Below are 72,089 nucleotides of genomic sequence, written 5' to 3' on the forward strand. Positions count from 1 at the left end.
ATATAAAAGTAGTATAACTTTTGTGGGAGATTCTTTAACCGACAACCACCACTATGAGCTCTAGTGATGATACAACGTTTTACCTCACGTTGCCCAAGGACCATCCTATACCTTGTCGTGATATAAGACCTTACTTTACTTAGTGGATCCACTGGCTTAATCTTACGTGATCATCTAAAAAGAATGACCCGTTAAGTCCCATGTTTGGCTACATGGTTCTTATGGAGAGTTGAGTTAAATGAACTCGCTTCCCCAATTCGATGCTCAATACTACTACCAAAAATACTTTGGCTCATAAGTGTTTTAAACACATCTTTCTTTAGTTTGAGATAATTGCTCAAAGCTTAGCTTAAAATCTCTTTTGGAATCGATGTTCCCTTTCTTGCTCAAATGTGAAAACATTTAAAAACTTCTTTGGAAATACTTAGTTCCCTAATGACTTTTGAGAAATGAACTTGACTCTATACTCTTGGCTTAACTTGAAACTCGATACTCTTTACTTGACTTGAAACTCTATACTCTTTACTTGACTTGAAACTCTATATTTTTTACTTGACTCGACTTTGATCCTAACTTTCTTGAATTGAATTATGGATTCAAGGATTCATGATTTGTGTTTGGAAAGACCTCATGCTATTTAGGAATGATTTAGGACAGCTAAACTTAAGAAAAATTACAAAATTTAATTTTTGAAACAGTGAAGTCCGCGTCCTGTCCGTGACACGGAGCAGATTTGTTCACAGAGGGAACAAGTCCGCGACGCAGACTTGTTTCATGCAAGTTGCCCAACTTTTCTCCATCACGCTACCAACTCTAAACCATCTTAACTTCAAAGTTTCCAGCCCCAAATACTTAAAATCATAAATCTCCTTAAGATACAATGGATTCAACTCGAAATTACAACCGGAAACATGTATCAAGACAACAAGGAACTTCAACAACACAACCAACAACTCCAACAAACACAACCAATCTTTTCTCGGAATTAAAACGAGTTTGGCGTGTGGGGGAAGGGACCAACCCAATACTATGATCTCACATACCTTAATAGGGATCACCCCCAGTCGATATCCACGATTAAATCCTTGCTTGCTCTTCTCTTTCTCCTCCTCTTCACTCACAAACCCTTACTCTCATTCTTTAAAAAAAAAAGGAAAAACTGATTTAAAATCAGTCTAACACCTTAATATGACCAAAATAAAAGGCTAGGGAAAAGACCGAAATACCCTTACAAAATGGGGTTAACTGCCCTGCCAACAGCCCAACTTCCAAAGGGCATAACTTACTCATACGAACTTGAAATCGAGCAAACTCGGCGGCGTTGGAAAGATCATTCCAAGAGATTTTCAAACATAACTGGAACTACACCTAACTCACCCTGAGATAGGAGTTATGACTATTCAAAGTTGGCCAAAAACTCACCTTTTTCCCATACTTAACCAAATTTTCCAGATTTTAAAAAGTCTTTCCAAAAATGACTATTTCCAATTTTTAAGCTTCTTCCTAGTTATCAACTTGCAAGATGTCACATGAAGAGTATTTTTTGCTTTTGAAGCTTTTAACATGATCTCTATAATAATATGGGTAAATATGGGTATCCATTGGGTAACTCGTTTTTACCCATTTTAAATATGAGTCGAGTACAATATTTTATCCATTATTATTTAACTCGTTTTTTATCGACTCATATTCGACTCGATCCGCTCATTTGCCACTCCTATGTACATATAATATTTTATATAAGATTACTTGACGTAAATATTTTCTCTCAATATATCGCAAGCGTAATTTTCGTGATATTGTTTTTAGTGAAGTGTTGAATAAAAAGATTATCTCGTTTTAATCTATTATTCACCAATAATAGAACTTCTAACAATGTATGTATATTAGACTATGAGTAATATTAAAAAAAATTAAAATTTTAAACCAAAACTTTATACTTAATAGAGCTCAAACCAACCACTCATACATTAACCAAACCAAAACTTAAATTGATTTCTTATCCCTAAAAACATTACACATAATATTTTCTAGTGCTTGTAATTATCATAGTACAAAACCAAAATAGAATCAACAATTACCACTCATTTGAACAGTGAAAAAATAACACAAAAGAGAACTTTGATTTCTACAATTATTAATTATTATTATTATCTTAATAATGCATATCCATTCATTTCCCTTTGCTATATGTTGGTAATTTCTCCATTGCATTGACTTGTCTTTTTGCATTTTGCTTCTTTTTGTTTACCCCACAAAACACCATAAAGTCCCATCACTAGCAATATTGCTCCACAAACACTGTCAATATTAGCAAACCATTTAATTATAAAATTAGTGCTACTTATAGTATAGGGGATAAAATATTAAATTTTTAGACTAGCTATTTCTTTCCCAAACTGTGAATTCTCTTATAATGACTTAAATAGAGGAATTCATCATTTTTTCTATAACTCAATAATGACATTTGTCTAAAGAAAGCAGGAGGAAAAATTTTGACTTTTTTTCTCACACCCCCTTGAAATGGACCTCTTTTTTTTTTCAATCCTACTTGCGGAAGTTCGATCAACTGAAATATCACTTTAGAGAGCTTTTTCAAGTTATACAAAAAAACAAAAAATTTCTCCAAAGTAACGTTTGGTTGATAAAACACTGCTAACAGAAATAGGAATTCACGATAGACTAATTTTGTAGTTAAACAATAAAAGACGTAGATAAATACCTTCCCAAGTGAGGAGTCTCCTTCCAAAAGATAGATGAAAAGAAGGCAGTAAATATTAGAGATACTGGAGTAAATATAGCAGTAAAAACTGGTCCTTTTATGTCAATTACCCATGCTATTAGCCAATATGACACCCCAGTGACCATCACACCCTGTCAATTTTTAATAAAATTGAGTATAAATCATATAAAAAAAATATTGTTTTTTAAAAAAAATTGGAATTAAATTAAATTAAATTAAATGTTCTTACACAATAAGCCACTGCGAGAAGATTGAAATTGAAACCTAATTTCCATGCAGCAATGTCCCTCTTTACTGAAATAGCCCAAATTGCTGATTGAATGCAGCTAAAGAAACATTGAAGAGTTGTAAGCCTTAATTTTGCTGGATATTCTTTCATAATTGGACCCTGTTACAAAATAAATTAAGCTATATTTTAATTTCATATAGAATGAGACTTTAATTTTTAGCATAATGTGCCACAATATATGGTTCATACTAGCTAGTTTTAAGTTCTATGAATTGATTATAGGCTTATTTTATTATTACATAATCAATCTTGTTAGGATATTTCCATTTCATTTAGATACTCAAATTATGTTTGGTTTCATTAGAACGCTTCAACTGCTAATGAAGATTTCAGTTAGACACTTTTTTTTTTTGTGTGTGTCCTCGCTTGTCTATTAAGTAGTTAAGTTAACTACATAAATATGTCATTTCCTTTAGTTATATTTATAACCACAATTTTCTATAAGGCATAGAACATAAACATACACTTTAACTTTGACTCAGCTCATATATATATATCTATGTCCTTCAATTTTAGATGTGTACAAGAAAAACAAGTAAGCACACACTTCCTATGTGACAATTCTTGTGAGACACCACATAGGGTGCATGTGCGTGTGTGTCGATCTACTTGTTCAATTTTATACAAGTTTAAGTGTTTACTTGTACACATCTAAAGTTGAAAGACATAGATGTTGAGACCAAGTTAAAAAGAACACATTTATGGTCCCAATGTATGTGTTTAATCGTTTCCTTTGTCTCAATTTATATATCAGTATTTGACCAGACATAAAGTTTAACAAAGAAAAAAAAAGACTTTTGAAATTTATGATCGGAACTTTTCTCTTGGGTGGTAGATAAGTGTAGGAATAAACCTGGAGAATAAGCCACAGTGACCACATTGTGTTGGCTAAAAACATGATGAGAGAACCTTTAATCCATTCCCCTTTAGAGGTGCCAATTGAAGTTTGATAATCAACTTTTTTGTGGCTTTCTAGATATAGAGGAGGTCCATTTACAAAAGCATATATTAAAGCCCCAGCAGCACACACAATTGCACCCATAATCTTAGCTATTCCATGCCTTTGCTTGTAACAAATGCTCTCCATCCTTAAATATCATGAAAAAAAGTACACAATTAATATTTCATAACAACAACACAAATTCTCAATTGAAGTCGATCATATGAATTCTCATTGTTCAGGTCGCTCCATAAATTAATAAATTTTCTAAAAATTACGTACGTACCCGAAGCAAAAAGCCAAAATGAAGGTAATAACAGGGATTGTGTTAGTGCTTGCAGATGCAAATGTTGCCGATATGTAACTTAATGAAATATAGCATAGATCCAAGCTCAAGGTAATCCTGAAAATTTATTTCACATATTTATAACACAACTTGGTCAACAAAAAATCTAGTCCCAACAACCATAGTTTAAAGTTTTAATACTATTAGTGTAAGTATTATAACTTCTATATATAGAACACTTAGAGGAGAATATACGTACATCTGATCCTTTTGATCCTGTGAGTTCAACTGAATCCATTACTTTCAACATAAACTATATATATATATATATAAAGAATATGTGAAATATATACATATAATAAGATAACGTTCATTCTGAATCAACTGATGACTCAATTTTACACAACTCTTGTGGATGCTACACATTTTACTAGAGCTGTCAATATGGGCTGGCCTACTCCATCCGGGCCAACCCATACAGGCTTTGAAATTTGACTGGCCAGGCGGGCTAGCCCATTTTTTGTGTGAGCCAGAAAATGGTCGGTCCAGCCCACAAGTACATGGGCTACGGGCTTTTCCGGGCCAACCCTCTTTTGTTAAAATAATTTTTTTAATAATTTTTTAAATTAAATTATAATTTAATAATATTATCATAAATATCGACAAGACAATATTACATAGTGTTAGTGTTACTATTTGTTAATCAAATACACAAATAAAATTATCTTAATAATATTTATTAAGTTTAATTTCAAGTAAAAGCATAAATAGCTAAATAGAAATATTAACCTAATTGTTTTTCAATGAACATAATAAAATACAAAAACTATGACAATATTCCATAGACTATGACTTATGTAGTGATTCCCTAGAAATTTTAGGGAATTTTTATTTTAAATGGCTCCAAAAATCGTAGTCCAGCCCTATCATATCACGAGTTAGGCCAGACCGGCCCAACGAGCCTAGCCCATATTGACGGCTCTACATTTTTATACCTCATCATGCATGCATATATATAGACAATAAGAAAAGAGATCGATTCATACCCAAATAAGGATATAAAGAATATCTTCACTAGTAAGGTGAATGAAAGAGAAGTTGTCTTGCTACTGCAAATCAAAGAACATAACAAACATATTAGCCTAAGATTCAAATGTGTATATATATCTATTAGCTATATATATACATATAGAATATGAAAATTTGAAGACCTTTCGAGGAAAATCGCGAAGGGAGCCAAGGATAGGGTTGCAAATGCTTGTCGATAAACAACAAATACGTAAGGGTTCATGCCATTGGAGATAGAAGCTTTAGAGAACAAAGCCATGCCTGCATATAATATTTGTATAAAAAGCATTGCCAAGTAGGGTTGATATTTCTTCAAAACCATAGTGTTTTTTCTTTTTTCCTAATATAGTTTATCTCTTGTTGATGATACAATTCTTGTCAATATTTTTTATGCTTTTAATCTCCTTTTATTTTAAAAAAATGTACAAGGAAGTGTGTGGTTCACATACATATTCTCTTTCAAGATTGGACATTTCTCAATAAACATGATGACTAAAGTTTTCTTTAACTTTGTTTGTGGATATAGTACGGTGGAGAACCTTTAATATTATCTATCTTTATAGAAGAATGCTAGACATAAAATTGTTCAACCTCTTACAAAAGTTGATTTTTTTTGGGTAAAAAATGTAATCATAATGCAAGATACACTAATTTATCACTAACTTCTATCATTTTGGCATTACATGAAAAAACCCTATTGAATTAAGTTCAAAAATATGTGTTTAGGATAATAAGGTGTGCATTTGAACTCTTTATATGTTCTTAGACAATTTTCATTTTATGAACTAGTTTTTAATATTAAGTTATGTCTAAGTATCATATTTTACAATATGTAAAGCTCAATATAATATCACTTATTCTAAACAAGTGTCCTTATAGTATTGTTCTTTTAATTTATATGTTATTTGCAATATTTTATTTTTTTTCACTACTATATTTATTTTTCAAATTTGCTTTAAATGCTCTATTAGAACCGAGGAATTATAGAAATTAGAAAACATCCTTTTTACTTTAAAAATGTAAAGATAATAAGATCTGCTTATAATTACATGCTTTGCATATTAAGTAAAAATAATAAGATATGCTTATAATTATATATGCTTCGTATATTTCACTTTAAAAATTACATTAAATATGTTATTGCTATTTCAATTGTTCATAGTGAAAACTCGCTCAAAATCACTAATTATATTTCTCACATAAATGCTTCTTTTGTGATTCGAGGAACCAAATGAAAGGGAGTAGTTATATATATATATATATAGGTCTACTATTTAAAAGGGGAAGAAAATAGTCGCCTATGTTTGATTCCACCCCCATGACACCTATTTTTCAACAAAAATATCTTCCTCATTAGTACTTGAATTCTCATAAATTTGCAAACCAACAAAATCTTTATCAGTAATTTGCACGCTGGCCGTCTCCTGAAGATGTGGTTTGCACGGCGGATCAGGCAGGATTGACTAATTTTCAAAGATTTGGTTCACATCATACCCGGGGCAAATTCTACACGAGAAAAGTGAGAAATTTTATATAACATATAACTCAAGTTCACATGGTTCATGTGCTTTAATTTGAGACTCAATATAGCGTAGTCCAAAAGATAAATTTGTATGAACTTAAGACCAAATCATACATTATAATGTTATACCGACATGAACTTCAGTCGTCTACTTGATCAAGTAAATTGCATTATATGTCAAGATATCTTGCCCTTTTATAATTTGAAACAAAAAATATAATTTTTTCACATCACTTATGTATATATATAAAAATTAAAGATCTCTTGTAATAAAGCCATAAAACCTTTTAATAAAATATAAAAAAGCTAGAAAATCATTTCTCCCGAACCATAATACTTTGGTTGAAATATACTTAATACATTTGAGCGACGTCATCATACAAGCTAGCAACGTGTACTGATTCAACATGTTGAGAGTGCAGCGCACTAATGCTACAACTTCGAATATTAATTGCCGTTAAATATGTTTTTAAGAGGCAATTACTAATGATAATTATATTTTAAAATTTCTTGTAAATATCGTTAAAGTCTATAGCGATATTGAATCTAATCACAATTATAAACTAATATCGGTAATACTTTAACATTCTTTGTTAATATGCATATTTATTGTCGCTAAAAATTTATCCAAGATGTTTATAACATATCAATGAATATATATTAAATGTGTGAATATACAATAACATTTTACTAAATAAAAATGTATATATTCACTCCATTAAACTAATTATTTAACTTATCATTATACCTTTGTCATCATTATAGGATTGATTAAACTGTAATGGCACATATAGTATGAATGAGGGAAATATATTTCGCTACACACGTCAACTTAAAAGAAACACGTTTCTAGGAGGTGTGTGTGGGGGGGGGGGGGTGGGGGGGGGGATTTTAAATAAAGTTAATAAAATAATGGTATGAATGAATATTTTTTTAAACGAAAATGATATAGATAAACTTTTTCTTAAAGTTTGATGACATATTTGAGTCTTTTTCCTAAAATATATATTTTCCATCTATCTTGTACATATTTTGTAAACTAAATGAACATGCTTAATTGCAATTTTTTATCTCAAAATAAAAGGTTCTATGGAACTTTATAAGGCTTTATAAGTACAATCTCTTAAACAATGGAGTATTAGTTTACTAAGTAACTAGTTGCTAGTCTAGTATGCCACATTGGATAACAACTATACTAACCTTCTTCCAATAGATTTACTAAAATATATTCCAAACACTTTAAAGGACTTAAATAAAAGAAAGGTATGGACGTCCTATTCACTTTATTATCATATCGAAATCATGGAAAATCAGTAAGCATAAAAACATACGTCACTACTAAGAAAATCACTAGTTTTCAATTAAAATTTTTCTCTGAAGAATGTTAAAATATGCCTATATCCACTGATATTTTGATTAAAATGGTGAACAAATACTAATACTTTCATACGAAAAAAATTAGAAGGTTTTTCACTATTTCATAAGAATTAATTGTGTTCAGCATTTTCTCTATGAGCTTATTTGATGGGAAATAAGTGAAAAAATTATGTTCTACAACATAATTTTTCTATTAATACGCGGTGGAAAAAATAATTATTTCTCTCTAACCTTCAATATATGGTATCTGTATTTAAGGTCTAAGATAGGGTGAACTATTGAGTTCACATATAAAAAGGTAACCACATGGGTGCAATTTTAGACTTGAACAAAAGTGGGTATTTTTAAGATTTGACAAAAATGTAGTTGATTTTTTTTTTCTTGATACATTGGAAAATGTTAAGATTTCACAAATTAACCAATTTCTTTTTATATGTTTTCATTCGCTAGAAAATCAACATCAGCATAATGGTTTGCCTCCTTCCAAATATGTTTAAAATCGTCTTTGTCCACTTCTAACAAATATTTGCAATCTTTAATAACAACTCGAAGAGGATGAGAGTGAAGAGAACATGCCTTAACATTTGAAGCAAAATTTAGATTCTTGAATCTTAGCAATTTTTGTCTCAATGTTCTAAATCATTCTTGGTGATTTAGTTATTAATATAGTAATAGAAGTTAAATACATAAATTTGATTCTTTGCCACATGGAAATTAGTGGCATGGATTTAGTGACTACATATCTTAGTTGTAAAGTTGATTTCATATATGTCTAGTTTGGAGACAAACTTTTTGGTATGGATATGATTCTTTTAGGTACTCAAAGGCCCTAATATCTTGTCGACACATTGGATATGCTTTTATATTTTTTTCTTAATTTCAGAAAAGTACTGCTTTTATTAAAGTGGAAAAAGATAAACATATATACATACAAGTGGTCTTGATTAATATGAATGACATTAGACATCCACAGCATATAGAAATTTTACTCAACTTATAGGGGTCGTTTGATTGCTGATTTGGAAGTGAATTATTCATGTATTAAAACTAATATAACCAGTATGTATTATGTTTGGTAGCATTATAGTTGCTATGTATAAAATTTAGTACACCAAATATGTTGTTTGGTTACCAATTTAAAATCTTGCAGAACTATACAAGTTAGGAGGCAATCTAGGCATTATTTTATGCAGGGTAGAAGATGAAATAACTAAATTCAGCACAACTAATCCATACATAACTCTAACGAGCTGCAACCAAACAACCCCTTACTTCCTAACCTAGTTATGTACTCGAAAAGTTGGGGGAATTTACACAAATGGGACGCCATGTAGCTATTATACGCAAACAAACAATAGACTAGCATGACATTTCAGTAGCTACTATTTTCAACCTTGAAGCTGCTTGCAATTATAAGTGTTTGCTGTATTGATACTGAATAAGGGTGCTGCGCTAGCATAAGGACTGAAGGAACGAGCAATGCACCTATTGAAATGTTGAAGAGAGCAAAATGAACCTCATCTTCTCACCTGGTAAAACACCACCAAGAGCACTGATGCCATCTTAGTGACCGATTATACAGCCAACACTCATTGTTGCACCTGTAGGATATGTTTTACGTTCATGACAATTCAGAATACGGTGAAGCTATCAAAACATAGTTTAAATAGATCTGAAGACTCATCTACCATGATAATTTCTTGCTCAGACTGTAGGTATTAGTTCTTGAGAATTCTCGATGCCACTGAGACAAGGTGGCTTGGCAGCTCCATAGTAGAAGAACGCCATCATTTTGGACAGCTCATCTGCTGTTCGGCTCACTGCTCGAGGATAACAGTGAATAAAGTTAGATATAGAATGAGGATTTGAGACGAGCCACAAAAGTCAAAAGCAGTGTTTCATTAGATAGACTATAACCTTTCTCACGGTACAAGATTTTCCCTGCTTTAGTGAAGATGAGCTCGGGAAAAACAGAGACTTTCAAAGCAGACACCAAGTCAACTTCAACAACAGCATCAATTGCTACACACTAAAGGGAAATAGACTATCAATAGTGTGTTTGGAATATATAATTGGTTAAAGTTGAATGGTTTAACTAACCCTTGGCGATGGTAGCCTGCAATTCCAGATGATGTGGATAGCCTTCTCCAATTCATCCCGTACCATTTCATTTTCCTTAGGCCTGCATGTAATACACAGCTTTCATAAGATAACTGCAACCCTTCATAAATGTCTTTCTCAAAAACTTACTTTAGGCTTCTGTTTTTAAGGCTCAGCCAGTAACCAATTTTTATGATAGGAAAATCCCTTCAAAGAAAGGAAAAGAGTTGTTTTTTGTCAAATGAACATGATCTCAATTCTCAAGGAAGAGAAGGAAGTATACAGGAAAGATTTTGTCATCATAAAAAATGTATGGTCATTTGTGAACCAAGTTATGCTGCTCTCTTCAAGAAATGTTGTTTCTAGAATCCCAAGTCTTTCAATAATTTAAGGAAAAACTCTCAAAAAATAAGTTTTACCAGGTCACTTCCACAAAATAATTGATATTTATGAAGCTAATATTAGAGCGAAAACAGAAAAAACAGAGAACTTAGTGTCATTCTTCGCTAAGCTTTTAAGGACTGTTTGAGCACTGTAAATTTAACAGAACTAACCAATTAAATTTAGTTTATTGCACACATGACCTTTTTCCTGGTTTAACTGTGAATCGGTGGAGAGATTTCCAAAAGGTATATATTAGTACTGAGAAGACTAAAGAAACCTAGTGAATGATGGGAATATGCAAAGTACCATTTAGTATAAGAATTTGATTGTTTAATAAAAGGCTAGAAGCAAGACACATGAATGCAGCCAGCAGATAACCTAGACTCTCAGAGAAGCAAGTAGATTCTAACTTTCATGCACATGGACAAGAAATACAACAGAAACATGACAAAAATAGCAGCGAAAGCAAGTGCCCCTAACTAACAACTGATAGAACTGCATTTCATATCTAAGTCAAAGGCTACATCATTAATGAGAGATGTAAAGGGGTGGCGAGATCACCTTTTGTAGCGATTATGAACAAGAACAATAAGAGGACTGATGTCCTTATAGACAGTCTCCTCCCACTCTGCAGTGGTCAAGTCCTTAACTGGACGAATATAATCATCATCTTGCCATACTAATTCATTGTCGTCATCATTTTCATCGTCATCTTTCTTAACATTCTTGATACTGACTTTATTGAAGAATTGATCCAAGTTAAAACCTCGCCCATCAGCATCTTCTGGCCAATCAGGGTCTTCCTCATCAACAACAAGAGGGTAATCAGCCAAAAGCTTTTGCATCTTTTGTCTTCTCTCAACAGGATCTACCTCTTCCTCAACATCAGGAGACATTTTAATGACATCTCTTATCTTCCTCCTCCATTCCCGCCTTTCATCCTCATCCATATGAAAGTAATCGTCCCTCTTATGACCTCCATCAGAATCAGATTCAGAATCATCTCCATCATCTTCCTCTCCATTGCCAAATTTGAGCAACTCTTCTAGCTTCGAAACTTTTGATCCCTTTTGTCTGAGACCATGAACCTGTTTCAATAGTCCATTGTCATAAACAGGGATCTTGAAGAATATGAACATGTAATACAGATTAACGGCAATGGTGATGTTCAGACAATAAGAATAGAAGTGGAGAAATGTGCATACCATTAATTGGGACCTCCAAAATTTTGGCACTGATGGACCAAAATTATTCAATTTCAAGGAAGAGAGAGTAGAACTTCTCAGTTTGTTTCTCCTTTGTGGGACAATTCCAAACACTGAAGGGAAGCTTCTCAAGCATTTCTCTTGTAAAGGTGGGGCCAAAAGCTGCAGCCTTAGGCTGTGTTGTAATTCCATTGTTCTAAAAGATCAAAAGCATCGACACTTAACATAAGAGAAACTCCATGCAATAGCTAGACAAGATAATGGAGAGAAAAAATAGTTATGGCATGAAATTATCCCATTTTCCAAATTTAATACAGGGACATCAGCTCTTCTATTTTTTCCCCACATTTTTCCGACTTCTTTATCAGTGTTTACTCATCATGTACCCTATGCAGGACAAATAACACTTGGTTTAAAGGTCAAATATAAGAAAACATATTTCTAGAATGAGGCTTGGAGTGATTATGCATTTTCTTTGAATTCCTTGTCATTCCTCAGGTATTAGTATCTGAGAAACAGTTGACTTCATTTCCTCAACAAGCACAACTGAAAATGCAAATTGCATCTCTAAGATCACAAATAATACCAAAAGGGAAAGAAGTGCAGTGTCAAATAGTTGGTACAACTGAAGAATAGGCAGAATAGCTGCCAGCCTGCCACCCAATAGCAAAATGCACCAGTGTTTCAAATTGAGATGTGTCTCAACTGTATCAGAAATGGGAACTTCATTTTTATCAACAATTGAGTTTTTTCTCAACATCACAAAAGAACATATTCCCTACGTAGTCTTTCACTCGTCTGTCCATCGTCATTCGTACATGGTATGTCCACATGACATGTCTCTGGCAAAGCCCTCCATTCCTGGTTCTCCTATAGTTGGATCTTCTAGAACCACAAGAATCCTTAGTTAGAATGGGATACCAACTTAGCACCTTTTGAGTGAGATTTTGGAAGAGTTGCTTCTCCTCCTACTAGGATAAAAGATCCCATTGAAGCGGCTAATCCCATGCATATTGGATGGACATCTAGCCGCACAAATTGCATAGTATCATAGGTATTACCCAGCACCAGATTGATACATGTTATAGATGATGAATCAATTTTTTTATTAGTCCGCCACTTTATCTTCTTTTGGGGTCTTTCTTGAACGAATACATTTCTATGGAAAAATAGAACGTCTTGTAGAAGTCTTACCAACCTTTAAGAACCTATCTTACAACTCCTAGATATTAAAACATGTATCTTAAGAATCATTTTAATCAATTTGCAAAATGACTGGATTCCACATCGTAGACAAGGAAATAGCATTGGATCTGTTTGTTAGTATCTGAATCTGATTAAGCCAACTCGTTTCATGTTGCACTAGAGATGGCCCAAGGACATATCCTGATGCAGCACTTATACCTAGCATTTGCTAACTGGAACTAATCCTAGTATTACTCGCAAATCCTGCCCACATGAGCCTACTGACGTAACTTAACTACACCTATTATATAACATTAAGAAACTTTTTGACTGCATCAGCAACCATAGAAAACGATAATCAACCATTCTCAATAAGCCCAAAGAGTTGCAAAATCCCTATTTGAAGTGCTAATATTCAATCTTAATAAGGGTAAAACAATAAATCGGACAGCAGTTAGAATCCCTGCTCCTAAGCCCCAACATATGAGGAAATCCACTAATTTACTATTACTAACTAAATAAACAAATCCAAGGTTATTGCTCTCATCTATTTCCAGTTACACTCACCAATTACTCGCCTATAGTTTCGATGAAAACAATACACTAACTTGTCACCCTTGGACTATCTTAACTCTAACTTTGTTCCCGCAGTTACCATTCGGAGAAAAGACCCCTACTTCATCATTCTTATCTCTATACTTGGAGATTTAGAAATCCAATGTAGTAGTTTTCCACTTAAAGACTAATCCATTTATAAACCACAACAGCCATGTATTCCTTGTTCAAATTGCTTTATTTAAGCCAGGAGTCTACCTGAAACAACCTCTCTACCTCTACGAGGCAGGGTAAGGTTTGCATACACTATGTTGTTATTGTTGTTCCATATCAAGAAGCAAATGCACAACAAATAGTTTTATGCATAGCTGAAAAAAAGAAGAAAAAGATTGAGCACATAAATTCAGTAGCTAAAGAGTTCTTACTTGTTCAGGTCAGTGTTTCTTGAGCTTCTCACTTCTCCACAGGTCAGTGTGAAGTGAAAGCTTTTCCCCAATTTTTCTATAAGTTTTTTTTTTGTTGTTGTTGAGATAATGGCATGGAAGTACCAATCAGATAAAATATTGATAGAAAATGGCTTAGTTTACAATGATTAGCAAGTTCCATCCCAATTTGATACTATGTTTATAAATATATTTGGTAAATTGTAGCCAATTAATTGAACCCTAATTTATATTAGGAAAAAGGGTTAAATTGTAGTCATATGTGGTTGAATTTCATTAATTTTTGCAGAGTTGGTAAAATACTCCCTAACAAAAGTGATTTTGTAATTAGGAAATTCGAATCAGACTACTTACCACTCCACCACTCACTTCAATCACGTTTGCTTGATCTTTGGTTATTTATTACATAATTTCGATTATTCTTGCTTAAATTTCAATCATACATGCTTGAAGTTCAGTTATATATAGTTAAAATTCAGTCATTGTACCTCACTTTAGCCATTTTTTTTTATCGAACTTTTGTCGTACATAGATATATTCAGTCATAAATAATTAAAGTTCAATTTCTTGAACTTCACTTCACTGATATGTATAAATTTTAAAAAGAAATCCGATAAAAATAACTAAATTTCAATAGTACATAACTTCATAGTTGATTTTCTCAAGCCTAAAGTAGGTATATATGCTAAAATTTTAAAAAATTGGATACAAATTAAATAGTTTTGTTAAAACCGGCTGCTCGTGAAATTTTTACCCTTTTATAGTCACATGAGTTCGGACTAGGATTTAGGCCCATTATTGGATAAGGATTGGGCCAAATATGGACTCTTTATTCTTTAGAGCTCTTTTTCATGATTATCCCAAATGGAAATTGGAATTTATCCATCTTTGTAAAAAAAAAAAAAGATTCGTCTCTTTAAAAAATGACACTGCAATATTCTTCGTTGATATTAATCTAATCTAATTAGAATATTTGATATTTTGTAGTTGTGCATAAACCAAGTATTAAAAAAAGAATAAATGATCGAATTCAGATAGATATCAATCAAACTAAAGAATTAATTAAGCATAAGAATTTATTTTATTCTTGAAGATAAATTACATTTTGATTGAGTTATTGATATATAGAAAAGTAAGGTAAATAAGGTCAAAGAGATTGAAAAAAAAAGTAATTCACAAGTATCACTGATGAAGAATTTCTCGAAATGTTAAAGATTAGTAATCCATTTTAAAAATTGAATGGTGGGTCTATTCACAATTACGTTTGCACAACAATAAAAATATTTAAATCACATTGTTAATTATTATTATATATACTATACAGCACGTAAAGTCGTAAACTATATCTCTAAGGTATAGAACATACATACATGCTAAGTATTTTGTAAATATTTTAAAAAAAAATAATATAAAGTTTAATATTTTTAATGCATAGAGGATAAGGAAGGGGGCAAGAAATCAAGCTTATTGTGTAGGATATATACTTTGGCCAATAACATCGAATTAAAAATCTTGATGTTAAAGTTGATAAAGAACTTTATAAATTAATATTATTAATCTATAGGATAAATGAAATTAGATTACCACTTTAAAAGAGATGAAAGATAGGAATAAGGTACCAAATAGGAAAAAGAAGAAAGAATCGGAATAGAATTTGACAAACAACGTTGAATGGGCAACTTAGCAATCATTAATCTCAAAGTTCGATGCTCCCAACTTCATTCATATTAGAGTTTATGACTCCGACCCGGGCCATCCAACCTCTCGTGGACCTTGACATAAGCAGGATGTTGACATTACTCAACATAATTGAGCGACTATTTAAGAAATCAACCTTATTTATTTTTCTAACTTGAGCATGAAGGTTACTCTTAGAATATATTTCTAGTGTACGTGGAACCAAACTATAGGTTTTATCGGAATTTGGATTTCCACTTTTACCAGCCACTTTGCATAATTCTTTTATTGTGATAGATTCATAGTTAGCGTTTCCTTGAAGATGAATACTATATTTTGACCTCTGCATATATATGCTATTTAGTATTCTATTATTTTAGAGCCTACTTGGTAACATGTCCCTACCTACCATAAAATTATTTGATTGATGTTTTGGGTAATATTTGAGATCTTATGCCAAAAATTGATGACACAATAATGCTGATGATGGAAGTTATGTGGCATTTTATATTTTCTTTTAATGTGGCATTTTATATGACACTCGTGATTTATCAATTTGTTAGATTATTTCTTGATACAATATTTTTTTTTTAAATTCATGTACTACATCTTGAATGTCCATTATAATATTCATGTTGGACTTTCTCGAATTTTACACGTATGATATATGTTCCTTCTACTTCTCCAAATAGAGCTTTTCACATTGCAATACTTATAGCGTCAACTTGATCTTTTACAAGTGGATATTTTTGGTGTTTATTGTTGGGGTGATATAGTAGTGAGTGGTTCAGATAGGAGTAGTCACCGAACATAACTTGTTTGATAGATTTGATTAAGTAATGAAATCATGCCTTTATTATATAAAGCTAGCTACAACTTTTGATATGTGATGTTAATTAAGTGCTTGATCTGAACAAACAACATAAAAGTCAATATTAATGTAAATTTTTTATTGATAAATTCATATTAAATTTTGGATTAATTCATAAATTCATGATATATTGACCAAGTCAAATTATTGATTAATAAAGTCGGATTAATATTAAGTTGAAATATATGACTTAAATAAAGTCCAAATTACATTTGAGTCAGTCCATTAAGTTGACAAGACGAGCCCAACTCATGGTCTTCAAGCCCAAGGTTCTCTAAAATTACTTGAAGACCGAAATACTCCCAAAACCCTAGCTCACAACATATAGATGGGTCTTCATAAGACCAAGAAGAACGGGAAGAAGACACATAGAAATACATAGAGAATTCTTGCTCTTCAGTGGTGATCTGCAAGTCTTCTGCATACAAAGAATTCTTCGCTCCAACTATTGAGCCGCAAGTATTCCATCAAATGAAGAACAATCATGAAGAGAAGAATCAGAGGATTACATATCCTTTCTTATAGATTTCATAAAGATTGTACTCTTCGCGTAAATTCAAATACAAATATTATTGTTTGCTTGCTATTTTTCTTTCCTGTTTGCTGTATTTCAGGGAATAAACTTTAGACGATTACAGTTATAATTTCAACTTCCATGACATATTGCATTTGGTAGATGTTTAGATAGGAGGGAAGTTGTTGGATAATGCTAACATCCTCCATATGTTAAGGCTCGTAAGTTTTAACATGATGGTTAGAAATAAGATTTGTAGGGCTAGACATGCACAAGCTATTCAACAAAATGAATTAATAAGCTAATTAAAGAATAACAAATGTCAACTCATAAATAGTTTGCAAGTAATATTCCAGTTTGTATGTATAGAGACATCAAACATATATACATTTCCTCAGTTAACTACCCACGAATTATCCACTTGTATTTGATTGACTTGTTGTCTCTCTTATACTCACAATTTTATGGATCGAATCAAATTATTTACAAAACATGCAAATATCTGACAAGTCATACACCGTCTTTTTTCTTTATCTTTAACCATATCCGAATATTTGCATAATCTTATAGGAATCACAAGTTCCTTTTTACTTTTTAATTCCGCCGAGTGTCTAATATTTGTATTGAAGATTGACTAAATTATCTGCATCGCACATTGATGATCCATTTTTTGGAGCACCACTTGTAACATACTTCATCTGTTTCTATTTATATGTCGTCCTTACTAAAAATAGATGGTTCTTAATATTTGTCATTTCACAAAATCAATACATAAATGATATTATTCTTCCTATTTTACCCTTGAGAGTTATTAGTCTTGAAAGTATGAATTTGACCAACATTGAAAAACTATGATTAATTCATGTTCTTTGATTAGTTTAATTAATCAAAATAAACTAATATATGTTCATTTATTGAAAACTTGACTTCAGAAGAATACCAAGTAAAAGTTACATAGTTTATTAAGGGGCGTGAAATGTAAAATGGTGACATATAAATAGAAACGAAGAGAGTAATTTTTTTCATTTTTCCAAGAACATGATCTGAAACTTTTGATTAACGACAAAAGAATCTTAATCATCCTACCACAATACATAAATATCGCAAATTGGACCATATATAGAAAAGGGTAAATAATGGCATAGGAAGATTCTAGATATTTTATTCCTTTAAATATATGACTATATAAAGAGGACCTTACAATTAATCCATGAATCCATGTACAATATATAGAGAGCAATTTAAGTATATCTCATCATTCATCAATGGAAGAGCTTGGAAAGATAGGGAAAATTCTTGGATTTTCCATTTTAGAAGGAAGAAATAATAAGGTTAGAAAGTCTACAAATGAGGGACAAAAACAAGTTTGTGTTTACAGATATTATCCACATTCTGATCTTGTTCAGCTTATTCCACCTTCTGCTACTACTGAAACTAGAGTTGTTTTTACTCAATTACCAGACAGAAAAGCACCAACTGTGGCTTTCTAATATTAATAAGTAGCTCGGACTTTCCAAAAATGTTGCCGTTCTCATGTCGGATCCTTCAAAAGTGAAAGATCTGACACACACATGATGGTTGGTGACATTTTTGAAGAGTCTGAACAACATAGACTAGGACTAGTTTATGTTATCCTAATATTAGATATGTATGTAGTATGTTACACTAGGAAATTAAAGTACTTGTTTACTGTACCTACTTGTACACACTTTCACTTTTAAGTTTTTAGTGTGGAAGTTTGTCACTGTTAATTTTTATCCTCAGTGTCCATATTAGTAATTAGTTTGGTCTTCAAATACTCCTTCCGTTGCGGGTGTGAACTAGATAAATCTGTTTTTATGCAATACATAGATTATAAACCGCACACAGAAAATGTGCTAGAATAACTATTTATATCAAATACTCCTAATTTAAGGGAGAACAATATCTGTAGCGCCATTACTTGTGGAATTACATTAAGTTGTATGTTGTAGCATTTTTGATCCGTCAGTTATTAGTAATTAACTTCTGATTTTACGTAAAAAATATGTTATATTGATTTACTTTTAATGACCATTACCCTCAAATATGGAAGAACAATATAATTTTACTTAACTCATGAATAATTGAACGATGAAACCATTAGCAAATGAAAATTTATAATTAGTACTTTAATAAATGGATCAAAAGTGCATATTTCAAATAATTAAAGGTTAAATGTGCTTAAGTCCGATATCACATTGATTAATCTTAGAATTTATCGGTAACTAAGAGATCAAAAATGCTATTAACCCATAATTTAATTGTAAACCTCCCCTTACATCTTCTATATTTATAAATAAAAATCTCACCACATATTTAAAAAAATTATAATACCACGAGTTTTTTTTTCTTCTTAAACACGGTACTCAATGTGCCATAAGTAAAGTGAACTTTCACTAACATTTTGAGATAAATATTAATATTAACTTCGTCCATTTATAATTGTTATAGTTTCCTTTTTTAGAGTTAAATGATAAGTACTATGACTAACGTTTTATGATGTATTTTTTCATCATATTGATTTACAAAAAATCGCAATTTATAGTACTTTTCATGTATAGTTTTTGGATATTTAATTTTTTTGTTCAAAATATCGAATTAATATAATTTAATTTCACTTTAAAAATTAGTCAAAATAACTTTCGAAAAGTACAACATGACAATTAAAAGTGGACGAATGGAGTAATAACTAATCAGATTATGTTCCAAAAATAAATAAAAATCATCAACTTTGACCATCAAAAGACGGAAACTGTCAAACATAATATATCAAGAGAAAACATTTTATTTTTCTGAGGTTCTGGAAAAGCAATTTGTTTTCCCCCTTGAATATTTTGAGGATTTTGTATAAAATACAGCAGATTTTCTAAATTTTGTACTTTGGTGTTCAATAAATGAAAATTCTATCTTTTTGGCACCCCGTGACACTATTAGGGGTCGTTTGGCAGGGAGTATTAGAAGAAATAGTTCATGTATTATGTGTGGTATTATTTAATACTATGTTTCGTAGGAATTTAGGTCTATGTATAACTAATCCATGGATTAGTTATACATCCTACATGATATTATATGATGTATTACTAATACCTTCCATTTGGAGGTATTAGTTGTTGGGTATGTAGCAAGAGTTAATGGGAAATGTAGGAAAGATGAAAAGAGAGGAACTTGGAAAGTTGAGAACTTGAAGAGTTGGGAACTTGAAAAGTCCTCTTATGCTTTAGTGAAAAGGCATTTCTCCCTCATCGGTGGTGGAAAGAAAAATAGAAAAGTTTAAATATAGAAACACTCTTATTAATTGTTAAAAGGGTTGGAAAGAGGGACCCCCTCGCATCGTCGTCGCTCACTCGGCTTTGGCTTTGGAAAATGATGGAGAGATTATTTTTTGGACAAAGTTTATTTTAATTATTTAGTTAATTATTTATTTAATTAAATAAATTAAATTAAATGGCCAAAATGTTTCAATTAATTAGTTAATTAACTGAAATATTTTGATTATTCAGTTAATTGGCCGACCCGACTCGGATCCGCGCGCGACCCGTTTTATTTAAATTATTTCCCATTTTATTTGAATTTCCCGCCGTTGGAAGTGACTGTTCTGAAAGGTTGCAACCTTCAGAAACAACCATGACCGTTTGAAAGGTTGCAAACTTTCATGAATGGTCATGTGGGTTCTGAAAGGGTTGCAACCTTTCGAAACCAGTTCCTCTTGCCTATAAATACATTGATTCTTCAGATTTTTTCCTTACAATTTTTTTTTATTTCTTCTTCTTTCTTTTGCACAAAGTTTCTTCGTGTACTTTATTGCTGTTGAGTGGTTCGCTGACACCAGAGTTTTGGGTATCAATACACTAGCGATTGAGATCATTCTATCCTGGGAGGACATATTCCAAATCAAACCTCGGATACTAGAGGGGAATGATTTCCTTAAGGGAGCACTGTGCATTCAGTGGGCTTGATCTTTTCCGTTTTGTCTTTTTCCAGATTCTGATATGTTTTACAGATTTTAGTTGTTCTAAATTAATTTATATTCTTTTGTTTTTACTGGTTCATTAAAACTTTGGTTACTTCGTGTTTCTGCAAAGTTTATTGGAATCAGTAATTCTATTTTAAACACAGATTGACAACAATCTTAAGGAAATTATTATTTTATTTTTAATCTTTGTTTCTGGTGGAGACAAAAACCTTCGTGGTTTTATACACCTTTGATTCTGCAATTTTAAGTTATTGCTTACTAAGTTTGTATCAATTTGTGTTCATCATAAATGGAAAACAACAATGTTACAGTGGTTGTTGTTGCACCAGCCCGAACTGTTGTACCACCAGCAGAGAAACCGGGAAAATTCTCTGGTGTGAATTTCAAAGGATGACAGCAACGGATATTTTTCTGGCTTACCACTCTTGGTTTGCAAAAAATTACCAATGAAGAAACTCCAGTGCCTGCTGTTGAAATGCCAGACAGAGAAAAATTCATGATTATTGAAGCATGAAAACAGGTAGACTTCCTATATAAGGGCTACATTCTGAGTGTTTTAGAGGATGACTTATATAATGTTTATAGTGCAATGACAACTTCGAAATAATTATGGGATGCACTTGAGAAGAAGTATAAGACAGAAGATGCATGCTTGAAAAAGTTTGTGGTCGCAAAGTTTTTAGACTATAAAAATGGTAAGTAGTAAAACTGTTGGATCACAAGTGCACGAATTTCAACTTATTTTTCATGATCTGATTGTTGAAGATATGGTAGTAAATGAAGCTTTTCAAGTGACTGGAATGATCGAGAAGTTGCCTCCTTCGTGGAACGATTTCAAGAATTATCTAAAGCACAAACGTAAAAAAATGAAGCTTTAAGATCTTATGGGCTCAAGATTGAGGAAGATAACAAGACCGCTGAAAAGAAATCTCGTAAGAGTCCGACAATGATTGGAGTTAATATTGTTGAAGAAGTTCCTGCCAAAGGCAAGAAGAGAAAGAAGTCCAACGGACAGAAGTCAGAACAGGCCAAGAAGAAATTCAAGGGCAACTGTTACAACTGTGGTAAGGCTAGTCACAAGTCTTCTGACTGTCGTGCTCCAAGAAAGGACAAAGACAAAGGCAAAAATCAAGCAAACATCATGGAAAAGTTGGAAAATGCAGATGACCTCTGTGTAATGATCTCAGAGTGCAACTTAGTTGGAAATCCCAAGGAGTGGTTTCTCGACTCAGGTGCTACTCGACATATTTGATCTGCGAAAGAAGCCTTTGCAACGTACACTCCTACTGAGTTCGAGGAAGATTTGTTCATGGGGAACACAACAACATCGAGGATTGCAGGAACTGGGAAAGTAATGTTGAAGATGACATTCGGCAAGGTGTTGACTTTAAACATCGTTCTGAAGGTTCCTACTATTAGGAAGAATTTAGTTTCTGTTGCACTTCTCGTTAATAAGAATCTTGCTTCTGTTTACTTATTGGAGTCAAATGATTTATGGCATGCCCGTTTGGGACATGTAAATAACAAAGCCTTGCGAAAATTGGTTACTTTAGAAGTATTGCCTGATTTCAAATACGATAAATCGAAATGCGAAATTTGTGTGGAAAGTAAGTTTGTTAAACATCCTTATAAGTCTGTTGAAAGAAATTCAAAACCTTTAGACTCAATTCACACAGGTATATGTGATATGAAGTCGACACCATCTCGTGGTGGAAAAAAGTATTTTATACATTTTATTGATGATTGCACTCGATTTTGTTATGTATATTTGCTCAACAGTAAGGATGAAACAATTGATGCATTTAAGCAATACAAAAATGAAGTAGAAAATCAATTGAATCTAATGATAAAAATGATTCAGAGTGATAGGGGTGGAGAATACGAATCTCCTTTTGCATAGATATGTTTGGAATATGGTATTATTCATCAAACTATTGTACCATATACACCACAGTCAAATGGTTTGGCGGAACGGAAGAACAAAAAATTAAAGGAAATGATGAATGCCTTGATAATCAGCTCTGGTTCACCGCGAAACCTTTGGGGGGAAGCCCTCCTTATGGCTAATAAGATACTCAATAGGGTACCCCGTAGCAAAACACAATCAATTCCATATGAGTTGTGGAAATGAAGGAAACCCAACTTGAAATATTTCAAAGTGTGGGGGTGTCTAGCCAAGGTAGAGGTTCCTTTACCGAAGAGGGTGAAAATTGGACCAAAAACAGTGAATTATGTATTTATTGAATATGTTGTGAACAGTAAGCCCTGCCGGTCTTTGGTTCACAAATCTGATAATCCTGAGATTCATGTTAATACAATAATTGAGTCAGATAACGTTGAATTCTTTGAACACATTTATCCGTATAAAACTGAATGTGAGTCAACAAGTGAAAGACCTAAACGACCACGGGAAGAATCAACGGAAAATACACTATCTAGTGAGGATCCAAGACGTAGTAATCGCCAACGGAAACCCACTTCTTTCGGATCAGATTTTGTGGCACTCTTGCTTGAAAATGAGCCTCCAATATTTAAAGCAGCTATGTCTTCATCTGAGTCAATATATTGGAAAGAAGCAGTCAATAGTGAGATCGAATCAATTTTAAGTAATCATACTTGAGAGTTGGTTGATCTTCCTCTAGAAAATAAACCTTTAGGATCAAAGTGGATCTTTAAAAGGAAAATGAATGCCGATGGGACTATTGACAAATATAAGGCTAGACTTGTAGCCAAAGGATACATACAAAAGGAAGGTCTGGACTACTTTGATACATACTCTCCAGTAACAAGGATAACATCAATTAGGATGTTAATAACACTAGCGACAGTGCATGATCTTAAAATCCACCAAATGGATGTAAATACAGCCTTCTTAAATGGAGAGTTCGAGAAAGAAATTTACATGGAACAACCTAAAGGATTTGTGGTTCCTGGTAAAGAAGAGAAAGTGTGCAGACTTGTGAGGTCGTTGTATGGGCTCAAGCAAGCACCCAAACAATGGCATGTTAGATTTGACCAAACAATGTTGGCAAATGGATTCAAGATTAACGAACGTGATTAGTGTGTTTACATTAAAAACGTTCTGAATCATGAAGTCATTGCTTGTCTGTATGTTGATGACATGTTAATAATGAGTAAAAATATTGACGATATAAATGCTACTAAGCGCATACTGTCCAGTAAGTTCGATATGAAGGACTTATGAGTTGCTGATTTGATCTTAGGGATCAGGATTCTAAAAACTCATCAGGGACTAGCATTATCTCAATCTCATTATATTGAAAGTGTATTGGATAAGTTTAAGTACTTGAATGCAATGTTGTCAAAACTCCAATTGATTTAAGCTTTACATTTCAAAAGAATATAGGTGAAAGTACTCTCAATTGGAATATGCCAGAGTGTTGGAAAGTTTGATGTATATTATGAATTGTACGCGACCAGATATAGCATGTGCTATTAGCAAACTGAGTCGGTTCACTAGTAATCCGAATCAAACTCATTGGATGGCAATGAAACGTGTGTTGGGGTATCTGAAACATACACAACACTATGCTCTGCATTATAATAAATATCCTGCAGTGATTGAAGGATATAGTGATGCAAATTGGATCACTGGGTCAAATGAAGTAAAATCCACAAGTGATTATGTGTTTACACTTGTTGGATGAGCAGTCTCTTGGAAATCGTCCAAACAGATATGTATCGCTCGCTCCACAATGGAATCTGAATTCATTGCCTTAGATAAGGCAGGTGAAGAAGTTGAATGGCTCCAGAATTTCTTAGAGGATATTCCATTCTGGCCCAAACTTGTCGGACCTATTTGCATACATTGTGATAGTCAAACAACAATAGGTAGGGCAATGAGCGTTATGTACAACGGGAAGTCTCGTCATATACGACGAAGACATAATACCGTAAGACAACTCCTCTCTAGTGGAATTATCACAATTGACTATGTGAAGTTAAGCGATAATGTGTCAGATCCACTAACGAAAGGCCTAGTGAGAGAGGCAGTTGAAAGATCATCTAAGGGAATGAGTTTACGGCTTAGGACAAGTCAGCTTGGCGGTAACTCTATCTAGCAGACTGGAGATCTCAAGAATTAGATTCAAGGAGAAAAACAAAGTTGTGACTGACGATTCGACATTGTCAATCAACTTAATCCATTCTCATGATGAAGACAAAGTTCAGGAACAAGGTTAAGACTTTAAGGCTTGTTAATGAGTTAATAAAGCTTAAGGTTTTTAATGATTTTCTAAGTTTGGCATATTTGACCAAATAGTGTATCTACGAGATGACACGGTTAGAAATCACCTATGTGAGTGTGAAGTGTAAGCCCCTTCAAAGAGAATTTTATGTCAAAGCCTATTCTTTATACACTTATGAAACCAGGAGGTGTTCATGGCTGAAACGAACATAATCGTAAGAACCATAAATGGTAAAAGGTTAATTGTGTGACATATGATTGTCTAGGTATACACCAAAGCCCGACGGTTCGAAGATATTGCATCTACCGATTGACCGAGTATATCCGACATATGTTCACTACGGAAAGTCCAAGGGGAAACCTACTTATCCAGATGCAACTGATCTTTGCTTGTAAAGTACACACTCGTCCGTGCATTCCTTATGTTATAACCATTCCCCATTCATGTGGGGGATTGTTGGGTATGTAGCAAGAGTTAATGGGAAATTGAGGGAAGATGAAAAAAGAGGAACTTGGAAAGTCCTCTTATGCTTTAGTGAAAAGGCATTTCTCCCTCATCGGTGGTGGAAAGAAAAATAGAAGAGTATAAATATAAAAACACTTCTATTAATTGTTAAAAGGGTTGGAAAGAGGGACCCCCTCGTGCCGTCGTCGCTCACTCGGCTTCGTCTCTTTGGCTTTGGCTTTGGCTTTGGAAAATGACCGAGAGATTATTTTTTGGATAAAGATTGTTTTAATTATTTAGTTATTTATTTATTTAATTAATTAAATGGCCAAAACGTTTCAATTAATTAGTTAATTAACCAAAACGTTTCAATTATTCAGTTAATTGACCGACCTGAATCGGATCCGCGCACAACCCGTTTTATTTAAATTCTTTCCCGTTTTATGTGAATTTCCCGCCGTTGAAAGTGACTGTTTTGAAAGGTTGCAACTTTCAGAAATAGTCATGACCGTTTGAAAGGTTGCAATCTTTCATGAATGGTAGTGTGGATTCTGAAAGGGTTGCAACCTTTCGGAACAAGTTCATCTTGCATATAAATACATTGATTATTCAGATTTTTCCTTACGAATTTTTCTGATTTCTTCTTCTTCTTCTGCACAAAGTTTCTTCGTGTACTTTACTGTTGTTGAGTGGTTCGCTGACACCAGAGTTTTGGATATCAATACACTGATGATTGAGATCAATCTATCCTGGGAGGACATATTCCAAATCAAACCTCGGATATTAGAGGGGAATAATTTCCTTAAGGGGACACTGTGCATTCAGTGGACTTGTTCTTTTTCGTTCTGTGTTTTTCCAGATTCTGGTACGTTTTACAGATTTTAGTTGTTCTGAATTAATTTATGTTCTTCTGTTTTTACTGGTTCATTAAAACTTTGGTTACTTCGTGTTTCTGCAAAGTTTATTGGAATCAATAATTCTGTTTTAAACACAGATTGACAACATTAGTAATACATTGAATTTAATACCATGAGATAAGTCTATTTAAAGACAAAAATATTCCTCAAATCATTTTAATTATTTTGTTTATTTTCTTGATTTTTATGTTTTATATTTGTACAAATAAATTTATTTAAATAAATTAGCTTATAAATTATTTAAAGAATGTTGTTTGTTACTAAAAAAAATCCAATACAATATTTGAAATGTGAGTTGTTTAACATTACTACTTAAAAGTCAAATATATTACCACATGACATTTGTGATCTTAATTGAATGTATTATTTGTTGACATATATATTTGGTTTTCTAATTATTTGTATACATATTAAATCTACAATTTGCAATTTTTATGTGTAAATGTAGTTGGTTTTATTCATTTTTTTATTGTTTACCGTCTTTTCGATTTTAAAAATAGATGGTTCATCTTTTTTTATTGAAATTGATATTTTGTGAGTGATCAATTTATTAAGATGACAATTATTTATCCTCAAATAATTCAAGTGAAAAAATAGCAAACATGACAACAAACTTGTTCTTCTCCTAACTAGTTAGAAGGCCATTAAAAAATAATATTGTCCGATAATTATTTACCTTGACCCAATTACATAATAATTAAAGGATATAATTGGAAAGAAACTTTTCATAGAGTTTTAATCCAAACACAAGATGAGGTAAAAAACAATGAACCAAACACTTGAGAAAAATAAACCATGCATTACTAATCCCTGCACTATTAATCCCTGCATTACTAATCCCTACGTTATTTAACTTTGTACCAAACGACCTCTTAATGTACTCGAGTGGTCAATAACTCAACTGTTTAACAAGATAGTATGATTATGTTTTTTTATTTAATTAAGGAAGAATTGATTTATTTTGTGTTTCACTGAATGCTAGAAGCATCATGTCAATTTCAAAGTCTGAAGCAAAGTGAAGTATCTTAAAATTAAATCTATATTATATTTGATTGAGAATAATTTATATCATCAATTAAACACATATTTTATCCCCAATTATAAATCCCTGATATTCCATCTCATTCCTCATAACTTTATATTATATTCTATCATCTTTAAATAGAATAAATCAATCTAAAAAGTAAAATTTTAAAATAATTTTATCTACGAACCAAACGACGTACCTTGTATTATCCACTTCGATTACATTTCCAACGCTACCCAATAAGATAGTGAACTAGGAATTTCAAATTAAATTATTGCTTGACTTGGTCAAATAGACCTTTTGATGATTTGTCTATTTTTTGCTGGATTCCTATACATGCGGTCATATTGCTAAGAATCTTTTATTCTATTAGCCCACATATGAAGCTTATTTATTTTTATTTTAATGAGGCAAAAGCATATCTAGTAATATCCATAATCTGAAAAATCAATCATGCAAAAAGTGAAGTATACTGATGAATTGGATTTCCAATTTGTTCCTAAAAAACAAACTTTTTGAAGAATTGATTCTTTATGTTATGTTCCTTTTATCTAGCAGCTCACAAACATTTAATTCACCAACCTCCTACCTAGCTCAAAACATCTTTAATCTTTAACATATTGGCAAGTTGGGAATAAGTTCACTTGTGGAATTCAAAAATCTATGATAGTAGAATTTTTTTAAATTTGTATCCGATTTTTAATAATTACTATTTAATTTATGTGACACTTTAATTTTTATTTTTTAAAAAAGGAATGCTTCACCACTATTATAGCTGGCTGAAATAGCTTAGTGATAGAGCATAGCCTTGCCAAAGCTTGTGTTGAGGGTTAATGAAATTTTTTATATTTAGTAAAAGTTTAACATTGTTGAATACAAAGTGTTGAACATCGGCTATATCTTTCTTTTGAAGATCATGAATAAGAAGAAGAACTTTGATGAAATATATTATGTTCAGTATTCTTTGTTGTGTCATCCTCTTAATTGAGCTATACATGCTTCATTGTCTTCATATAATGTTGTTGGAATATCTCTTTTCAATGGAAGGTCACATATTTCCTGGATATATTTATTGATCTCAATCAAATATATTTTTGACAATCACTCGGTTCGTGATCTTGTCGCCATAGACAAATTCCTCGTTTGACTTGTTAGTAGCAACAACCAATTATTGACAAACACTTTCAATAAAATTGACTTTCTTGTGGAATGATTTGATATGACAGTATTTCCACATGAAAATAAATAAATTTCTTGAGATCAAACTTGATATAAATCAAATAATTACCTGCAATTTCATAATCAATAAATTTTGACACGATTTATTAGAATAAATAATTTGTATCAATATTTGATTCACTCTAATATCTCCACTAATACGAGTGATGTTATATTTTGCATGCACATTGATAAAATTATTATACCATGAATAATAATAATAATAGCAGGATACATAAGTGCACCAACTGCACTATGACATGGTACTTTCTAACCATTTTATTGAATAAAAAATGATCTTTCTGTTAAGAAATCTCACAATCATTGGGGTACTATCCAATGGAATCGCTTCAAAACATTGTAATTCCTTCAGGGATTTTCATATAATATTTACTGTCTAGCTAGACATGATAATCATTCATCATGCGTATTCAAGTTTTTCATATATTGTCAAGATGAAAGAAATCTCACTGCATCCACCTTAGGAGAATATATCTCCATAAAATAATGTCAGCACTTTTGTGAATTTTTTTTATTTTCCAATGCACAAGCCGTACTTTATATTTTTCTATTTCACTTATCGCAAAATTATTCATTTGTACCGCCACTGACATTATATCTTAGTATATGGACAAAATAAGTCCAAAACATCATTTTGCAAGTGAAATAAAATATACTTGAATTGTATTTCTTTGGTCAATCATTTTTCTATTAACTCTACTTGACAGATTTAATATCAAGATCTTTATCACCATTTATAATTTTGAGTGTTATATCATATTAAAAATATCGTCGACGATTTATTTGATATCGATTCTAATATGACATAACATGTCAAGCTCTTTTTATTTTTCATCATTTTCAGGTACCTGAACCTTTGCCAAGGTTTTATAAAGTGTTATGTCATGATGCTCTTTCTAAAGCATTTGCCTCATTATTATGACCATCTTGATCATTTGCTCACTTTGTTCTTCAAGAAGTTTTTCTTTCGAATCAATCAATCTATCACGCTTTAGGCGTATCATAAATTATGTCCTTCAAGGATCTTTCGATCATTGCAACATGTATAACTGGATTATAATATAGGGTCAACAAATGCATCTGACAATTGACTTAAATCTTCAACGAGGATCATATTAATGATAATTCATTATGTATAATTTCTGCTTAAACCACTTGGATATAAATCAATATCATAAATATAATTTCAAATGTGCTCTTGATTTACCAATTCGAGCAAACAAACTTTGTAAAAATCAAATTGCAAGTTGATAATAAAGCACATGTGACCATAACATAGATGCATATATTAAAATCATATAATAGTAGATGGTCCACATGGCGAGTGAACGGACCTAGATTCACATATTTTTTAATACATTTCAAAATTTCAGCAGATACAATCTCAACCTTAGCTGGTAAAACGATATTTTTATCATAAGAACAAACAACACAAGAGAATTCTTGAAAAATTTATTATTTCTTATATATATATATATATACACACACACACCCACATGAATTCTCAGTTATTTTCGTATCATATTTGAACCGGGATAGTCGTCAACCTACCATGCAATTTGATATTTATTTCAATAAACTTCTAGTTTATTTTGCATGTGATTCCATTATTTAGCCAATGAATCTGGCTCCCAGAGCACCCAAAATTATTTTTATATGAGGACCTCCGTAATGAGTTGGGGAACCACCATGTATACTCACACCATTTTTAATGTCTATTTCTGCACTTACAAGTCCTTTTAGAAATTACCCAAATTCCTCGATTTTCGTGTGTATTAGCCCATGGATTTGACGATCCAAACCACATGAAATTTTTTTCTCAAAAAACTTTATGAGGACCTCAGTAATGAGTTAGGGAACCACCACGTATACTCACACCATTTTTTAACCTCCATTTTCGCATTTACAGACCCTTTTTTAGGAATTACCCAAATTTCTCAAATTTTCGTGTGTATTAGCCCATGGATCTCGGGCCCTGGGCCACCCAATTTATATTTTCTCAAAAGCATTTATGAGGACCTCAATAATGAGTTGGAGAACCACCGCATATACTCACACCATTTTTAACGCCTATTTCCGCATTCACACTCCCTTATTTTAGGAACTACCCAAATTCCTCGATATTTCTTGTGTATTAGCCCATTGATCTAGCACCCCGAAGCCCCTACATTTTTTTCTCAAAAAACTTTATAAGGACCTCCATATTGAGTTGGGGAACCTGTAACGACCCGAGCCTACACCCTGGATGTGGCCGGCACTCCAGAACAATTGTTGGTCCCCAAGCGAACCCTTATCCTGGTTGACTTCAAGCGGAAGACTAACTCAAGCATACAAAGCTTAAAAACTGAATAAACATTCATGAAACTTAAATAGAAAGCTTTAACTCTAAAGAAAACTCAGTATAAAATAAATTATTCAACTCGCCATAAAATAGGCAACTTAAGTCTTTAAAACATTTAATAAAATAAATGATACAGACTTCTCAACTATATTGACTATCTATGAAGCCTCTAACTGTTAAAGATGGAAGTCGGGACAAGACCCACGACATCCTGACTAAACTGAAAAGTAAATGAAATCCTCTAGAAACAAGGAGGCTCACCATAGTTAATAATAAGGTTCTCAACTCAGTGAAACTCAACAATAAAGTACTCGACACAATGAAGCACAGATCAACTCAAGATACTCAACTTAAGATAATCAACTCGAAATACTCAAGGATAAAGCAACAATAAAAGATGTAATATATGGAAAGCTGTAAAACTATAGATAGCAACTCAATGTATTGGAAATACAATAATACTCAGTGTGTATATAAAAATACAATATAACTCTGTGAGAGTTTCTCTAACCGACAACCATCACTATGAGCCTAAGTGACGATACAATGACTTGCCCACACTGCCAGAACTATCCTATACTTTGCCGTCCTATAGAATGCCTTAGCTAAGTGGATCCACTAGTCTATGCTAAAAAGCACTAAGGATTAATCTAAAAAGTATGATCATTTCTACCCATGATGGCTACATGGTTTATGGAGACTTGAGTCATTTGAACTCGCGTCCTCATATCGGTGCTCAATACTACTCCCAAAATATACTCAACTCATATGTTTGTAAAAACAAAACTCTTTCTTTGGTTTGAGATAATTACTCAAAACTTAGCTTGAAAGCTCTCTTGGAAATCAAAGTTTCCTCTTTACTGAAAAACTAGCTCAAAGGCTCTTTTGGAAATCAAATTTTCCTCTTTACTTAAAAAATAGCTCAAAGGCTCTTTTGGAAATCAAAGTTTCCTTTATCGTTTAAATGTGAAAACATTTACTCTTTGGGAATACATAGTCCCGATATACTCTTTTGAAGAAAATGACTTCAATCTTTACTCTTTACTCTTTACTCAACCCAATGCTTAAGTCTTTAAACAAAGTTAAAACATTTGTAAAAGAGTTCTTAAAATATGGTTCATGCCGAATTATGGACATGAACGAATCAATGCAAGATTTTCAATAACCATTGATAGAACTAAATACTTGGAACTCCAGAACTTCAATTATACTACTCACTTCAAGAATTCTCAACTCAGAGGGTTCATGCAGAATTATGAGCATGAACTAGTCAACTCAAGAACTCAAAGATACTTCTCATCTCAAGACTGCTCGACTGATAGGGTTCATGTGGAATTATTGACATGAATAACCTAACTCAAGGACTTCATGGGTAACATGTAATAGTCCCATGATTAGGAATATAATCTCAAATGGCTTAGAAACTCAATACTTAAGACTTAGGACTTATAGATACTACACCTCTTAATGATACTCAACTTATGAAGTTCATGCGGAATTTATGGGCATGAACTACTCGACTCGAGGGTCTACTTAACAACTTGGAACTCGTGTATACAACTCTTCTCATTCTCATACTGACTTTCTCAAAACTTAACTCAAATCGATGATGGATCTCAAAGGATTCACAATTGAACTCAAAAACTTTCTTGCACTCTACTCTTAACTCTCTCTTAAATGTGAATTATGAATTCAAGAGTTATGGTTCATGATATGAAAGATACTTAAATGATAAAGTAGGCTCATGAATACATTCCTCTTACTCTCATTCTCACTTGTTTGAGTCTTGAAACAAGTTACTAGAAATTATAGAAGACTCCTTAAAATGACTCAAATTGACCCTTTCAAAATGTTCGGAAGAACTCTCAAGACGTAACTCTTAACTTTACCTTGAATTTGAACTATTAATTCAAGGTTATGATTCATGTTTATGAATGATTTCTAGGTGTTTAGAAGTAGTTTAAAGTGTTTAGAATCAAAAGGGGTGAAGATACACTTCAAAGGAGCTCAAACGGGACAACCGACGGAAAAAGAGTGAGGGCAGGCGACCCCGACGCGTTCCGGGGGCGGGGCGCTAGCCCCTAACTTCAGAGACTTCATATGGGCGCACTGCAGGGGCGTTGCCCCAGCCCCTTGAGCGCATCTGGGGGGCGCTGCCCCAGCCTCTCCCCAGGCCAAGTTCGACGAATTGCCTCTCGTTTTCTGATCCTAAATCGCTTTTAATCGATTCATTTTCTAAAGTTTTCCTTAGATTCAATTACCCAACCTAAGTACACACTAATACACTCAAAACAATCATTTTCATCTCATGAAATCATCAAAACCCCAACAAAACAAAATTTAGAATGAACTTCAAGAACACCTATCAAGAATTTAAATCGTTCAACTTTTGAGAATGAAATTACGCTGAAAATAACATGTTTGGCGTGTGGGTGAACAAACCCAACACTATAGAAGCTTACATACATCTTAGGGATTAAACCCATGGCAAAATTCTGCAACAAGACGCAATAATCTCGACGAATGCTTGATCCTCTCTTATTTTCTCCTATTTTCTATTCTTCTCTCTTCTTTTCTCTTCTTGACCTCTCAACTAAAACCCTAGGCATATATTAGGATTATAAAACTGAAACTAATAGGATTAGACCCTTAAAACCTTACTAAAAATGAATTAAATCTGATTTGGTAAGGAAAAGACCAAAATACCCCTTATTATTTTTGGCTAACTTTCCTTAATTGGATTGCCTAACCTCAAAAAGGTCATATCTCACCCATCCGACCTCAAAACATAGAAACCTCGGTGGCGTTGGAAAGAAAATTCAAATATATTTCCTAAGGTATCTTGTAACACACCTAACTCATGTTGTGCTAGGATTTATGATCGTTTGAAGTTGACCCAAAACTCATACTTAGCTTAACTTGCAAAATTTCAAACTTCGCTATTTCAAATTTAGTTCTTTTTGGAACTCAAGGTTCTACATATTGTGACCTTACCACTCAAGAAATTTTAAATTCCTCGGAAAAACTCACTCACTACGAAGGATTGTTTGAGTCTTAGCTTAGAAATTTTTCGGGGTGTTACAGAACCACCACGTATAGTTACACCATTTTTAACACATATTTATGCATTTACAAGCCCCTTTTAGGAATTACCCTAATTCCTCAATTTTTTGTGTGCATTAGCCCATGGATCTGGCTCCCCGGAGCACCCAAAAAAATTTCTCAAAATAATTTATAAGGACCACTGTAATGAGTTGGGAAACCACCACTAATACTCGCAAAATTTTTTAATGCTTATTTTCGTATTTACAAGCCTTTTTAAAAAGAAATTATCCAAATTTCTCAATTTTTCCTGTATATTAGACCATGGATTCGGTGTCCCGGAGCACCCTTAAATTTTTTTATCAAAAAACTTTATGTGGACCTCCGTAATTAGTTGAGGAACCACCACGTATAGTCACATTATTTTAACAACACCCATTTCTGCATTTACAAACCCTTTTTTAAGAATTACCCAAATTCCTTAATTTTTTGTGTCTATTAGCCCATGGATCTGATGTCCCATAGAACTTGAAAGTTTTTTTAAAACAGACTTTATGAGGACCTCCGTAATAAGTTGGGAACTACTACGTATACTCACGCCATTTTTTTAACACCTTTTTCCACATTTACAAACCTTTTTTAGGAATTATCCAAATTCCTAATTTTTTTCGTGTGTAGTAGCCCATGGATCTGGTGCCCTGGAGCACCCAAGATGTTTTACTCAAAAAAAATTATGAGGACCTCATAATGAGTTGAGAAACCACCACGTATACGCACACCATTTTTCACGCCCGTTTTCGCATTTACAAACCTTTTTTTTAATTATCCAAATTTCTCAATTTTTCGTGTGTATTAGCCCATGGATCTGGCGCCTCGGAAAACTCAAAATCTATTTCTCAAAATTTTATGAGAACCTTCGTAATGTGCTGGGGAACCACCATGTATATTCACATAATTTTTTTAACGTCTGTTTCGTATTTACAATTTTTTTTTTAGGAAATACCTAAATTTCTCAATTTTTCATATGTATTAGCCCATGGATTTGGTGTCTCAGAGCACCCAAATTTTTTCTCAAAAAACATTAAGAGGACATCCGTAATGAGGTGGGGAACCACAACGTATACTCACACCATTTTTTTAACACCCATTTGCGCATTTAAAGATTCTTTTTTAGGAATTACACATATTCCTCAATTTTTCGTGTGTATTAGCCCATGGATATGGAGCCCCGGAGAACCCAAATTTTTTTCTTAAAAAACTTTATGAGGGCCTCCGTAATGAGTTGGGGAACCACCACATATACTCACACAATTTTTTAACGCCCGTTTCCGCATTTACATACCCTTTATTAGTAATTACCCAAATTTCTCAAGCACCAAAAATATAGCACAAACTTAGTGGCGTTGGAAAGAGGACTCGAAGGTCTTTAATTTTCTATCTTGTAGCTCACCTAACTCATCTTGTACTAAAAGTTATGGTCGCTAGAAGTTGACCCAAAACTTAAGAAAAACTTAATAATGACTTGAATGCTTTTCTCTTCGATTCTTCTTGGAACTCAAGGTGCTACATATAGTGACCTTAACACTTAAGAAATTTTTAATTCCTTGGTAAAATATCACTCACTACGAAGAACGGTTCAAGTCTTAGCTCAAAATTTTTTTGGGCTGTTACAATATCTCCCCCTTGGGATCTTTCGTCCTCGAATGATGACTGGACTGAGTAGAGAACGGGGTTACTCTTACTAAGGTCTAGTCTAATGGTATGTTGTTACTATATTCAAGCTTAACCCAAATCCTTAAGTTCGGATTATATACCTCTCTATAAGAAATCTCATCCCAAACTATTACTCTTTACAACCATATTCAAACTTAGTACTCTAACAGCTCCATGGACTCCTACTAATCAGCTCCTTAAGAAATTTCTCCTTTTATCATCTCCCCCTTAGGTCTAAAGCTAACACTTGAAATCTATGGACCTATTCCACATTAACAACTCAATTATGCTATCTAAGCACACATGGAAAATTATAATTTAATTGGATCCTCATCCGGTAACGTACTGTCTCGGCACACCTTTTAATTCTCTTGTTACTCTTGTAACTTAGCCACACTTCACTGCCCTTATCTAAATGTTAGGGTCTCTCACTTGTACCACTCATATCTATTGGATAACATCACCTCGATTCCTCACCTACTCTATGTCAAGTCTTCTAGATTAAATCTCAAGACTAACATTATCACCATAATGTTACCATTCTTTTGATCATGACACTCATCTCGAATTCAAGCTTAATATTTATGACTAAACCCGAATATAAATATGATTGCTCGCTTACTATACTAACTTACAACTACTAGATACAAATTCAAAAACACTCGCCCACTAGGACCTTATGACAAATAGTCAATCCTCACCTCTTAGTATTCATACTTACAATTACTATCACCTTCGACTTCATAACATACGTACTATTCACTCATCACTATATATCAAGGCCTAATTAGTTCTATCACACTTTGAATATTATGGCCTCTCCCTCAAAATCATAAGCCTAGTTTAGATCTATAACCTCATGAATACTCTTTCTCTTCTATTCACCACTTACACTTAGTCATTTCCTACACAATGACACTTCATCACCAACTCCTATCTAGCTACAACACAATCTACCTTCTATGATGGAATCTTCACAACTCATCACTTCTTAGTCTACCCATAAGGGAAAACTCCTCATTACTAACTTACTAGGTAAATGACTATAGTAAACATAGTTTGTCACAACACCATCTCCCTTACTTAGATTACTAAACCTCTACATACTTTCCTCTAACTCCAGGCTCTTTCACTACTACTACTCATGATCTCATAGCTCATGTTACCCTTCAGGGTGAAAATACTACCTAAGCTCTAAGCATACTTCCTCATAAGGATCTCAACTGAAACAAGGCTTAAGGAAAGAGTACAACTCACTTTTAGCTCAAACGCACGATTCAAATGAATATGGGTGCATTCCTCTGAAGCTGAACACTTAACTTACTCTTGGACTTCTCTTAAGCCCCTCTGAAGTCTCATGACTTCCTCAAAACTCTTGCTAAGAAAAACTCATCGACAAAGAACTGACTCTTCTTTTCAATCCCCTCTAGTATGATGGGTAGTCGAAGGAATAAGAGAACACATGAGTTAGAATAAGTCTCTACGACATAGCTCTATTGCACGATCAAGAGTATGTCTGTAGTCCCTCATTTATAGAAGTGGGGCCCTCACAACCATAAATAAAATCCTACTAGACACGGCTTCATAAACACTCTAGGACACTTGAACTCTGTGCTCTGAGACCAACTTTGTCAAGATCCGAGTCTACACCCTGGACGTGGCCAGCACTTAAGAACCATTGCTGGTCCCCAAGCGAACCTTCACACTGGCTGACTATAAGTGAAAGACTAACTTAAGTATGCAAAAGCTTAAAACTGAATAAAATCCAATAAACTCAACTTTTCAAAACTTTAACTCAAATGAACAAACTTAGAATAAAAATAATGTATTCAACTCGCCATAAAATAGGCACTTAGTCTTTAAAATATTTAATAAAATAAATGAATAATACAAACTTCTCAACTATACTGACTATCTATGAAGCCTCTAACTGATAAAGATGAAAGTCGGGACAAGACCCATGACTTCTTGACTAAACTGAAAAGTAAATGAAATCCTCCAGAAAATAAGGAGGCTCACCATAGCTAACTCGAACTCTCGGATGTATCAACGAATCTCCTGTTGATGATCCTGAATACCTGTGTCTGCATCATGAAAAGATACAGGCCAAATAGCTCAGTACGTGGAATGCACGAGCATGTAGGAGGAATTCTAAAGCATAACATAAGCTTGAAACTTAATACAAAGGAAACATACTAATCTTTTCTCAAACTCACTCAACTCAAGGAATACTCAAGGATACTCAAAGCTACTCAACTTACTCAACTCGGAAGTATTCAAGGATAAGATACTCAACTCAGAGATTAGATACTCAACTCAAAGATATGATACTCGACTTTGGGTACTCAACTCTGGATACTCAACTCAATATAAAGCAACAACACACATGCAACATATGGAAAGCTTTATAAAACAGTAAAACAACTTAGTTCGTTAAAGAAAATACAATAAAAAACTCAACTTTACTTATATAATAAAGTAATATAGTTTCTATGAGAGTTCTCTAACCGACAACCATCACTTAAGAGCTATAGTGATGATATAACACTTTACCTCACGCTGCCAAGGACCATCCTATACCTTGCCATCAGTATAGGACCTAACTGAACTTAGTAGACCCACTAATCTATGTGAAAATGGTTCATCTAAAAAGTATGACCCTTTCTACCCATGACGGCTACATGGTTTTCATGGAGACTTGAGTTAATATGAACTCTTATCCCCACATCGGTGCTCAATAATACTCCCAAAACTCTTTATCTGATTTGAGATAATTACTCAAAACTTAGTTTAAAAGCTCTTTTGGAAATCTCAGTTTTCCCTCTTGCTTCATTTAGAAAGCGATTACTCTTTTCTGAAAACTAGCCTGAAGGCTCTTTGGGAATCTCACTTTCAGTTCTTATTTAAATGTGAAAATATTTAAAACTCTTTTGAGAATACATAGTCCCCATATACTTTTGAAGAAATGAACTTCAACTTTACTCTTTACTGAACTTCAAAACTTAAGTCTCAAAACAAAGTTAAAACATTTGTAAAAGACTTCTCAAAATATGGTTCATGTCGAATTATGGATATGAACGACTAAATGCAAGGTTTTCAATAACCATAGATAGATCTCAATACCTAGGACTCTAGAACTTCAATAATACTACTCATCTTTAGAATACTCAACTCAGAGTTCATGCGAAATTATAAGCATGAACTACTCAACTCAATGACTCAAAGATACTTCTCATCTCAAGACTGTTCGACTTATAATATTCATGCGGAATTATGAGCGTGAAATATTCAACTTAAGGACTCAAAGATACTTCTCAAAGGGGATTAGGAACTCAACACTTAAAGGCTTAGAACTTGAAGATACCACTTTTCTAAAAGATGTTCGACTTACGAAGTTCATGCGAAATAATAGGCATGAAACAACTCGGCTCGATGCTCTACATAACTATATGGAACTCATGTATACGACATTTCTTATTCTCTGACTTACTTCCTCAAAACTTAGTTCAAATCGATAGTTGATCTCAAAGGATTCATAATTGAACTCAAAGGCTTTCATAAACTCTACTCTTAACTCTCTCTTGAATGTGAATTATGAATTCAAAAGTTATAGTTCATGATAAGAAAGATCTCATGATGACAAGGTAGACTCATGAATACATTATTCTCACTCTCATACTCACTTGCTCGAGTCTTGAAACAAGTTATTAAAATTTGTAGAAGACTCCTCAAAAAGACAAAAAGGGATTTTCTGAAAAATGTTCGAAAGAACTCTCAAGGCCTGACTCTCAACTCTACCTTGAATGTGATTTATGAACTCAAGGTTGTGATTTGTGATAGGAAAGGTCTCATGATATTTAGGAATGATTTTAGATAGCTAAACATGAGAAAAGACTGAAAACCAATATTTGAGAGTGGGTCTGCGACGAGGAGAGGCTTTTAAAATTTGGTTTTGAATATGTCTTTTGAGGCAGAACACCTCGTGTCAGCTCCGCGACGCAAAGATGAAATTTCGAATCTGGGCACTAGAAGCGCGACGCGCGACCACCTTCAAATTTCATTCGACGAAATTTCTTCTTCGTTTTCTAACCCTAATTCCCCTAGAATTCGATTCTTTTTTTCAATCTCTTTTTAGATTTAGATACCCAGCACATGTACACTGGAATCTAACTCTAACCCCTCTATAAATCGACACATTAACCTCAAGAACTCCTCAATCTCACGAAAGCAAATTCATGAATACATAACAAGAACATCAAAGCGTCATCTTTTTGAACGAATTTAAAGTTGAAATAACATGATTGGCGTGTGGGTGAACAAACCGAACACTATGGAAGCTTACATACCTGAAAGAACCATCTTCTTGAAGAACTTGAAGGAAAATCTTGAAAGATGAACCCTAACCTTAGCGTTTCTTGAATTCCTTGAGCGTAGAATCTTTGGAGTGAATGAGAGGGTTTAGATTTAAGAAAACTGATTTTCTACTCGTTTAGGGTAATTTAGATGACCTCCTAAGGGTTTTTAGGACTAAAATACCTCTAAATAAATAATTAAAACGAGCTGGGAGTCAGAAAGATATTTCACCAGGCAGTGAGGTTCGTGTTGGCTCCGTATCGCGGAGCTGCTGCCAGGTTTGCACGATGTTACTAAATCAGTCATAACTTTTTAATCAAAACTCAGAATTTAGCACAAACTTAGTGGCGTTGGAAAGAGGACTCGAAGGTCTTTAATTTTCTGTCTTGTAGCTCACCTAACTCATCTTGTACTAGAAGTTATGGTCGTTTGATGTTGACCCAAAACTTAAGAATGACTTGAATATTTTTCTCTTCGGTTCTTCTTGAAACTCAAGGTGATACATATAGTGACCTTAACACTTAAGAAATTTTTAATTCCTTGGTAAAATATCACTCACTACGAAGAACGGTTCAAGTCTTAGTCAAAAAATTTATGGGGTGTTACACGCCCGTTTCCGCATTTATATACCATTTTTTAGGAATTATCCAAATTTCTCAATTTCTCGTGTGTTTTAGCCCATGGATCTGGTGCCTCGGAGCACCCAAATTTTTATTTCTCAAAACACTTTATGAGGACCTCCGTAATGAATATGGGAATCACTACGTATACTTATACCATTTTTTAATGCTTGTTTTCGCATTTACAGACCTTTTTTTATGAATTACCTAAATTCCTCAATTTTTTCGTGTGTATTAGCCTATAGATATGGAGCCCCGGAGCACCCAAATTTTATTCTCAAAAAACTTTATGAGGACCTCTGTAATGAGTAGGGGAACCACCATGTATACTCACGCCATTTTTAACGCGCGTTTCCGCATTTACACACCCTTTTTTAGGAATTATCCAAATTCCTCAATTTTTCGTGTGTATTAGCCCATGGATCTAGCTCCCCGGAGCACCCTAAATTTCTCTGAAAAAACTTTATGAGGACCTTCGTGATGAGTTGGGGAACCACCACGTATACTCACACCATTTTTTTAATGTTCGTTTACGCATTTACAAATCCTTTTTTAGGCATTACCTAAATTCCTCAATTTTTCATGTGTATTAGCTCATGGATTTGGCGCCCCGGAGCACCCAAATTTATTTTCTCAAGAAACTTTATGAGGACCTCCGTAATGAGTTGGGGAACCACCAGATATACTCACACTAATTTTTAACACCCGTTTTCGCATTTAAAGACTCTCTTTTTGGAATTATCCAAATTTCTCAATTTTTCATGTATATTAGCCCATGGATCTGGCACCCCGGAGCACCCAAATTTTCTTTTCTCAAAAACCTTTATGAGGACCTCCGTAATGAGTTGGGGAACCATCACGTATACTCACACTATTTTTCTAACGTCCGTTTCCGCATTTACAGACCCTTTCTTAGGAATTACCCAAATTTATCAATTTTTTTTGTGTATTAGCCCATGGATCTGGCGCCCCGGAGCACCCAAAAAAAATTTCTCAAAATACTTTGTGAGGACCTCTGTAATGAGTTGGGGAACCACCACGTATACTTACACTATTTTTATAATGCTCGATTCTGCATTGACACATTTTTTTAGGAATTACCCAAATTCCTCAATTTTTCGTATGTATTAGCTTATTGATCTGGCGCATCGGAGCACCCAAATTTTTTTTCCTCAAAAACTTTATGAGGACCTCCATAATGAGTTGGGGAACCACCATACTCACATCATTTTTTAATGCTCATTTTCGCATTTACTGACCCCATTTTAGAAATTGTCCAAATTTCTCAATTTTTCGTGTGTATTGGCCCATGGATCTAGCATCCCGATTCACCCAAAATTCTTTTCTCAAAAAACTTTACGAGGACCTCCGTAATGAGTTGGGGAACCACCAGTTATACTCACACCATTTTTTTAACGCTTGTTTTCGCATTACAAACCCTCTTTTAGGAATTACCCAAATTCCCCAATTTTTTGTGTGTATTAGCCCATGGATCTGGCACCCCGGAACACCTAAAAAAATTCTCAAAAAACTTTATGAGGACCTCTGTAATGAGTTGGGAACCTCCACGTCACACCATTTTTTAACGCTCGTTTTCGCATTTACAGACCCTTTTTTTTTAAATTATCATGTGTTTTGATATTGTTTGTATGCATTTATTATGGGCGTCGTGATGAAACATATGATGATTTATTATGTCAAGGTCTTTGTAGGAAAGGGTTATGATGTTGAGATTTTTGCCGGCAAGTGTTTATTATGTCCAGGTCTTTGCCAGTGAGTGATATGATGCCGAGGTCTTTGCCGGTGAGTGTTATTATGTTGTTGTTTTTGCCAGCGAGTGTTATTATATCGAGGTCTTCACCGGCGAATATTTTTATGTCGAGGTCTTTGTCGGCGAGTATTGTTATGCCGAGGTCTTTGTTGGCGATTGTTATAAAGCCGATGGAAAATGGTTTCAACTAGTGATCTGATATAGCCAATGGGAAATGATTTTGGCTAATGATATTATGCCGATAAAAAATGATCCCGACAAGAAATTAATCATTGAGACTTGATGCATTTGATGCTTATGCGTGATTTACATGTGGATTGTGATTGATGTACTTGTTATGTGTGACTGAACTACTTGTTGTTGAAATTGACTTATTCGAGTTGTTGATCGTTGATTATGAAGATTGAAGTGTGAATATTGGGCCTGTGAGCCGTGTTTTGTAGAATTTCAAAGTTGAGCTGATTTTTGTGCATGTTGTAGTTGAGGAGTTTCAGTTGGAGTGTGAGGGGTATTTGTTTTCTAGCTAGTTGTTTTGTTTAGTAGGTTGCTTGCTAGATACCGTGTTGTTGGTATTCACCCCTTATTTCTACACTTGTGTAGGTTCCGACCCCAAAGCCGTGTGATCTTCTTCTTCTCCTAACAATCTAGGCTCGTGAAGGATTTAAGAGGTAGCTGCTTGTCATCTGGGCGAACCCTCTTTTCCTTTTTCTTTTAAACTTTGTTCTACTTGAGAAAGAAAGACTGACACTTGTATTTATCTTTGAATTTTATATTTTTATTAGTGACTTGTACACGTGACAATCAGGTTTTGGGTAATGTGTAGAATGAATAAGTTTTCCGCCTTTGTCTTGTTCTTGCTTTACTGTTTTCGTCATTTTCTTTCTTTTCGTTGGGTTGAGGCTGACTTGTCTTGGTGGGATTAGAAAAGTGTCATCACGTTCGTTTTTGGGTCGTGATACATCATCACTTGACACATTCACTTTTAAGAATGGTCGACTTTTCATGATACTTATCATAAGTCACATTCTCTTTGAGGAACTGACTATAATCATATATACATGCTTCATAATTATTATTAGTTTTTTCATTAGAAGTTAATTGTCATGCTTTAAAATTTATCATATTCATATGACATACCTCGACATCACTTTTGAAAGATCAAGTGCATCTTCACTTTACATTTCTTTATTTTTATAAAGGATTTATAAAATCAAATTAGTTTACACGGTAATTTTGTGCCCAATACCTTTCATATGAAATTTGATGACAAAAATTGCCTTCACTCTTTAATAGGTCATTTTGAGAACTCATAATATTCTTTCTTTTATAATTATCACAATGGTGACTATTATAATTTTGTCCCTTCACGTCCATATTTTTATGTTTAATCATAAATTATCTTGTCATCTTTCGAAATTTTAAAGTATTTCTATCATATTCACTTCAAAGAATGGAGCATATTCAATGAGATGGACTTCACAATTTTTATCAAGAGCAAATCAATTTTCTCAATTTTCATTATATCATCAACATATTGCATTGGGTCTTTAACACAATGCCTTGTCCATTTAAAGATGTGGTAGACCAAAATATGATGCGACTTCAACCCAAAATCTTATCATCATGGTGCATCAGGACTCAAACTCAATGTCTTGTTTTATTAGTGCGATAAAACTTGAATATATCGTCTCGCCCTTAACTAATGACATAATAGGTCATGAAAGTGTCATAAAACTCACTCTTGAACCTTTAAACATACTCCCACTTTATAATTTTATATATAAGTAAGTTAAGTTTCAAAAATATATATATAATTGCATAACTTATCATTCACACACTTTTGAGTTTAACAATTTTAGTGGGTGGGATCACTTAAATATGATAGTGTGAAAGCAAATTAAAATAAAATGCACCGGGTGTTTAATTAGTTAACTCATTTTCTTGGATACATATCCATTTAAAGAAAGTACTATTGAAACTCCTAATATATTATTAATATTTGTTAAAGAGTGAAACTATAAATCGCTAATTAAAATTAACATATTAATAAAAGTTTTATACAACAAATTTTCTTGTAACTATGACGTCAGTGAGAAGAATTCTAGTATATTCAGGGAAGTGCTCAACAAATTTATGTCTTTTACTCCAAGAAAACAATAAACATGTAAAAGAGATCATAATTGCAAACTACTAAAGTGATTGTAAAATAGAATTGGAATGAGTTACCCAATTTATACTTTTGTGAACGATCTAACAATTTATCCACAAGTTCGTCATGGTCAACACCAAATCTCACGGATAGAAGAAGCTGAGTTAATCCCTAAAATGGTTAAAACATTATGTTGATAACGTGTTATAAAATAAAAATCATATAATAAAATAAAATCATTGTGCTAATATTGTGTAATGTCAGACTTCAGCTTTATGTTTTTTTTCTTTTAAGTTAATCATACTGAGAGTGGAACTTTGTATCGGGCCCAAATACTGGATCATGTCCAATGTGAAATATTGGACTAGAAATTCCTTTGGATATACAAATATTTCCAAATATATTACTTTCTTCGTTTCAATTTATATGACATAATTAAGATTTTAATTAAGAGTCAAATTTCTTTATTTTGACTATTCATATGGATATACAATCTTTAAAGTTTCTGATAAATAAAAGTACTATAAGCCATATGAATTAATAATTTAAAATGTTTGAAAGATATATACAAACATATAACAGTAGAGAATTTCTTATTTAATTTTTGAAATTCAAACTATATCATTTAAACTGTGACAGGGAGTATACAATATTGTCCTATTAAATTACTGTAATTCCATCCTTGATTTCCACTATTGATTTATTTCCCTCTCTGCTTCTCTATTCTTTCCCCATAGGACCAAGTAAAGCCCACCAACTAGCAATATTCCTCCACATACACTGCCAAAAACAAAAAAAAAACAAATTTTTTTTTGAGTATTTGAAGTTTAATTATAAAAGAATTGAACCATTTAAGTTGAATATTAGCAAAAACGTTACGTATATCTAGTATAGATTATATTCATTCTAATAGCAAAAACGTCATGTATATGGACTAATTTGATGATTCACTATGTGATGATTTTATTGAACAAGATAGAAATCGCGGTATTACCTTCCCACATAAAGTGTTTCCTTCCACAAAAATGCTGACACTATGGCAGTTATGATGAGTGATAATGGAGTGAACATAGATATAAATACTGGCCCTTTTTTCTCTACAGTCCAAAGTTGTATCCAATATGTCAAGCCTGTAACAATAAAACCCTGCAATGTTTTTGGTGAATAATTATTTTACATAGTAAAAACCAGTAATTTATGCCATAAACAACAAAAAGGGTGAATTTCATTGATGTTCATCTAATTTTCAATTTATTACACCAAGTTACAAAATTTGTTACGAGAAAAATAATACAAGTAGGTCGCCACATCATCAACTCACTTTACATGATATCCACGTAGAATTACTTAAGAAAAACAAAAGTTAATTTTCAACCCAATTAGAGAAAAAAAATGAGATCCACGTGGCGAAAAACATCGTGCTTTGTGTTGAGTCGGAAAATAAGAACCTTTAACTTTTATTTTAAGTGGTACTTGTTGAGAATATAATTAAATAATAAAAGTGTGTTTTTTCTAACAACTTAAGTTTTACATGAGATAGTCACACACTTCAACATAATATCAGAACAAACAGAGTTCCTGAGATCAAATCTCATTGCCATCCAAAATTTTAAAAAAAATTCCACATGCTTGGCGTATGAATTAAAAAATTAGGCTCGCACTTGGTAATTTTATCAACTATAAGTGTCAAAAAGACATAACGGGGCTCCATGAGGTGTTGAAGATTATGTTGAGAAAACATACACAGTAAGCTACTGAAAAAAGATTAATGTCCCATTTTAGCTTCCATGCTGATATATTCCTTTCCATCACCATGGCACAAATTGAAGATTGTATCCAGCTAAACAAGCAATATAGAGTAGCAAGACGAAGCTTTGCTGGATATAGTTTCACAATAGGAACCTAAAAAAAGAAACAATCAGAGTTTGTTTAAATCTCATGATCTTAAACTTGTTAGATACTCTTTACTAAATATAGAAAGAGACAATCTTTATGAAAAGTAAGACACTTAAATTGACTCAGATGTAATTAAATATACCTGTAAAATGAGCCATAGAGACCATGTAATGTTAGCCAAAACCATGACTAGTGAACCTTTTAACCACTCTTCCTTCAAACTATAATTCAAATTTGAGCTATGAGTTCCCCTTGTGTTCCCTTTGAACCAATTCATGAAGTTCAATTGTGGACCTTTAACTAAGGCAAATACCAAAGCTCCTGTAACACCAATTGAAGAACCCAACAATTTTGCCATTCCATGTGACTTCTTTATTGCAAGAGCCTCCACTCTGTATATTTGATTATTTTTTTAAAAAAACAGAACATTAAGTACATATGGTTCCTTAATACTCCCTCTCTGTTCATGTTTACTTGTCACATTTCGTTTCTAGAGAGTCAAACTACATAGACTATGACCAATTTTTTAAGATGTGATTTTTCATATAGTATAGTTTTCGAATATCTAAATTTAAAATAGTGAATAAGTTAGCTTCGAAAATTAATTAAATTGACTCTCATGAAATGAAATATAACAAGTAAAAGTGAACAGAGAGACTGTCAGCTTAGGTAGCTTTGAAGTGTACCTTAAAATTACTGCCATAAAAAAAGTGATGGCTGGAATTAAGTTAGTGGAGGCTGCAGCAAATGTTGCTGTGGTGTAATGTATGGAAAAATAATATAGATCCAAACTTAGAGTGCTGAAAAAAAAAAATGTAACAAAATTAATCAAGTGAGGCTAATGATTAACATACAATAAATTAAATAATTAATAGTGAACTTACTTAAGTAATGACATCAGGAAGATCTTCAATATGATGTTGTAGGATAAAGGAACATCAGATTTTCTGTTTTAGTTAAAACAAAAAAGTTGAAAATTGCATATATACAATATAGTTGTTAAGCTTGTACATACACTACTAAAAAATCGCGAATTGTTAATTAATAACCTTTCAAAGAAGGCAGCGAGGGGGGCTAACGCGATGATAGCAAATGCTTGACGATAAGTCACAAAAACATAAGGGTTCATCCCTTGAGATATTGCAGATTTAGAAAACAAAGCCATGCCTGCAAAAATAGCTTGTGTGAGGAGCATGGCAATGTAGTGTTTTTGCTTTTCCATTGACATGGCACAACTAATTACTAAGTGCTTCATTTTCTCCTCAATTTGGTTTTCTTGTCATGTTAGTGCATCAAAGGACTCTTCAATTTATAGACAAACCATAGACTTGGTACAATACTGATTTTTCTAGCATGTTTGATCAAACTTTCGAACTTTGTTTTTTCTGAATAATTAATGTTTTTTTTGTCAAAAGTTTTTTTTCGAAAAAATACTTTTGAAAAGTAACAAGTTGTGCACTTTTGCTAATATTAGAGTAGCAATTTTCACGTGCTCGAGTTTTAAAAAAAGTATTTATGAGGAGACTATTTTTTAAAGCTTTTGAATAACAATTTGTGTTATTACTCAAACCACACTTATTATTTGTTTTTTAAAAGCTTAGTCAAATACCTTTGCTTCACTTATTATTATTTCAGCGTGAAATATTTTCAACCACTTAAACACGTCTCACTCCTAAAATATCTTCTCTAAAATAAATATATTTTTTAGAATATATACTTTTAGCTTCCCAAAACCTAGATCACTTAAGTGGGGTCAAGGTTCATTTTACCCTTCTTTTTAACTAACAAGTCCTATTCAAAAAGCCAATGTCTCATAGTCAATTGTACATATTCTTTCTATTGTTAGACACCTAGTTAAGTTTGTATATATGCAGACAGAAAACCAGCTCTTGGGGTCATATTAATAATATGTACGTTTATTATAGAAAAAAAAAGTTAATATGATATGTTAGGTGTGTTTTATATTTTCGGAGTTAAAAGACGATAGTTATTGACTTTGTTGTTCTAAAAAATTTTAACTTCAATAAGATATTTATAAAAGTTGAATGACTTTCGTGTCCTGAAAAAATAAAAATAACATCGATGAGATATTCTCGTAAGTTGAGTAACCATTCAAGAAATTAAATGTGATGGAGATCTAGTAAGCCGACTAGATGTGCACTAGCAGAAACTTCTCCTTTGATAAAACAGAGCATTAGTGAGATATTTAGGCAAATTACAAGCTTGACTTAAAATTTGAGGGTGCTCCTTGGTATTATTATCTTAAAGATTATAATCTTCTCCACTTTGTTAATACTAATTAAGTGGAATAGAATTCAGAAATCATGTTTGGACATATAATTATTATAATTTTTTCGAAATTTGAAAAACATCAAATACTTGTTAAGGTTGGTTAATTATTATAATTTGTTAGGATCAGTCATAAAATTTCATGTGAACTTTAAAAAAAGATTAGACAAAATTTAGTGTTGATCCTGAGTTAAAAGGGCATAAGTGAGCCAAAAATGTACCAGAGGGGTATTTTTAGTAAAATAGACGGATGAAAGATATATTTATACATTTTGCGACGGTTTAGGGGCGTTCTTTATCCTTTTTCATTGTATGTAATATATTTTACTTTTTAGTCTGTCCCATAAGCAACAATACATTTTCATATTTTGTTTAAATAATTCGATTATAGAATTTTACATGTTAATTACTCTTAGCAATAACAAGAATTATAACATATCCAGTATGATTTCATAACTATAATATGAAAAAAATAGAATGTACACATATTTTACTCACACCTTTGTGCATTAGAGAGACTATTGTTTGATAGTCTCACGACTTAAAGAAAGTTTTCAAAATAAAGTTGCACAACTACCCAATTATAAACTTCTTTATTTTTATTATTTTTAATGAGATGATTTATAATCATATAAATAATTTTAAAAAATTCTAAAGTATAAATTTCAAGAAATAAAAACTTTTTTTTTAAAAAAAAAACTATCCAATCAAACAGGGGCGAAGCCAGCATATTGTTAGAGGGTTCATCCGAATCTCCTTCAGCGAAAATATTTACTATTTATACATGGTTAAAATTATTTTTTATGTATATACAGTAGATTTGAACCCCCTTCAATTAGTTCGTGTGTTTCCTTCTTCAAATTTTGAACTCTTTACTAAAAACTTTAACTCTGCCACTGTAATCAAATAATGTCGCATAAAACGGGAGTGAGAAAGTAGTAGTAGTTCCTTTTTCTTGCAACAACGTGCTCAAAAGTTTTACTAGTACAACCATCTTATATAATTGGGAACATGATTTCCAATATAATGTTACATCACTAGTGTTTGAATTTTTTAGGGTCTTTTTTTTTTGAACTATTTTGGTTGATGTATGTGTCTGGTTTTTGCACTCACTTTTCCGTGAATAAATGTGCAATGTTTGAAGTGCTCCATTTTCATGCGTTTAATCGACTTGAAAGCATAAGCTTAACCATCGTGCATAATACGAGAAAATGGGCATTTGGGGGTAATGGGACCCCGTATAGAATAAGTGTAGTTGAGAATTGGCTAATAGGTTGAGGGGGCTTTTGGCTATTTTCTCTGCATAATACTGTTATAAGTCAAATTGAGCTAAGGTCAAATTTGAAGTTTTGATATACTACAAGAATTATCAAGAAAAGAAGAAGAAGGAGAAACATTATGCAAGAATAAATTTTTAAGCATGTCTTAAATAAGCAGTAGTGTATCCAGGATTTTGAGATAATGGGTGTACTATTATAAAAAGGTAGATCTAGGATATAAATTTGATCGATTTGACATTTAGGTTCTTATCACTAAAAATTATTAAAATTATAAATCCAAAATTAATAATATATATATACTTAGCACATGACAAGTGTTGGATGATATGTGCTTAGATAATGTTGTACATTCTTCTTTTATGGTTGTACCTTTAAAATTTATTTAAAAGTAAGATGCACCCAATCATCATTACACTATATGATACTGGAGGATTTCAGTCATTTTGGAGCAAGAATAGAGGATTTTAGTCAATATATGTCCTATATAAAGAACTATAATATTAATGCTATTTCCTCTGTCCCTAATTACTTGTCCACTTTTCCTTTTCTATTTGTCCCTCATTACTTGTTCATTTTGACAAATCCAGAAATGACAAAAAAAAATTACCTATTATACCCTCAATTAATTACTTTGAAAAAGATAGAACTTCTTGAAAATTTTAAATTTTTAATTCATCCACTTCATAATTAATAAGGGTAAAATGGTAAACTCACTATGTCAATATTGTTTTCATAGGTGTGTCAAATAAAAAATGGATAAGTAATTAGGGACATGAGAGTATTAAAGAAGAGGCCATTCACACATATCAAGAAAAATCCTTTCGGCCGAAATTTGGCCAAAATGGTAAAATAACATATTTTACACTATGTTATTTTACTTTTTTGAACATTTTTACCCCCTTTAACTTTAATACCTTTTAATTAAAAAATAAAAAAAATATCAATTTCAAAATAAAGAGAATATTATAGACTTTTCAAATTTCTGGCCAAATTCTCTAGCCATGTAGCATTACCCATAGTTATAAATGTGGAATTATTTATGTGAAAGTCAACAAAGAGAACAGGTGTTTCTAAGAAGCTATTGTTTTAGTTCTCGAGTTGTTCAATTAAATTGCAACCTATTTACAATTATAGAAGATTTGTAACAAGTATTTATTTTTTGAATTGTAAAAGGCTTTCGAGAATGGGGTAGAATCTCGAAAGGAGCAGTTGGAAAATTAGTCCCTTTGATTATAGGGTTATAATCTAAAACTACTCTAATTTAGTAGATATTTGAGGCAAATTCTACGTAATATGTTGTGTGAATTTTTACTCCTTTAAACAAAGACTTCTCCATAATAAAATTATTTGTATGGATTACATTGTACACTTTACTTTTTATAACTTATCTCAATGAAACTAATCATGACTATAACATATTTCAAAAATCTATCATAAATTGACTCATTTTACACTGAGAGTCGATCTACTGTAACCCAACCGGCAATCAAAATTGATAAAAGAGATTTGGTCCCTAAAATCTTATCCACGTATAATATAAGTAGTACATCTATTAAGCACATGACATAAAAGCCAATGTGACAAGGACAACCATGAAATAAATTAAACCAAACTATATAATTATATTGAAAGGACAATTTTTAGGAAACATTGGCCAGCACTGCTATCTAATATATTCGATGATGAAACAACAGTGGAACATAGCTAGCATTATTTATTGACACTTTCAAAGCTGAAATCATTTCACTTTTCTGAATTAACAACATATGTTTATATAACTTTAGGATCATACGCAAATTTAAGATTTTTCGAACATGGGTGCGCAAAAAAAAATGTACTAAGTGGGAATTGATCCGAACATGGGTGCATCAAAAAAATATATTAAGTGGAAACTGATCCTTATTCCTCAAGGTCAAAAGCTCAACATTTAATCATGTGGACCAGTTAGAGTTCTTATAGTACGGATGTCAAAATATAATATTATACAATTTTAAAAAATATATACATAAAATATCTAGTTTTACGAAAAGACCATGAATTCCGATACCCTATTTTTTGCCTCTAAATTCGCCACTGTTTAGGATAAGAAAGAAACTTTTGAAACTGCATTTTAATTTCAAGTCACAGAACATTAAATTCATTTATAAATCTCATCCAACTTACACAAATGAAGGTCACATATATATGTTCGATCAATAATCAAAGGTGTTTAATAAATTAAAAATTCTAGATTCGTCATTATTTACTTCCACTAATTTATGACCATCACAAGTCACAACACAGCCTTCTTTGTCCACTCTTGAGGGATGGTGTAGAGTGGAAATGTGTAGCTATCACATCAGTTTAAAGCTAGTTTCAGGTATTTTCAAGGGCTGGCAGGCACCCATTTTGAGAATATTTTAGCATGTGTATGTTGTGCATAAAGGTTAGGGGTCGTTTAGTTCGAAGTTAAGTTATATTGAGATAAATTATTTTAATATTATTTTATATTAAATATTTGACTTATTATATTAAAAATAACATGCATCAATATATTACATAATTTCTAAGAAGAAGTTCGTTTACAAAAATACCATTCATTTTATTCAGCAAAAAAAAAGTTTGAAGGACCTTAAGGGTATTCTTGTCATTTTGATTATTTTCTGTAATAACTAATCTTGATAATATTATTTCACTCTTTGACAGAGATAAGATACTAATTACTAATCTTGGTGAATTAAATACCAAATAAAAAATATACTAATTTTTTTTCTTAAAACTATTTATATTTGTCCAGTATAGCGAGCAAACGATCGTCAGAGTGATGTTAGGTAAAATGCTAAGCACTGTTTTATGAGGCATTGAGCAACGTAATGCATTACGTTGTGCCCCATTAATGAAAGTTGAAAACTATTGTACAAACTATGAGTGTAATAGGTTTGCAACTTCATTCTTTTTCTATTTTTGATCTTCAATTTTAACAACTCTTTCATTTCAATTTGTTGTCACCTTTTAATAATTTAATTGTTTCGAAAAATTTAGCTTTTGTTCGAATATATTGTGCCTTTAACTTACACAAATGCAAAATAGGTAAGTTTTGATTTATTTCTTGTGCCTGAAATAAAAAGTTCCTACTAGGGAATAATGAACAATGATAGATCAGATTTTCAAGACACACATCCACTAACTTGAGCTACTTGTATTATTGCTCCCCACCACCGCTACTTGGTGCGGAGAAAAGCGGAGTTTTGTTGTATATTTTTTTCGTTTTAAAATAAGTGATGTTTTATTTTTTGTTTTTTTTGTTTTAAAATAAATGGTGGTGTAGATTTCAAGAAGAATTTGATATGATTGTAAATTGAAGCTTGGATCATAATTGTATCCAAGTTATTTCATTGTGTAGATCGACCTAGATACAATATTTATATATGACTATACCAACTACCAAGTATATAAATTACTTACTTATACTTTATTTATACAATATACATGTTTGTATTAGGGTGTATATATATATATATATATATATATATATATATAATATTATATAAAAGAATATACAGAACTTTTATTTATCATATTATATGGATTTTTAAAATGGAAATGAAAAAATGAAGAGGGTTTTATGGGATCTGGAGGAAGAAGATTAAAAAAAAAACATTGAAAGAGATTTAGTATTATGAAATTCAATACTAGCATACGTTGGCTAATTTAAATATAAAAATATCACTTATTTTAAAATGAAGAGAATATGAAACATGTTGAAATATAATAAAACAAAATATATTCAAATGAGTAAGATTCAAATTTAAAAAATAAGAATTATTAAGATGTTTGTTCAAAAAATTTTGCAAAAATAAGGAGGTAGTTCACCAATTCCATCCATTAATCGTTATCGTTATTATAACACCCCAAAAATTTATTGGCAAAGACCCCAATCATTCTTCATTTGCGTATAAAATCGTATTGGGTTATTCTTAAATTGTTCTTAGGTGCTAAGGTCAATCATTTAGTGTAGGAATGGATTTGGATATGAATTGAGGTCACTCCCTAACACAAAGTTGAGTTGGAAGCTTCCTTACCGATTAAGTTTTGATATCAACTTCGAACGATCATATCTCTCAGAATATAATGAATTAGGTGGCATATGACCAATCAAATTAAAGATCTACAAGGCTTCTTTCCAACACCACCAAGTTTGTCTTATTTCTAGTTTCGAGTAAAAGATTATGATCATTTTCATGAAACATACCTGCGCGAGCTGGAAAAATAGACAAGGTCACCTACTTGTTGAATCGCCGAATTAGCTCGCTGAAATGTTCCTTCAAAAATATTAAGTTGGTCATTCCTCCTTATTTTTCATTTAACTTGCCTTCTTTATTTATGATAGTTACATTACTTATTGTGTAGTATGTTAGTTATGTTGATTTCTTGGAAAATATATTTATCTTTTTCTTTCCATGAACTTATACATTCATCCTTGCATTTCATTGGACTGAGGTCCAAGTTCTCATATCTTTGAATCAATCTCGTCATTTATTCGGATGGAATATACAGCTGATATACATACTGATATACAAGTAGGAAATGGGCCAAAGCCCAAAATGAGCAGTAATAGCTCAAAACAGATTCATTTTGGACTCAACTGTCCAATAATGATCCAGTTAAGTTAAAGCCCAATGCAACAGACTTATATTTTAAGACAAGTGGGAGAATGTGCTTATCAGTCCACATATGACCCGTATAATTTGACCAAGTTTTAATTAGTTTTGACTAGAGTGATTCGAATAATGAATTGATTTGGGCTAATTCCATCCGGCTAATGAAGATACTACTCCCATCTTTTCGATGGATCCTTCCCTAAGAATGGAACGAACCAAAGTTAACCCAAGTTCAAATTGATCCATTATAAATCAACAGCCCAAATTTGACTCATTAAAATGCCCAATCTTGACTTTTGAAAACTTAGTTTTAGATTCTTAGGTTCAACTCTATATTAATTTTTTTGCAGATGAATAAGTAATAATTAATTTTTCATTATCATAGATTGTATAAATATTAGTTAGTGTAGTTATTGTTATTGGTAATGTAGAGGTGGAATCTTTTTGTTTAAATTTAGAACTCCCAAAAAAGATTTAAAGAATTCTCTAATTCAGACGGTATCTTTTAAGTTGGAAGATAAAATATATGCAGTCAAGGTTCGATCAATTAATATGTTTTCACATATAACTGAAATTCAATTTCTTGATTTGTATATTCAATTTTTTAAAACTTATAAAATTCTTCCCTCTATATTTGTTTGTATATGGAATGCAATTACACAAAATTAAAACAAAAATAAGTTTGAAAGGAAAACACCATATTGAATTGGGTAAAATTGTGGAGTCAAATCTAAGAATTTAATTAATTTTTTTTATTAATTATCTAAAATTGGGAGATACACATATTTTTTGGAAAAGAGTGTGTGGGTTAGGTGGGGGAGGGGGATGGTTGAGGTTGCCACATAGCAAGTTAAATAATATTAGTTATATATAAGTTTGAAAATGACAAAAATGATGAATCAAGTTAGGCGAGCTGGGTTATGACTCATTGTTTAACCTATCTTAATTCAATTCATCTTAGCTCATCTCAACTTTGGACATAATTAGAGAATTTTTCAATTATTGTTTGAACCGCTCAAATTCAATCCAAACAACCAATTTTTCACCTTTACTAAGGATTTAACAAATTGATTTGTTACTATAACTCGATAAAGTGGTAACTAGGACGAAGGGAGTACAATTTTTTAATGAAAGAGAAAAAATACCATATGAAAAATTTATGGGTTAGCCTTAAACAATAACAATAACAATAACAATAATAATAATAATAATAATAATAATAATAATAATAATAATAATAATAATAATAATAATCTATCTCTAGCCAAAAAAAAAATGTTTTAAAAAAGAGTACGTGCAATCTATCTCTTTAACAAAATGACAAAATAGGTGCATAATTTGTCCAATTTGTTAATCAAATCACGCATTAATTTTATTGATGAATTTTTCTTATTATTAATTCTACTACTACTATCATGCATTTAATGTGGCTTAGGGAGCTTTTTCTTTCGTATTGAAAACGATTTGTCTGTTGATAAACGCATCATGCTTTTGTCATTTTTTTAATCTTTGTAAAAATTGGCGTACACACTAAGGGCTAAGGGGGGAGTTTTTGTCAACTTTTTAGAGTTTTAGTCAAAAATAATTTGCTAATTAAACATGTTTTTTAACAAACTTTTTTGGATTTTGAAATCTGAACTTTTAGATTGTTACTTGCCATCCGTGGAATTGCCTATTATCATTGTAGGTTGGGAATATTATTGTCCTTGCAAATTTGGAGAACCATAATCTTTGTAGGATCATGAATACTTAAAATCTATATAAAAGGGGTTGGCATTAGAGATATTTTATTGTTATAAAATAAGTATCAATACTAAGATAACAAGAAAGATGGATGAGAAATAGTATATGTAGTATTTTTTTTTCACATACTCTTGCTTCTCTCATGAGCGGTATATATTGTTGTATAAACTTGGACACCAAGTGTGATACATGAATATCTTCTTGCCATGTATACACTTTAGGATACAAGTATATGGTTAACTAGTATACACCACTTAACATATTGTGTGTATAATTATTTTACAACACATAATACATTAATGTGGACATCCATTTTACAACACTCTCTCTTGGATGTCCATATAAAAGAAAAATAATAGTGAAAGAAAAACTGTAGTAATACGCATGCTTTGCTACCTCATTAAAAAATTTATCAGGAAAATTCAGTGGGATAAAACCTTGATAAAGGAAAAAAGAGTGCAACGTGTATTTACTCCACTGACGAAAACATCACTTAATATCTCGAAGATGACGCATTTCGATCTTGTTTCTCAGCTTCTCAAATGTTGAAGTTGGTAATACCTTGGTGAACATATCTTCTAAATTATCACTGGAACGAATTTGTTGAACATCTATTTCACCCTTTGTTTGAAGATCGTGAGAGAAAACGAATTTTGGTGAAATATGTTTCGTTGTCTTCTTTGGTGTATCTTCCTCTTAGTTGAGCTATACATGCAACATTGTCTTTATATAATGTCGTTGGAATCTCTCTTTTCGATGGAAGACCACATATTTCCTGGATATGTTGAGTTCTTGATCTCAACCAAACACATTTTCAACAAGTTTACAACTATATATACTTTCACACGGTTATAAGTCCGCTTTGTCATTTTCTATTGAAATTACTTAACCTTAGATATAGAAAATTACCTAAAGTTTTTTTTTATTTTTTATTCGCATTGAAAAATCTATATTAAGAGGTAAAACGTTTCCTAACAAAAAACGACTTCATATTCAAGGGAATTCAAACTTCAGACCTTTAACTAAGGATAAAAGAATACTCACCGAACCATCATAATCCTTGTTTGTCATACCAAAAAAAAAGACTTATGTCATGTTATGGTGAAAGAAATGACATATCTCAAAAGTCATTTCACATGATTATAGAATCAAAGCAAATTTAAGTAGTAGTCAAAAAGAAACTCAACCTCAAATTCTGAAATCAAAATTTAGAAAGTGCAGCAGCTAAAGCAATTAAGGAGTACTAGTTTGTTTTACTTGGCAGTGTTTGATAAATAAATAAAAAAGTAATTAAAGATGCTTTCGTACATTTTAACAGAATTTGGTACCTCCAACACATTATATTCGTAACGTAGTACTAATTAAAGGTCCCCCCCCCCCCCCCCCCCCCACATACAGTGTTTTTTATTTACTGCAGTTTAATTATTTGTCCTACTTTCTCTGCCTTATGTCTACACTTCAATGTAGCTGCTGCTATATAATCCACTCAATTCTGACCCAATATTGTAAGGGGTAAAATTATTTGGTGAAATCATAATTCGCTCGATCTGTGTATTGAAAATACTTCTAAACTTGTAGCAAATTATTAGTTTCATTCTCAAATTATTGACAGTCTTAAAAACACTTCTTAACTTGATTAATTGAAGTTAAATACATTCTCGATCCTGCTATATGAGTGAAAAACACTTATATATTCTCGTCAAGTTTAGGAATATTTTCAATACTTTTTTCAATTTTTTATTAAGAGTCTCATGCTCCTATAAGAGTTTGAAACCACTTGTTATGTCATGCGGCAGGTGAGGAGTGTACCTAAGTTTAGTTAGTTAAGTAGATGGGTGTTTTTAAGGCTGTCAATAGTTTAAGGATGAAGCTAATAATTTGTGACAAGTTATTTTCAATACTTCTCTCTTTTATTAATTTAGTCCATTTTGATTTGGTTAATTCAGTTGTTTTATTTTCCCCCATAAAATTTAAGGTAACTGTTGCCAGAAACTGTTTTGATCGAAAAGAAAAATTGGTGAAAATATTTTTAGTGAACAAGATAATTACCTGATATATGTGTTGGTGGGAGATAACACGTATACTATAAAATTAGTCGAAAAGATCATTTAGCTCCTTCAGGTACACTATCTTATTTGAGAATGCAGAGAGGGTACACATGAATGAGTGGATTATAATATTATTTTTCCCTTCATTAGTGTAGTAAATGTTTCGATCTATATAACATAGTTCGAATTTTAAGAGTCAAACATGCATTCAAACATATAATTTTTAAGAATCTTGAAAAGTAATTTATATATTTAGAAATTAGGTACATAAAAAGAACTATCCTCTCACTTTCTATTTACATGCATGTCGGTCTTACTAAACTTAGATATTTCTTAATACTTGTCATTTCATAAAACAATGCATAGATGATATTATTTTTCCTATTTTATCCTTGAGAGTTATTAAACTTGAAAATATATATTTGACCAACATAAAAAAACAAAGTAATTATTTCATGTTCATTGATCAAATTAATTAATCAAAATAAATTAATTCGTGTTCATTTATTGAAAATTTGACTTCTAAAGAACACTAAATAATGATACAATGATAAACTCATCTAATTTCTCAAAAGACGTGAAATATAAAATGGTGAAAACTAAATAGGAACAAAGAGAGTATAAGTCACAAAAATTAACATCTAAAAAGGCATCGAAATAAATTGTGATGAACACTTTTCTTATTTGAATCTCAAAATACAAACTACATATAAATTAGAGTAGCACGTATAATATTTATAATCTTCAGCGTTTGACTTAGAAATAAACCTTTTCTTTTCTCTTTTGTTGATGGAGACAAGAGGTCTTGTATTTATCCAAATGAATTGAAATTCAAAGAAAACATGACTGATATCCATAATGATAAGGTATAGTCCAATTGAATGACAGAGTTCACAAAAAAGAAAAAAATTATAAACATTCATTAAATTAGTATATATTCTCAAAGAGTAGTTTCCCATATCCATTAATAGAAAGTAAGAAAAAAAGGAAAATATTGTCAACCTATACAATATGTTTTAGTTTTAGCCTTTTAGGAGGATTCTGCAAAATTCTCTTTAGTTTATTTGTCATAGTAAGTATCTAAATTTAGTATTCATTTGTATGTAAGACGTCATAAAAGTATATACACTAGAGAGTCTTTTTTTTTTAAAATGTAAAAGTATTATGTATATTTCTAGTTTTAATGAGGTCACCTTTTAATACTTCATTAATTCTATTTCTATTACAAGTAGCAAAGCTAAAATCTTGCACTGTACTGCTGACTGGCAGTTGTTGTTCTCAATATAGATTATATTGTGCAATATGCATTCATGAAAATTCAGAATAATTACACTTTCGTTTCGATGTAATAAATATAATGCAGAATAATAAACGTTTAGTCTATTTTAAGTATTGTAGCTATAGTTTAAGAAAATAGTAATTTCGGCTGCTGTTTCTCTAATCTTGCTATTCGTTTGATTTGTATAAGTCACATGATTTGTATAAATCCCAAAATTTGTATAATTCGGTTTATGATTGTATAAATTCAGAATTTTGTATATGCTTATCCTAACTATTTGTATATAATTTATGAAAAAATCATAATAAATTATCTTGTTTGTATATTGACAAGCGAAATATACAAATTGGGTATTGAAAAAAATTTAAATGTATTAATACAGAATTTGTATATCTATTTGTATATTCTCAAGCGAAATATATAAAGGGCAAAAATTTACAAGTCGCTGCCTCCATAACAAACAAAATTATAGTTATAAAACGCTAGTTATAAAGTTTTATTATGTCTATTATGTTTGCTATTACTAAAATTTTCTCATAAAAATGAGGTAGCTTTTTAAATTAGCCCCACTTTTTAGTAACAATAGAATTTCTAGATAACTATTATGGCCTCTGTTTCGATTTGTTTATCCTACTTCTTTTTTTGTCAGTTTTGAAAAATATTTTTTTTATATAACTTTTTAAGTTTAACCATCCATATGACATTTTAGAATGGGAGATTAGTACTTTTTTAAGGTAAAATAATTTTAAAGCAATTTTTTAGTGTTTGGATAAATTTAAAATTATTTATAAGCACTTAATTTTAAGTTAAAATGATACTCCTTCCGTCTATTTTTACTTTTTCATGATACTATTTTGGGATGTTCAACTATATTTGTCAAGTTTATAAAATCAATGAATAATTTATCATTTTGTGTCTACTTTATCATTGCTATTAAATACTATTTATTTTTCAATATTTAGATTACTTATATTTAATAAAAGTGATTTGGAGAAATTATTTCTATCGTTTAATGCTTCTTAATTTTTGTATTAAGTCAATAGTCCAACTATTATTGGACATAGAAAGTAAAAATAAGTTAAAGGTCAATCTAAATTATATCGAGAAGGCACCTTAATATAATTGATATATTATAGTTAAGAAAAAATTCTTTTGGCTAGAAAATTTGGCCAGAATTTAGCCAGAATGATTTTACCTATGTTATCTTACCTTTTAAAATATTTTTACCCTTTTAACTTTAATACTTTTTAATTAAAAAATAGAAAAAAGATCAGTTTATTTTAAAATAAAAAAATATTCTAATTTTTTTAAAATTCTGGCCAAATTTGGCCAGAATAATATTTTACCTATGTTATTTTACCTTTTTAAGTGTCTTTTTTTACTTTTTTTTAAAACTCTATATCAAATTAAAAGAGGAGAAAACAAATTAAAACCTAGGGGGGGGGGGGGGGGAGAGAATGTTTTTGAAAGAAAATGTGAACAAATGTATACTTGCAAGTTGCAACAATGGGTTATGTTGTGTTTTTAATTAATTGATTTAGTGCCCGTTTGGATTGACTTAAAAAAAGTAACTTTTAAAAAGTAACTTTTTAAAGTGCTGGAACTTATTTTTAAAATAAGTAGTTATGTGTTTGGATAAAAGTGTTGCAGTTGAAAAAAAAGTTGTTGATGTGTTTGGCAAATAAGTGCTGGTAAACACTTTTTTTTTATCAAAATGTCTGAAATACCCTTTAAGCTGTTAACATGATAAAAAGTTGATTAATTTAAGGTTTTTATACTTAAAAAAAAATTAAAACAAAATTAATTTATGTTTTACATCCATAAGTAATAATATTTTTCTACCATTCACATATTTCTTTACCACCTTATAAGAGGAATATAAATTCATATTTCAGAAATAATAATAATAATAATAATAATAAAATAATAATAGTAATAGTAATAGTAATATAATAATAATAATATTTATAATTATAATAATAATAATTATAATAATAATAATAATAATAATTAAAATAAAATAAAATAATAGTAATAGTAATAATAATTATTATTACTATAATAATAATAATATAATAATAATAATTATTATTACTATAATAATAATAATATAATAATAATTATTATTATTATTACTATAATAATAATAATAATAATAATTCAATATGGGCAATTTGGAAATTGTATAAACGAATTAAGGGCAAAAAGGTAATATACTTGGTCAACATAAAAGGGCTTTTAAGTTTAAAAAAAAAAAAAGCTCCCCTCCCCTAACTTTTAGCTTTTGGCTTAAAATAAGTCATTTTTGACTTAAAATAAGTCACTTTGATAATTGTCAAACACTCTAATAAGTCAAAAACTCGCTTTTAAGCCAACTTGACCAGCTTAAAAGCCCATCCAAATAGGCTCTTAGAAGAGATCAGATTCCTTTGGAGGGTGGTGGGGGGATGTGACCCCAAGAGACTGATTACAGTACTATATTAGGACTTTCTGACAAGAAAAAATATAATTTCTTCACCGCAAAATTTACTAATTAATTTTTTTGTACAAAATTTGAACTCAAATAGATTTTAGATAATTATATGATTACATAAATAATTTTATTGAGAATAAACTGGAAATTTTAAAAATAGTATCTTGTTATATATAAAAATATGATATTCTTTTTGAAACAAACTAAAACAAAGTGTCATATTGGTTTTTTAATTTCTTATGTGTTGGATATTCGTATTGAGCTCCAACTAAATTTGAATGGGTAACGCTAAATGGCCAGAAAAATTGGCCAGAATTTGGCCAAAAACTTAAAAAGTGTATAAAAAAAAAAATTATTTTAAAATAAACTGATCTTTTTTCCATTTTTTAATGGGAAAAAGGTCTGAAATATATACGAAAGTCAATGTACCAAAACTCTACTAACGACAAGTCTAAGAACAAGGGGTACAATCCCGAAACTAAACAAACACCTAAAACAAATAGTCTGAGTCTGAACAGAGTGGACTTAAACAAGAAAGATCCATGTCAGTCCGAAAGAAATGACTCACCCTTGAATCTGGTCATGCTCAATGGTCACCTAGTTGAGGTCTATCAATGGCCGCCTGAAGATGTCATATACTCAATAAAGAACAAGCAAGTGTAGTATCAGTACACAACCACAGTGTACTAGTAGGATCACGCGGCTATCCCAATAAGTGTAACATACATTAGTCAATACAACAATATAATCACATGCACATATCGAACATATACAATATCATCAACATATACGAACAATGAACAACTTCACGATTCTCACATATCACAGTTATATCAATTTAGAGCAACATACCGTCTTCCAATATCAATCGTCATTAGATATGAATAAACTCATCACAAGTAGATACACAACATAATTCAATAGTCCTCTCATGGAACCCACACCAAACAGTTAGCATACAGGAACGTGGTACACGATCTAATGATTATGTCGAAATGTGGCAATCGATTCCATAATTATGCCGTAACGTGGCAACCGATCCAAGTTAGTTATGCCGGAACGTGGCAACCGATCCTTTCAACACACCACAATCACAATAAAAAGTATATCCTAAAGATCATACATTTAAGTCATGATTTCATGGTAACCATCATTCATCTATCTCATTTACAACAAGTGTGATCAATAATGCAACATTCATATACATACATGTATCATAATAAAGCAAGAACAAACATACATCACACAATCATAGAATCACAACCATCACATACCTCGAAACAAGCTTGAAACCCTAAGAAACTTGATCCTTCCCTTTTTGAATTCGTTCTGCTTGTTCTTGGTCTACAAACAATCATAATAACACGAGAATCAATAAATAAACAATCATTAATTACCTGAATTACTAACAATTCTATGAACCCTAGATTATACCCATAATCCCAATTATCCAAATTAGGGTTGTTTCCACTATAAAATCTATAACAAAACCCTCCCCCATCAACATTCACCCATTTTATTATGCTATACGGATCAAAAAATGGATTCGAAGAGTGAAAAACTTACCTTTAGCCTCAAGAATAGTGAAAAACGAGTAGGAGTCGCCTGGGGTTCGTTCCTTAGCTCTAAACATAAAAAAATTACAAATAAGATCGTTTAAGGGTTTATTTACGATTTTAGTCGCGTTTGGCCCGCCACAGCGGCCACCACTCCTCTACAGTGGCCCCGTCAGAGCGGCAAAAACTCCCGCCAAGGTAGCTTGCACGAACCAGTGAGCTAATTTAATAATTCCAACATCCTCATTTCACAACACACCTCTAACCAACGACGCTCAGAAAAATACCCTTCATGCTAAGATCGATTTCGGGAGTTCTACTCGCCCAAATTCAATTCCGTAAAGTCGTATGAATTTCTTAATGAGTTATCTAACCACTCATGTAACCAGAATTATAAAATATATCACCCGAATTCTACTAGATTTTCCTACACCTTAAAGACTCTGATTTCGTCCAAATCTGGACAAGGTTGGGAAAATCCAAATACTATGAAAAAGTTTTCCAGTCCCAAATTTCCCCCCATTGGCATTTCTATAATGACGAACACAAGTCGTTACAATAGATACTAATTTATTCATCACTCGTCCCCAAGTGACAACTAGGAGAAAAGGGCTAAAGTAAGAATAAAGTAGTATCTAAATCGTCGAATAACTGGGGATACTTGTCCCACATACTTTCTTACCGAATCTCATTACCCACTAAGGATTTCACATCTCCAACCTCAAACCAACCAATTGAATACCTACACATCCTCCCTTACAATGCCTTGATGAAGTCATCTCAATACTCGAGTGATAAATATTATTGTATGTAAACTTAACTACAACAAAAGTGATTCCCAACAACCACCAAAATTGATCGTACACATGTCTACAACATGTTATGAAGGACTTTGACACAATCATCCGGACAAATCCTTTAGCACTTAAGCATGATAAAATTCCAAGTCAATACTCGCTAAAAATAGAAGTGAACCTGAATCAACCAACACATACTCATAATACTCAACCAATCACATATCTTAACAATACCTCCATCACATAACATAAATTTCCATGAGCTTAAGTTATAACAAATTTGATCCTTAGAAATTAGATACTCATCGAGGGATATGTCCAAGCATACAACCCCTCCAACAACAATATCGAAATGCTAGATTTAGTAATTGTAGATTACCTCTTAAGAACAGTAGAATTGGACCTAATGATCCCTACATTCAACCACACATAATCGATACATGACCTCGACGACTAGAGGAATATTAAGATTGCCGGACAACCACAAATACGCATGATAGCTCTTCTGTAAATTCTCATAAGCAAGGTGTTACATGTAGAACCACTAAAATACTTTAACAATTCTAAGACAACACCAATTATGTCATTCGAAATAACCAAATCTTCTCACTCATCCAAGAGAACATCGCAAGATTTGGTACCCCTGATCCACCACTAGGGATCCATCCACAAAAGTGAAAACACACGAGAGCATAACTAGGGAATCATACTCACAATACTAATAACCATCATAAACACTCCGACCATTTACGTTATTATAAACCAACACTTTTAAATGAAACATTTCTTAGGTACTCTAACAATCAATAGTAGTAAACTTACGACTCAACCCAAGTGTAAGTCCTTTCAAATGCTCAATATCGGATACAATTGATCATTTCTCACCTTGCCAATTATACCTTAACAAAATACATCACCACGAATGTAGATTCACAATGAAAAGTCTGAATTGTAATTTCCACCATATAACACAATCCCCTTTCTCTATCAACATTAGTTTGTACCTTGAAGATTTTTATGAATTCATGGATCTCCATTTATCCTTGATCGTATCTCCATCGATTTTACAATATATTTCGCTAAAATTTCAATCATACTCATTACTAGACTCAAAAACAAACCCAAGCACTCAAACTAATGTCCGCACACTCTTTTCTTAAGTCTTTTTCGATAGTTTTTGACCAACCTAATGGATTTGTGACACTATTACCATAGCCACAACAAAACAAATGAAATCACGCGTCTTTGAACCCAATTATCTACCCCTCTAAAGATATATTTTTAGCCTTTGCAATCAAATATAATATTCTTGCTCTAGCCTCTCTCTAAAGGTTGTACTACATCCCACTATATTTTCCTTTATTATAACTCTAGCTCTTTAACATTCTATTCGAGTGGTTCTCACCATCTCTTAAACTTTCCATACAACCACGTTACTCACCCAATATTAGAAAACCACGACCTTAGAAACTCGCAAGTCATACTTACTATACAAAATTCGCTTTACCAACAATCTTATTATATAATTGCATCCCATTACAATCCATCACGAACTTATACTACCATTACCTTTGGTTAACCCTGGCTATCACTACGAAGTCAACCTTTTCATCGACATGACACATCAAACTCAAGCATACCCATCAAATTCAAAGGGCTAACCCAATTTTATACACATTTACTTACTAAACTATTCAATTTGTATCAACCAAGTATACTCATTGGGACTTCTTTATCCATAAGCTTATCATTCCAATATCAATCCACTTCTTTATGGCTTAAGATAAAACCACCAGTCCTCATATTACCCTCCTTCTTCTCAACAAACAAGACATGAGCACCCCACAGGGAAACACTAGGACGGATGAAACCTTTATCAAGAAACCCTTAGATTTGAGCTTTAAGCTCTCTTAATTCTTACCTCACGAATAGACTCAAAAGAGGGATATTCGACCTCAATATCCCGAATATAAGCCAATTACACCAAACAATCACGCCCCACCAGTTTCCTACCTCGCACGAAAGATATGACCTTAGCTGCCTTAGGCTTGTACCCCCTTCCCACTCTAACCTTTCCTTACTCGAGATCTCTAGAGTTACCGACTTAGTATTACCATTAAACACATTATAATAGGGGGACAACCAAGTCATGCCTAAGATTATATCAAATCAGTTATATCCATTATAACCAAATCAATCCAAGTCTGAAAATTCCTAAACACAACAGGACAACCACGATATACAAGGGTGACTATGATTGACTCTTCAATTGGGGTAGAAACATGAATGGAGGCATCAAGTATATCACAAACCACATCAAATTCCAAGTTAATTGAACTAATACGTACGAATAAGTAGAACTCATATGACAAAAAATAATAGTCATTCGGGAACAGACAAGAGTAGCTCTTGTGACCAATGCATCACATCCTCAAGCTCGGTCTTACCCGAAAAAACATAAAACTGAGCCCTGTCCTCTAGAGGGGAACCTCATTGCCTGGCTGCACTACTCATCTACCTTTATTACTATTTCCTCGGCCTCCACGACCTCGCTGATTTCCTCATCACATGCCCAGGTTCTCCACAATTTTAACATACATTATAACTTATATTCAATTATTGAACACTGAACTAGATCGCGAGGTTTAGTATGGGTAGAATTCGAGTTCTGAAATTGTGACAAGGAAAAATAGGAAAGACATGGCTGAGATTCTGTCTCGCCCTGTCCAGCTCTGGCGAAAGAAATCCCGCCCTAGCGGCCTCGCCTTGGAGGGAAAAATCCCGCCCCAGCGGCCTCAACGGAAACAGAACCCCTGTCAATAATTTTTTTGGTTCTCTTCTTTCCCAATTTCCCCCAAAGGTTCTCAGCTATAACACAAGCATTTTAGAAAATCCCTTTAGCTAGGACAATAATTGTCTATCCCCTGGTCAACCCAACGAAGTAATCACTTTAGAATCATTTTACATCGTTTCAACACTACCACAAACATATCCCCAGGATATACACAAACTCTCACACAGTTATCAGTTGGTCGCAACGCACGTCCAGATTTCTCGCTTACGAACCACATCGTAATTGATCTAGACCTTTGCACCTAATCTCGACTTTCTTTTCACAACAAGTTTCACGACACTAAATCAGTTATAACTTGTAGATAAGTCTAAATTCTTTAATTAGTTCATTCCATAAACGACCATCAGCCATGCCTTCTACGGTCCCTTAGGCTAGATACAAATTGGAACCTTCTCAGTTCCAATTAACTTGTTTGTGTCCCTTCAGCCGAGACTACGACATCTAGTTCACCTTGTTGAGATGCCAATTGGAATCGAGAGATACCAATTGGACTCAACACATACCACAAGCGACAATAATTGCTAGCGAGCCCCACAAAATTGCTAATTTCAATCACAGAACTTGGTCGAACCTAATTCTTAACCGCCTCAACCTTTAACTGATGGTAACCAGACCTTAAATCAATCTTAGAGAAAACCGATGTACCTTGCAATTGGTCAAAAAGGTCACATATTGGAGGCAATAGATACTTGTTCTGAATGGTGACCCTATTCAACTGTCGGTAGTCTATACACATCCTCTCTGGCTAGTGTTGGTGTTACCGCTGTTGTTGCTCTAACTTGGACCATAGAGAGAAAGAGGAAAGATACCAATTTATATCACTCAGATACCAATTGGATTCAAGTCATAGCACGAAGGAGTAGAAATAAGTGAGTTTTTCCTAAAGTTTTATAGCCTCTCAAAGAAAAGTACGGACTTCATCGTACCGTTCCGCAAGACTCTACTAAACTCGTTTTGGTACAATGAGATCAACGAATCTAAGGCTCTGATACCAACTTTGTCATTACCTAGACCATCGTGAGTAGCAGTCACACTAACCCTCCGGTGGGAGAACCAAAACTATAGCCCAACTAACAAATTTTATGAAAAACTAAGGCATTTAAAGATACGAAAGAACGTTTAAATGACAATAAAAATGGAGTCCCCATAATTAAACTCCAAAGGTTTAAACAATCAACCAACTAACTAATGCGGAAGAATAACCTCTAGAACCTAAAAGCTAATGTACTAAAAACTCTACTAATGACAAGTCTAAGAATAAGGGGTACAACCCCAAAACTAAACAAACACCTTAAACAAATAGTCTGAGTCCGAACAGAGTAAACTTAAACAAGAAAGATCCATGGCAGCCCGAAAGAAATGGCTCACCCTTGAATCTGGTCATGCTCAATAGTCACCTAGCCACTGTACTCAACAAAGAAAAAGCAGGTGCAGTATCAGTACATAACTACAGTGTACTGGTAGGATCACGCGGCTATCTCAATAAGTGTAACATACATTAGTCAATATAACAATATAATCACATGCACATATCGAACATGTACAATATCATCAACATATACGAACAATGAACAACTTCACGATTCTCACATATCACAGTTATATCAATTTAGAGCAATATATTGTCTTCCAATATCAATAGTCATTAGATATAAATGAACTCATCACAAATAGCTATAGAACACATTTCAATGGTCCTCTCACGGAACCCAATTCAATAGTCTACTCATGGAACCCACGCCAAACAGTTAGCATACCGGAACGTGGTACCCGATCCAATGATTATGCCGAAACGTGGCAATCGATTCCATAATTATGTCGGAACGTGGCAATCGATCCAAGTTGTTATGCCGAAACGTGATAACCGATCCAAGTTAGTTATGCCGAAATGACAACCGATCCTTTCAACAGACCACAATCACAATCATAAGTATCCTTAAGATCATACATTTAAGTCATGATTTGATGGTAACCATCATTCATTTATCTCATTTACAATAAATGTGATCAATAATGCAACATTCATATACATACATGTATCATAATGAAGAAGAACAAACATACATCACACAATCATAAAATCATAACCATCACCTACCTCAAAACAAGCTTGAAACCCTAAGAAACTTGATCCTTCCCTTTTCGGATTCGCTCCGCTTGTTCTTGATCTACAAACAATCATAATAACACGAGAATCAATAAACAGTCATTAATTATTTGAATAACTAATAATTCTATAAACCCTAGATCATACCCATGATCTCAATTATCCAAATTATGGTTGTTTCCACCATAAAATCTAGAACAAAACCCTCGCCCATCAACATTCACCCATTCTATTACGTTCTACGGATCAAAAAACGAATTCGGGGAGTGAAAAGCTTACCTTTAGACTCAAGAAGGTTGAAAAACGAGTAGGAGTCGCCTGGGGTTCGTTCCTTAGCTCTAAAAATTGAAAAATACCAAATAAGGTCGTTTAAGGGTTTATTTACGACTTTAAGTCGCGTCTGGTCCGCCACAGCGGCCACCACCCCGCTACAGCGGCAAAAACTCCCGCCAAGGCAACTTGCACGAACAAGTGAGCTATCTTAATAATTCCAAAATCTTCATTTTACAACACACCTCTAACCCACGACGCTCAGAAAAATACCCTTCACGCTAAGATCGATTCCGGGAGTTCTACTCGCCCAAATTCAATTTCGTAAAGTCGTACGAATTCCTTAACGAGTTATCTAACCACTCCTGTAACCAGAATTATAAAATAAATCACCCGATTGTTACCAGATTTCCCTACACCTTAAAGACTCTGATTTTGTCCAAATCTGGACCAGGTTGGGAAAATCCAAATAATACAAAAAAGTTTTTCGGTCCCAAATTTTCCTCCGTTGGCATTTCTATAACGACGGAAACAGGTCGTTATAGCAACGGGTAAAAGGTTATCCATAAAGCTTGGTATCGTAACAGCAATTTCGATCAAAGTTAGAGTATATTTTTCAAACCCTTTTCCCTTTTTTAATGAAAAGGTATTAAAGTTAAAAAGGTAAAAATGTTCAAAAAAATAAAATAGCATAGGTAAAATACCATTCTGGCCAAAATAATTTTTCCAATTTGAATTTACGCCGAAAAATTTCATATTAAAAGTAAAGTGCTCTCTAACAAAGATAATTTTATACGAAAAAAACTCAAACCTCAAAATCTTTAGTTATAAATGAATGAGTGATCACTCTAATCCATGTTGGTGTGTGTTACATTGAATTCATGAGACAGAGTAAGTAACTTCTTAATTTATTTTTATTTTAAAAAAAAAAGAAAAAAACAGAGAGGGCGAGAGAACTTTTTAGTACTCTCTCCGTTCAATAATAGTTGTCCACTATTTATTTGGCACATTCCTTAAGAAATTATAAATAGAAGAATAATTTTATCATATCACCCTTTAAATATAATAAATATAATGTCTTGAAAAATGTAATAGGAAAATGACTATAATTAATCCTAAGGATAAATTAGGAACTAAGTGTAAACTTATTCATCAATTTCATAAAGTAGACAAGTATTGTTGGACATCTATTTTTAATATAATGGATAAATATTATTGGACAGAGCCAGAGGGAGTAATATTTGACATAACAGCTTGTTTAGATCCAATTATAATACTTTAGAAATTTCATTCATTTTGTCCAGAAAGGAAGTTTAACAGAATATATTATTGAAATATAAATATATTATTGAAATATAGACAGATCTAGATTATTAATTAGGGATACAAAAAGATATTTTGTCTTAAATTTTATATTTATATTACAAAATTATTAAATATATAAATATTTAATTATAAATTTAATAATTAAAATAAAATATAAGTAAAATTGGAGTTAATTTTTTATTAATAATATTTAAATAAAAAGAATATAATTGTTATATATAATCCTTCAAATTTATTCGATTGCAATCCTGATAATTAGTTTATACTAAATTTTAAATTTATAAATTTCAAATTTCTATTGAGAGACAAAAGTTGTAAACCGAAGAAGATAAGAGTTAAGTGGCGTAAATATGATAGCAACAATAGGTGTGGGTCCTTTCTCATGTGCACCTCTTCTTTTAACACTACAACTACTACTATACCTTATATACTTTTTTATACTACTATTTAATACTTTCTACAATTTATTTACTATTAGTTTTGTCCATTCATATATTAATATCCCATTTTTATGGACCCACACCCCATCCCTACACAATGGATTTGGGCAAAGA

General features: G+C 32.3%; 3 protein-coding genes across 3 annotated transcripts; all 3 read right to left on the bottom strand.

Moving 5' to 3' along the window:
* Window positions 1–2,089: 2,089 nt before the first annotated feature.
* LOC125833973 (WAT1-related protein At1g43650) lies at window positions 2,090–5,658 on the bottom strand. The gene is made up of 7 exons (XM_049513147.1): window positions 5,470–5,658; window positions 5,305–5,367; window positions 4,259–4,375; window positions 3,886–4,120; window positions 2,973–3,131; window positions 2,723–2,874; window positions 2,090–2,301 (listed from the first exon to the last, which is right to left on the bottom strand). Exons 1-7 carry the CDS (start codon window positions 5,646–5,648, stop codon window positions 2,187–2,189), a joined length of 1,020 nt encoding a protein of 339 aa, XP_049369104.1. The 5' UTR covers window positions 5,649–5,658; the 3' UTR covers window positions 2,090–2,186.
* A 3,990-nt stretch (window positions 5,659–9,648) lies between these two features.
* Window positions 9,649–12,110, bottom strand: LOC125833970 (thioredoxin-like fold domain-containing protein MRL7L, chloroplastic). The gene is made up of 5 exons (XM_049513143.1): window positions 11,915–12,110; window positions 11,271–11,797; window positions 10,326–10,407; window positions 10,143–10,254; window positions 9,649–10,045 (listed from the first exon to the last, which is right to left on the bottom strand). The coding sequence occupies exons 1-5, from the start codon at window positions 12,104–12,106 to the stop codon at window positions 9,930–9,932; spliced, it is 1,029 nt and encodes a 342-aa protein (XP_049369100.1). The 5' UTR covers window positions 12,107–12,110; the 3' UTR covers window positions 9,649–9,929.
* A 33,507-nt stretch (window positions 12,111–45,617) lies between these two features.
* On the bottom strand, window positions 45,618–48,189 carry LOC125833969 (WAT1-related protein At1g43650-like). The gene is made up of 7 exons (XM_049513142.1): window positions 47,923–48,189; window positions 47,758–47,820; window positions 47,560–47,673; window positions 47,016–47,265; window positions 46,721–46,879; window positions 45,972–46,123; window positions 45,618–45,757 (listed from the first exon to the last, which is right to left on the bottom strand). The coding sequence occupies exons 1-7, from the start codon at window positions 48,126–48,128 to the stop codon at window positions 45,670–45,672; spliced, it is 1,032 nt and encodes a 343-aa protein (XP_049369099.1). The 5' UTR covers window positions 48,129–48,189; the 3' UTR covers window positions 45,618–45,669.
* Between the last annotated feature and the right edge of the window lie 23,900 nt (window positions 48,190–72,089).

Source organism: Solanum verrucosum, unplaced genomic scaffold (assembly GCF_900185275.1).
Source record: "Solanum verrucosum unplaced genomic scaffold, falcon-dt-bn FXZP01000108.1, whole genome shotgun sequence".
Classification (NCBI taxonomy): domain Eukaryota; kingdom Viridiplantae; phylum Streptophyta; class Magnoliopsida; order Solanales; family Solanaceae; genus Solanum; species Solanum verrucosum.

Coding starts and splice junctions, on each gene's coding strand:
- LOC125833973 (XM_049513147.1), bottom strand. CDS start 5,648: ATGGTTTTGAAGAAATATCAACCCTACTTGGCAATGCTTTTTATACAA. Junction 2,875..2,972: donor TTCTCGCAGTGGCTTATTGT/GTAAGAACATTT, acceptor AAAAATTGACAG/GGTGTGATGGTCACTGGGGT. Junction 2,302..2,722: donor GAGACTCCTCACTTGGGAAG/GTATTTATCTAC, acceptor TAATATTGACAG/TGTTTGTGGAGCAATATTGC.
- LOC125833970 (XM_049513143.1), bottom strand. CDS start 12,106: ATGGAATTACAACACAGCCTAAGGCTGCAGCTTTTGGCCCCACCTTTA. Junction 10,408..11,270: donor GTTCATAATCGCTACAAAAG/GTGATCTCGCCA, acceptor TATTACATGCAG/GCCTAAGGAAAATGAAATGG. Junction 10,046..10,142: donor AATCTTGTACCGTGAGAAAG/GTTATAGTCTAT, acceptor ATCCTCGAGCAG/TGAGCCGAACAGCAGATGAG.
- LOC125833969 (XM_049513142.1), bottom strand. CDS start 48,128: ATGAAGCACTTAGTAATTAGTTGTGCCATGTCAATGGAAAAGCAAAAA. Junction 47,821..47,922: donor CTCGCTGCCTTCTTTGAAAG/GTTATTAATTAA, acceptor TAACTAAAACAG/AAAATCTGATGTTCCTTTAT. Junction 46,880..47,015: donor CTCTATGGCTCATTTTACAG/GTATATTTAATT, acceptor TTCTTTTTTTAG/GTTCCTATTGTGAAACTATA.